This window comes from Mustela nivalis (genome assembly GCF_964662115.1).
Source record: "Mustela nivalis genome assembly, chromosome: 12".
NCBI lineage: Eukaryota > Metazoa > Chordata > Mammalia > Carnivora > Mustelidae > Mustela > Mustela nivalis.
This window is the reverse complement of record NC_139031.1, coordinates 47,588,300-47,660,184: the sequence shown is the minus strand read 5'-3', so window position 1 is coordinate 47,660,184 and position 71,885 is coordinate 47,588,300. Positions and strand designations below refer to the sequence as shown.

The 71,885-nt window shown below is 44.2% G+C and overlaps 1 protein-coding gene and 1 long non-coding RNA gene across 7 annotated transcripts; one reads left to right on the top strand and one right to left on the bottom strand.

The window, feature by feature from the left end:
• Window positions 1–14,602: 14,602 nt before the first annotated feature.
• LOC309845079 lies at window positions 14,603–30,905 on the top strand. Of its 2 annotated transcripts, none has more exons than XR_014301019.1 (4): window positions 14,603–14,718; window positions 16,475–16,546; window positions 28,855–28,959; window positions 30,407–30,905. It is a non-coding gene; the product is annotated as an uncharacterized lncRNA (long non-coding RNA). The 2 variants fall into 2 exon arrangements; XR_014301020.1 differs by having other exon boundaries at window positions 14,631–14,718; window positions 16,342–16,546.
• Window positions 30,201–66,861, bottom strand: LOC309845078 (uncharacterized protein). 5 transcript variants are annotated; one of them, XM_082692534.1, is made up of 6 exons: window positions 62,500–66,861; window positions 54,195–54,254; window positions 53,375–53,442; window positions 34,122–34,251; window positions 32,131–32,596; window positions 30,201–31,147 (listed from the first exon to the last, which is right to left on the bottom strand). In XM_082692534.1, the coding sequence occupies exons 2-6, from the start codon at window positions 54,203–54,205 to the stop codon at window positions 31,115–31,117; spliced, it is 708 nt and encodes a 235-aa protein (XP_082548660.1). In that variant the 5' UTR covers window positions 54,206–54,254; window positions 62,500–66,861; the 3' UTR covers window positions 30,201–31,114. The 5 variants fall into 5 exon arrangements, 4 of the variants coding, with proteins under 4 accessions (XP_082548660.1, XP_082548661.1, XP_082548659.1 ...); XM_082692535.1 differs by lacking the exon at window positions 53,375–53,442 and having other exon boundaries at window positions 62,500–62,615; window positions 63,004–66,861; XM_082692533.1 differs by having other exon boundaries at window positions 31,087–32,596; window positions 62,500–62,615; window positions 63,270–66,861.
• Between the last annotated feature and the right edge of the window lie 5,024 nt (window positions 66,862–71,885).

The window sequence follows — 71,885 nt, the reverse complement described above, 5'->3', positions numbered from 1 at the left end:
TGCTTATCTTTCCCCCAGCAAAGCTCATCTGATCATCTCCAGGAGGTAGACATTGAGCCCAGCCACAAATAGGTCATGTCCTTTTGCATCACCCCTGAGCACTACACCTGGCACATAGTAGGTGCTCACTTAATATTAGCGGTATGCGCAAAGTACAACAGGTTTCCATGTTGGACAACACAGGGGGCTGTGCATCATGAGCAAGGTTCTACCCAACTTGAGTGCGTTCATGCCATTTCCCTGGGAAGGGGGCTCTATACCCCCTAGTGCTAGTGCCTGAGGATAAGGCTTTCCAGGTTATAACTGCAGAGAGGCTCACCAACCTTGATTAGTATCTGAATTATGTTATCATACTTTTCTGGCCTCTGCAGATGACAATCCAGAATGACTGCAAAATTTCATCATTCGTATTTACATTGGACATTTAAAATCAGCGATTATTAAGTCAACATTTTTTAAGTGGTCTGCACTCTTTTCTTCCTGTCCCTTCAGGGAAAGCTTTAGTACAAATATCAGTTACAACCAGGCCGTGTTGTCACATGTGCATTGTGCCACTCACCTAGCAGCTCCCTTTCCAAAACACAAAAGCTCTGGTGTGGTCTCCGCAGGGTTATTTACATGGCTCCCCTGCCCCACTCCATCGCAATTTTTGAAAAATTGTGTGCCCTCAGCACAAATTTAAGTACTTAAGTACTTAACATGTTTCCTAAGTTTAATTAATTTCATAGGATGCATTTTCTGATAATTGTAAATATTGAGATTCTAAAATAAAATTGTGACACTATTCTTTCATATATATCCAGTGAAACTTAAATGTCATAGCAACTTGATACCAACAAATTAGCCATTTTAAAAATATATAAACAAGCTCTTTATTTAATAATTTGGGTATTTATAGTGTTCTCTCTCTTTTGTTTTTAAAAGTGGCCCATGCTGCACCCAGCCCGGGGCCCAGTGAGGGGCTTGAACTCATGATATTGAGATAAAGACTTGAGCTGAGATCAAGAGCCAGACACTTACCTGATTGAGCCACCCAGCTGTCCCAATGTTCTCTCTCTCTCTCTTTTTGGGATATATGTAATGTATATACATATTTATTTATTTATATGAGCATGGGGATGGGAGATGGGGACAGAAGGAGAGGGAGAAAGAAACCCAAGCAGACTCCACACTGAGCAAGCAGCCCCATGCTGGGCTCGATCTCATGACCCTGAAATCATCACCTGAGTGGAAACCAAGAGTCAGATGCTTAGCTGACTGAGCCACCCAGGCATCCTCATAGTTGTATTTAATAAATATATGTTGTCAAATGAAATTGCCCCTTTGTTTGGTATCTCAAAGATTTTTATACTCCAGGCAACACACTTTAAAAAGATTTGAGATGGGTGAGGGTAAGATAAAGAGCCTTTCTTTTGTAGAGTGGGAGAAGAGCACTAGGAAAAGGAGCAGTAGGAGAGGAGAAAAAAACAGAGCCCACAGGATCCTAAGGCAGGTCTGTTTTAGAAAATCACCAAAGAGGACACTGAGGATACAGAATCAATTCTCACATTTCAATGCCCAAGTATCCCTCTACAAAGTCTTTATCTACTCCCTGGGATGTACAGCCCCCAGTCTGAAGATCCCTGGGCTTCATTACATTAATCCAAGATGTAATGCTATCATTTTTAAAAGAGAGAAGTGGGTGTGTCGGCATCAGGAAGAATAAGGAAAAAAAGTTTCTTTGAATTGTAATCATTCCAGGCTGGAAACTTCTCCATCCGGGATCAACCCAAAAAGAAATGTTGGAAACGAAATATATGCTTTAACTAATTCCACAGGAGAAAAACTTGGCAGGCACGTATGTGGAAGGATGTGGTGATCTCACCTATCATCACATCAAACATCCGAGAAGCCAACATCAGTGCAAATTGAAATTATATTAGCTCTCAAAGTAAAGATATTTAGACACACCCACACACAAAGCTTAGGAGCCACACACCCATTCATTCAAATATTTATGGAATGGCTACACTGTTCCAGGAGCAGTGATAGGTATTGGAATGTAGCAATAAGTCAAGCACAGATGACCCTGCCATGGTGGAGCCTAGACTGGAAGGCAGCATGGCCCATGTTCCAGGCGTTGTGCTACAATTTATTCTCAATAAATCACTTTCAGAAACAACAACAAAAAAACAACCCTCGTGATTTGCATCGGAGAGGAAGATCCAGTATAAAAGAGAAAAAGTTTCCTACTAGTTCCTGTTTTTTCCTAGTCAAGTTGTATTCAAGTTTTTCAAAGTAAGTTAACCACTGTTAATTTTATGGTGAAGCGCCTCCGATAATTTCAAATTCACCACTTGGAAGTTAGAGAGGTGAACTAAATTCCATAATGGGTTTTCACAGGGTACAGATAAACCCCGGTCAACGGTTAACATCACATGGTTTAACAGCCCGAGATGGTCTTGCTTAACCATCCTCTTCTGATCCCCAGACACAACACCAGGACACCCTAACAAGCCAGTTGCAATGGCCTTTCAAAAGCTGCATTAGCGGTCTTCCCTCTCCCCTAGCGCGTGCACACGCAAACACACACACAGACACCTCACACACTTTGCCTTCCTCCCTCTCTCCCTCTCTTTCTCACTCAGCTTAGAAAGAGTGAAAAAAACCTGAAGGCGTGTTTTCCATAGCACTTCAGCTCATGGTAATAACTTCAATATAAATGTTGACTCACAAGGAAACAGTAGCCAACTGGAATTGTAGCATAAGAAATGAAATACAAAGCAAGACCTTATCTGCAGATACCAGTTCTCTGCTGTGCTGCTGCAAGGTTTTATTCTCCCTGCTGAAACAGAGCACATCTTTTTGACAGCATGCAGCACCACCAGGAAAGCAATTCTAAAGTTTCCCCAGCAAAGGATGCCATTTCCACCAACGAAAAGGAAGCCAGGTCCAGCCTGAGAAGATGTGTCCAACACGAGTCTCCTCCCAAGTACATGAGTGAAAGAGCACCTCCAGCCTCCTGTCTTCCATGAGCCTCTTTCATCACTGTCTGCGGTGACCCACATGCTTTCCTACAGACCCCCTCCCCCCAAGCAAGGGTTATGTGTAACTGAACCTTTAAGCGGAGACATATGATGATTTTAAACTTTGATTAGGAGCTGTTGAAGATAATTGTCTCTTCCTGCTTCATCTTCAAGCGAGAGCTCCCCTTCTTTAATTTGATCACAAGTGGTTTCCTTTTAAAAGGACTATTCGACTTTAGGAAACCCCACAAGGAACTGAGAATATTTGCACACCGTAGAGAATGGGTATTCGGCTGCTAACATACTTCATTATTGTCTCATCTCTAACCTTTTCTTCCACCATTGAAGAAAAAGAGAAAAGAAAAAGAAAATGTAGTAGAAATCTCAAATCTTATCATCCTCTTGAATCAGCCAGCTCTTGTTCAGAAAGAGAAGAAAAAGGTGGGGGTTGGGGGGGGACAAAGATGCCAGAGGGAGGGTTAACTACTCAGTCCTCCCAACCCCCTAAGAAAAGGTCACTCACAGATTAAACACTAGGAGCACAAGCCTTGGGATAGGTCCAGGCTCAGACTCAGCCCCTCCTGTTTCAGTGAGAAGAGGTAGCTTTACTTCGCTTGTCAAACCTCAGTTTTAGCCTAAGATAAAGGTGTGAGGAAAATGCCCAACACTCAGTGAAGTGTTCAGTCAATGGTGGTAGAAACAGTCCTAAAAACAGTTATCACAGTTACAGGAAACTTCATCGACGATATACCAGGTACCAGGCACCGAGAATTTTAATCTGCTTCACAGTTCTGTGAGGTAAAGCTCATCATCCCTGTTTCAATGCCTAGAAAGGAAGAAAGATGTTAACTCACTTGCCCAGAGCCACATGGCTACTAGAAATGAAGCCTGCACTGGAATTCTAGCGGCCAGGCTTGGAGTCACACAGCCCGTGAGACCTCTCTGCAGAGACAGATGCGCTAGAATCTAAGCCATCCAGCGAGGCAGCCGCTGGCCCCGCATAGTTGCTGAGGCTTCAAATGTGGCTAGTGTGACGGAGCCATTGTTTTATTTCATCGTCATCAATCGAAGTGCAAATAGCCACGTGTGGTTAGTTGCTGTGGGATTTTTTTTTTTTTAATTTTTAAAAATTTATTTGACAGAGAGAGAGAGAGATCACAAGTAGGCAGAGAGGTAGGCAGAGAAAGAGGGGGAAGCAGGCTCCCCACTGAGCAGAAAGCCTGATACAGGGCTCGATCCCAGGACCCTGAGATCATGACCTGAGCCAAAGGCAGAGGCTTTAACCCACTGAGCCATCCAGGCACCCCAGTTGCTATGGGATTGATTGGCCCCACTCAAAAGGCTATACTGTCTGCTACAGAGACAGACGCCTCCGGGGTGGGCATGAGGCTTCCAGAAAGAAGTAATAAAATAGGGATTAATTTATTTATACATGTGGCTGTCATGTAGGAGAGGAGTATTATCTCATTACTGAGTAATGCACTATTGCCAGGGTCGCATTCTATCTGACTTCTTCCCCTGTGGCAAACTTACTCTTTTTTTTTTTAATTACAAAAGTATTACCCTGAGTTAAAAAGTCAAACAATAGAAAGTATATAACCTGTTAAGTGAAAGTTCCTCTTTTCCACCAACCCCATCCGAATCCCCTTCAGATCAGAACTCACGAACTCTGTTTTGTGTATTTGTGTACATGAGTGCACATAAAAGGATCAGAATGGGATCAAACCCCCTTTACGGTTCTACAGTTCCTTTCGTAAATCCATATCTCACATCCTTCCCTGTTGATTATATAGATATCTATAACTATACTAAAATATATAACTATATAACTATACTAAATATAATAATAATACAATAATATAACTATAATAAGCTATAACTATAATATAACTAGACTAAAATAACTATTTTACTCTATGGCTGTGCCATCCCATAGTGTTGGATCCTCTACTGATGGGCAGTTTGGTTAATTCTAAATGTTTGCCTTTAAAAATATACTACAGTGAGTGTACAATCGTCAGGGAGTTGCAGCTTTAGGAGACGGCGCCCTAAAAGTGGGCCAGCAGACACTTCCCTTGCCCTACCCAAAAGACACTCTGCCCCCATCTCTTTGCTAACGGCATTGGTTTGGTTTCTGGTCCCCCTCAATGCCTTCTGACTCAAATGAAGCTCTGGTTGGTCTAGCCAGTCACGTGGTCCCATTCCCATTGGCAGTCATCGGTGAATACCCAGGCATCCAATTCCATTCTGGAGCAGGAAGAGGCTGGCGGCCTTGAGAATATAAGGGGCTCGGGGACATTCTTCTGTTACATCTGGAGTTGCCGCAACCTGTCCACCGACAGGAGAGGACCTAGCCTGGACATGAGGCAAAGAAACCAAGGAGGGTAGAGGGGAAACCTGCATCCTTCATGCACAGCAGAGATGCTCAGTTAACCAGCCCCCAAGCCTCCCTCCCTCTGGACTTCTTCTAAAGTGTGAGAAGTAGTTTTTCATTTCAGCCGGGTGAGTTTGGGTTTATATTACTTCTAGTCAAAACTATTCTAACCAATACAAATGTAGTTGCTGGCTGAAAGGGTATGCATGGGTTTGCTTCCAATAAGCATCCTTAAGTCATTTCTACTTGACCTTTCCATAGCATGAATGCAGAAAGGATCTCAGTGGCTTCATGTGTCTTCTATCCTCTGGAACAGGGTGCGGCTTTGCTGCTACATTTGTCCAAGCGTATTTGAACAGCTTTTCCATCAGTATCCCCTGCCTCCTGATGCATGCAGATGATTCGGTAGTAAATGTAATATCAGAAATCTGGCCAGACTAAAGAAGGGCATCTTCCAAAGCTGTGCTTCCTAGCCTCTTCCTATGTTACATAGTAAATGGTAATAGTTTAAGGGCACATTGGGATAAATGCATAACGATACCATACTTGAGGCTAAGGGTTTCAAGCCTAAGGGTTCCAACTGCCTTAGGGTTTGCCTGCCTGAGAGCGAAGGAGAACAATACTTTGGCTCACCTGAAACCCATTCATGGAACGTAAGTGCTTTTCTAGAGCTTCGTCAGATTCCATTGATTCTGAGCAACCTATTTTTCCACATTTGAAGATCTCTGATATTAGGATGCATCTTACAGTGAATCATACCTTATAAATGCTGTCAGCCAGGCAGCAGGGATCGTCTTCCTGACATTTTCTACCTTTGCGTGAATTCGATCTGAAAGTCTTCTGTTGGCCCCTTCTGATAAGGTCAGGAAAGTCCCAACATCATGGAGAGTTATTGCTTAACAGGTACGGAGTTTCAGTTTGGGGCGATGAAAAACTGCTAGAGATGGAGGCTGATGATAGGTCACACAACAGTGTAAGCGTATTTGATGCTACTGAAGTGTATACTCAAAACTGGTTAAAATGGTAAATTTCACTTCTGTGTATTTTGCAACAAATTTTTAAAAGGCCCAGCAGCAGCCCGGCAGGGTGTCAGCGGCTTAGATGCAGAGACGGTCATGGGGCACGCTTCTAAGAAACACTGTATCTTGACATCTGCTCCTGTTGGCACAGGGGATCATGCTGAGTGGAAAAAACTAGACATTGGGGATCCTGAACATGAGGTTGGTGGCATACTTCAAGCAATTATTTTTCTGAGAGTTTTCTTTCGTGCCTATACACAAGTGACAGGAGGCAAAAACAAACAAATAGGAAAAAAAAAAACCCAACTGTGTTCTGGCAATTCCCTATTTGACCCTCCAGATGTACTCTCTACCTTTTGCTACCCACTGGGGGCTGACCTCTAGGGACTGTGGTGGCCAGGGCCCTTGCGTCTGGCTTCCCGTTGGGGTCAGCCAATGGGAAGCAATGGCCGGAGCCTGGAGAGAGAGGAGAAAGGTCAGGGTGCTCACTCCCCTGGCTCCTTCCCTGCTGGACAGTGGGTTAGACATGACTGCATTCCTCTGCCAAAGGCCACAGCTCCTGCCAGGGACCATATTCTACACCCCATCCCCCATCAACTCCCTCTAGGATCCTCGTGTACCACTTACAGCCTGAAGTGATACCTGCTTCCCACGGTCACCAGCCCCTGAGGGCCTTCACCCCTCCCTGTTCCCACACTTGGCAAATATTCTTCTCATCAAACAAACCCTCGTTAGTGCTCCCACCTTGTTAAGGGTGCTCTGTTTCCTGCTGGGGTTCTGACTCATTTTTAAAAATCTATATCCAAGTAAATCGAAGAGAGAGCTTCTCAAAAAATGAAAAACTAAGTAGATACATAAGCACTGTGCCATAGTCTCATGAGCAACATTTTTTTTTCTTTCCTAGTGGAACACAAATAATGATGCATCTCACAACCGTCGACTTCTCAGATTTGATGAACTAGGGTAAAATCTCCAAAATGCCACAGAGGGTTAAAAAGATGTTTTCAATATTACACTCCTAGAATTAACTTGGGATCGTAGCCAAGCAAGTTTAATATTTCGAAATATCATACACGACGCAGCTTAGTGCCAATTTTATTCCCCGGGTGAGTACCGGCAGCAGTATGTAAGGGCCCCGGGAGCAGGCTGTCTTGAAGTTCTTCTGGGTTGCCCCAGGCCAGCTGGTCTGAGCCCCTCCTCACCTCTCCTGTGCATCCCACGGGCCTTCGTAGTCTCTCCCCGTAGGACTCCAACAGCTTCTAAACTTGCTAGTCCATCTACAAATAATCCACTCTTTCTTTTGCTGCCAGAACACATTTTCTCAAAAAGCAGAGCTGATCAGGCCATTTCCCTGCTTAAGATCCCCTTTAGTTGCTTCGCTTGGTTGTCAGGATAAAGTTCAAATTTTTAAACACACCACACAAGGCCCCTCATGGTCTACCCCTGCCAATCTCCTTAGTCTCATTTCCTGTCGCTGTCTTACACATGATGTTTCTGCCTGCCACACGTGAGGACTTGCCGAGTCCCAAACGTGTCTTGCTGTTGCATGTTTCTAGGAGTCTGATTTTGCTGTTCCTTTGAACTAGAATGCCCTCTCTGCCCTTCATTCCGCTATCTTTGTTCATCCTTCCATATTGAGCTCAGTTATCACCTCCTCTGGGAAGCCCTCCTGGAGATTCTGGCTTGAGTTAGCAGTAGTTCCCAGCACCCCCATGCACTTCCCACTGCCCAAAACTGCTTACATCAGGGGCGCTCACATGGTAGGAACTCAAAGTCTGTGGAATGAATGCATTAATGCAATTCAGTTGTTTTCTGTTTCTATTGCATTTCTCATACCATATCAACCAGGACGTTTATTAAAGAAACTGCTGTTTTTTTTTTCCTCTCAGCATTCAATTCTGCCCAGTGGCAAAAGTGACCAACAGACTCAAAATAGTAAATTAATCCCCAAAGCAGTGCTATCTCAGGGCTCTGTAAACCAACCACACATGCTAAAGACAGACCCAGGATCTGCACCGAGATAAGTCCTAATCACGTTCAGTGCTTTTAACTTTAAACCTAGACTCCCAGGCTTTGAACTCTGCTGTATGTAACCTGTTGAACAACTGAATGATACCCGTACAGCATAGCTGCCGGGATCACAGACGGATCCAGACTGCCTGGGTCTGTACCTCGCTTTGGCTATTGACTAGCTGTGTGCCTTGGGCAATTTATTTAAACTCTTTACTCCTCAGTTTTCTTATCTGTATGATGGGAATGATATTAACAGTACTAACCTCAGAGTAAGTGACTTAACATATGCAAATGATTCTAACAGTGTTTGGCACAAATTAAGTACTGTTAAACCACCAGCTACTTTTTGTATTTTCCTATTAAATGGCAAAAAGAGAGGCACAGCTGAGGAGCCAATCAGTCATTTCAGGAGTGGCTTTTTGCTGTAGTGAAGCCACTCTTAGCTCTCCTAGTGCCCATTTAATAAATTCACAGACCAGAATCATGAGACCTGGGTCCTCGATGGGGTCTGTAGACGAGACATCATCTTCCTTCCATCTGCTTCCTCCAAGGCTCCCAAAGTGACAGATTTTTATTCCTTACATGTCACAGATAGTGTGAACAATGAGTTCTGCCTTTTTCTTTTCCTGCCCACAGCTTTTGTATTTGTAAGGTTTCTCTGTGTCTGTAGTGATTATCCTATGAAAGCTCCCTGTGTGTACTGCCCACGAGTAAGAAAAATTTGAGTCAAATAACAAGAGTTTAGCAAAAAAGTAGTTCCTGAAATCACATGCGGACTAGACAGTGAACTCCCCTGGTTCCTGGGGGTCACAAGAAATACATGCCCACCCTCCCTCAAACCCCACTATTTGAAGGACATTTGAGAGCACAGGGGGCTCTTTGGAAGAAACACTCTTAGAGATGCAAGGTTCCTAGAATCCTAGAATTTTGCTGCTGGAAATTGGGATTAGACAGTACATATACAAGGAAAGGGTCAGTGATCTAATGATGCACTTCCCCAGCTCTTCGTGGAAGATTTTCTAGCATCCCCCACATTTCCCAACCTTTGCACTTGGGGGAAACACGTTCTTTTAAAAAAAAGTGGAAGGCCACCAACATGTAGTGATACATAGGCTTTCCAATATCATTTGGTTTACTCACTTCAAATGTTGAAAATAAAGACAGGAGGGCCCAGGCCATGCAAAGTAGGCTGCTGGGGATGGTGTCCTTTGGGCTGGCCACCCCGCCTCTAAGAGCATCTTGCCTCCCCAGTGTGCTGTTCCCCCTTTCCTGGCATGCTTTCTGCTCTTCTAATTTTATATTTTTATTGTCTCCCTCCAGCACGAGAATGACCTCTAAAAGGACCACGAATTTGGCTTACTTTGCTCACTGCTACATTGGTAGCATCTAGAACACCACCTGATATTCAGGATGTGACAATACACAGGTTGCAGAATGACTGTGGGGCAAGGCAGGGTTTACAGGCAGCACCCCTAGACCACCAGTTGTCCTACTTCCTACTCCATCATCATCAGTGCAAGGTAAGCCTGAGCCTTCTTATCTAGTCAGTCCTCTTCCTCACCAGTAGCCACAGGTGAGAGACAAAGCAGATTTCTAAGCAAAGCGTTTAAGCATCAAGTCAAACCAGCCATCATCATGTCAGGAACTCAAAACCTTACCCTTCTTTGGAGGAAACACTGGCTTCCTCTCTTTAGTTGTTGGACTGCTCTCCCCATCAACCACTCCTCCCCATACCCTCGATGATCCACACGCATCCTCTTACAAAGTTGGTTTTACGTTTTGTTGGAGGTTGGAATTTTCAGAATATCTCACGGACACATTTAGCCACAAAAATCAGTGGAAAGAATCCTTTTCACAAGTAAGCATATCCACCTCTCAAATGAATACAAGCACATGAATTTGAATCACTTTATTTTACTGCACAAACATAATTCTTCTCTTTTGGGCAAAGGATTGAAGAACTGAGGCAAAACAGACAGAAAGGCGGGAGACTGGTTCCCAGGCGCGGAAAAGAGTGTAGGGGCTGCTTTAGCATCAGGACACAGCATTCCTATGAAAAGCAACTGCTAAGTCCCGCCATTAAGCTCTACTATCAGGCAACTGATTATTGCCCCCCCCCATGGATAACTCCCCCTCCCATGGATAGGCCAGCTGAAATATAACCAAGTAAAAAGTGGCTTTTTCAAAACAAGAGCCATTTTTCTTAAATGTTTGTGTCTCAGGGTCACACACAGGCAACCCCAAGGATTCTGAGGCATCCCACAAACTGTATCAACTGGGAGTCACCCCTTCACTTGACTGTCAGCAACATGGCACAGGAACCAATCCCCTTTTGCTCACCACCTTGTGCCTACCACCCAGCAGGCACTCCATGAATATTTGCTGGATAGATGCCTTTACTAATAAGGAGTTTTTGTGATTCCTTGGATCAATCAGCTCCCGCCAAGAGCTCAAAAAAAAAAAAATCAAAATATTGCAATGTTAATGGAACAAGACTAAAATCCGGTGCCAGTCACTGGCCCATGGCACAGAGGAGGCTATTGATAGGAACTCACCAACCAAAACCCACATTCCAGCAGGGATGCGAAGAGCAGAGTCTCTGTGTAAAATATCTCTACCACCCCAGAATGTAAATACCACCGCCCCCCCCCCAAAGCCCTTCAAAATGCTTTCTTGGCAAAAGTGCTTCCTTTCAATTAATAAAGTCTATTTTAAAAAAATACAAGTATATTAGACCTAAATCAGAAGCAAAATTAAGAACAGATCACCAAACTCAGTCCTTGCAGGATCTCATTTATCTAGCAGGCCACTGGAGTAAAAGGACCATTATCCGTGGTTTTTATACAAATACATTTCCTTCTTCAAGGGTAGAGAGATTAAATTCCTGTAAAGCACTGCACACTCACACACCAATTAATCAACCTGTGGCTCTTCCCTCCTCCAGAAAGTGAGGCCGGTCTTTTGAGTACCTTTTAAATCACCTTGCAAAGCCCAAAGTTTTTGTTTTAAACCCCGAAACTCTGTAGTCAGGAGTCCACCCGAGTAAAATGAACTAAGGGAGACCTGGGAGGATTTTGTTCCCATTCATGGGGTTGAACCCGCGGCTTTGAAAAGGGCTGCCAAGTTCCTGAGCAACACTCGGACCCCTCTCTGGCCTCGCCCCTCCCCCAGGGGAAAGGCGCAGCGACGTGGCCACCCGGGCTACCCTGCCCAGCGTCCGAAAATCTAGCGGCGATGGTGGTGGCGACCACAGTCTCTAGAGACAAAGTTCTGTAGTGCACTGACTTCTATCATATTCAGAGTCGGAGTGTCTCAGAACTTTGCCTCAAAAGACCAAAGAAGCTGTCTTCCTCCAGAAGTTTCCTCCCGCAGGTGTGCTTCCCCCACCCCCCACTAAGACAAAGAAGAGTAACTCGTTAAAAGCAATTTAGCTCAGGATGCGACCGATAATGGAACGGGTCATTAATTATGGAAAGTTACTGCCGCAGTCAGCAGGAGCAAATGCCCAACAGAAATGGTGTTTTAACAGCCCGGTTCGACAAATTCTGGTTGCAATGTCACAGCAAACAGGCTGCAGTAATCACACACCCGCCCCCTCCTTCCCACCCATCCCAGATTAGAACTCATTCCCGGTCGAACCCCACCTCCTCCTCGGTCCTGCTATTTAAACTTTTGCCAGCGGCTAACTCAACTCCATCCAACTTGTGGCAACTTTTTACCTTCCCATCCGGAAAGTTGGTGGGGGAGGGGACCCCAAGAGGACGATTTCTCGGAGCTGAAAAGTTAACGGGGGGCGAATACAAGCCCGGGAAATGCCCCACAGATGGCATGTCCAGGAAAGCAAGCGTTTACGGGGCCGCCACAGCGTCTCCCCTCCCACTTTATTCCCGGTCTTCCCGTAGCCCGCGCCCAGCCCCAGAATTCGCGTCTATGCAGTCTTCTCCCCTCCGCTACACCCATCCACTCTTTGGGATTCTCTCTGTCCCATTAGGCAGAAAGATTCCCATGGAACCCGTCTGCACACACCTTTCCCCTTGCACACAGCCCCCCGTTCGTAGCCCCAGCCCTGCACCCCCTGCCGCTGCAGTAGAGACCACTCTCCTTCCCCACCCCAACAGCCCCCTCCCCCTACGTACCGCACCGAACAGCTGTTGCACCCGTGCAACAGGTCTGGAAAGTGTCTTCCCCACCTCCCCCCCCGCGAAACCTCCGGCCACTGTCCCTTCCACTACGTCCCCCCAGAGCCAAGGCCGGAGGTGCAGTGGGCTGCGTCCCCTGGGCCGGGTTGCACAGGAGGCTGGCAAAGTGCGGGCTCCCAGAGGCGCCTGGGGCTGGGGCGGGTGGTCGCGCTCGGTCCGAAGGAGGCCGGGGTGCCCTCCCCTGTGGACCTTCCGCGCCCGCCGCACGCTCCCCAGCTTGGCACTCCAGCGCCGGCCGCCAGGCATTCCGGGCGGGCTCCCCCCTTCGCGCTCCGCTCCGCTCCCTTCCATCTTGACTTTTGCCGACGTGGAAATTTTGGGTTTGGAGACGACCTGCGCTCTTATTGGCTGCCGGCGGGCGGGGTCGGAGGTCACGGCTGCTCTCGCTATTCCGCGCCAAGGGGAGCCGCAAAGCGGCTCGTGTCATGTCAGCAGGTTCCCTCCGCCTCCCCCGGGGTCACGTGCGCCCCGGGCGGGCCCTGGAGCCGCCTCCTTATGCAAATAGAGCGGCCGCGCGGCGTTGGGGGCGGGGGCGGGGGCGGGAGTAGGCGGGGCACGGAGGCGGGAGACGGTCCGGGGAGGGGATGCGAGGGGCGGGGCCGTCCAGGTAGCCACCTGGCTCCGCGTCCTGCCCCGCCCCCCTGACCACCCACCTCCGCTCTCGGGGCGCTCTTGCCTCTGGAAGCAGATTACCCGCCCCAGTTCCCCGGCAGCCTCGGCTGGGTTAAGGATCCCCCGTTTTGCAAGGTGCCTCAGAACGCCCGCTTCCTTTGGAGCCCCTTCCACCAGACCAGACCTGAGCCCAAACACAGGTTGGGCCCCGGGTCTTTCCTGGGCTCGGGAGGAGGAAGCCGCGACGCTGCTTGCAGGGCAGAGGACGAAATGGAAGCCTCCGAGAGAGGGCAGTTTCCTCCTCTGGCAGTGAGTTAGAACTAATAGCAAGATTCCTGGTAAGAGAATTCTAGGACAAAGCAAAATCAAGAATTCATCGGGGCTAAAAGTATTCCCCTTTAATTAACTACCTACCACCACCACCACCCCTAATATAAAGAGGCCAAAATGCAAACTAAAAGTGCCAGTTCTGGGTTTGTTTTTAAACACGTGTTTGTCTTTAAACACGTCTACATAGACTAACCGAAAGGCTGGTCTCCTTTCCACCCCGCCCTCTGCTCAGCACTGGACACCCGGAGTGCAACCTGGGACACGTTCTCCTCCCCACATCTGGGTAGAGGTGTGACTCTGAGGAGCCCCAAATTCCCTGAGAAGTCACGGGGCATGTAAAAGGAACCAGTTCTTTAAGTGGTTCCCCAAGCACGCCAAAGGTGCTTTTCTAGAAAGAAAAGGAATCGATGAATGGCCACATGACCGGGATGCCTTCCCTCCCTCCCCCTTCCCCATGGAAAAGAAAGGAACAGCATTGCAAAGGTAGAGCCCGGATTATAAATACTGACTCTTTGATGGTTATTGCAATGTCTGCCAGCTTCCAGTCACCAAGAAAAAGGAAAGGAGCTGCATTTTTAAAAATATAAAGCCTTCTCTCGGCTGGCCTAGTTCTTCCCTTTGTGTAAGGAAATATCTTGTATCATCTTTATAAGGGGAACCCTCTAAATCTGACCGAATGATGCAGAAAAGCCAAAAAAAAAAAAAAAAAAAAAATCATGGGAAGATTCTTACCTGTAAAATTCCTCCCATCCTCTCTTCTTAATTTACTCTGTCCTTCTCCCCATTCCCCCCCCCCCAATGGAAGGATAAATCACTGCTCCTTCCAACTGTTTTATCCTCAAGGATCTTTCTCTCCACTCTCCTCCCTCCGCACACTTGGTTGTTTATCTGACCCCTCTGGGTTTGCGGGGGCCTCTCCCCCGGCTTTGTCTCCTCCAGCCCCCCACCCCCTCCTCGGCCAAGGCCTGCCAGCAGTGCTCGCTGGGCCTAGGAGTTGGTCCCGGCTCTGCCTCCTGTTCTGTTGTGTGCACTGGAATATTGATTTTTCAGTGTGTGCGCGCCGGCTCTGTAAAAATCAATATTTCAGTAGCTCGAGCACAGCCCAGGGCAGTGTAACGGAGCCGGCCTGCTGATGTAACGTGCGGGGTCCACCCTCGGCGATTGAGGTCAGTCAGAAAATGGCAGCGTGTTTTCTTCCTATTTCATTGTTTGCTTCACAGAGAAGGAAGGAGCGGTGCGGACGGTTGTGTTCCTCAACTTCCACGACAGAGGAACCGCAGCGCTGTTGGGGAACACACAAGCCGTGTTAGAGAATGATCCACTTCTTAGGGAGAAAGGAAAGGATGGAGAACCTCTGATTATCCGCTCTCAAAACTCCTACGTGTAACACTGGGGAGGAGGAAGTTATTGTAAGCCATCAGTCCTACCAGATTTCACAATGAGGAAATAACAAAGAGGCTTCCTCCAGGAAAGGGCTAGCTAGGGTTTATTTTTTTTTTTTTACTGGGTTACAGATCATTATTAATCGGCAGCCTCTAAAATATGCTTCTGATTAGTGAGGACAAGAGATTTCTGGCATGATTTGAAGCGAAAAAATTGGTAATGGTACCACTTCAGGGCTCTTCGTGTGCCCACGTGGAAAGACCTTGGAATTGAGGCCAGGCCAGGAGGTGCTGACCACACACGCCCCACCAAAGGAAGCTTCTCTAGTCCAGGAGCTTTGTCTATAAATTAAAAGATTAAACCTAATATCTCTATAAACTCATCTATGGCCTAACATCTCTGATTGTACAGAAAAAAATAATATAGATAAAACCTTCAAAAAAATGCGATTAAGTCACGCATATAGCGTGGATAAGAAAAGTGGATTACTATAGGATGTATTGCGGAAATGGGAAGTAGGTATTTTCCTGCTCTGGGTGTGTGTTTTATTTCTTTTAAATTATATTCCAGTGCCATCTTATGGAGGATAATTTGGCCTTTCTTTCTTTTTTTTTTTTTAATGCACTTCTCTCAACTTAGCATTTCTAAGAGCTTTTCTTAAAGAAATTACTAATATCACTAGAAAGATGTTTATCACTGCCGATTTTAAAATACTGAGACATTAGAAACAACCTAAGTATCCAATAATAGGGAACTTAGTAAATATCATAGGGTAATGGTATATGGTGTGAAACACAACTATTTAATATGGTAGAGCTGAATGGTATTAAAATAATGTGGAAGATTTGCATTTATTGCCATGTATGTAATATTTAAATCTGTATTTATAAATGTCTCACAGTGGTAAAGGATATGGGTTCTGGAGCCACATGGCTTGAGTTCATAACTCTACCATTAACTAGCTGTGTGACTTTGTTCAGATGTCAACAAGGTATATTTGTTTCCTATTGCTGCTATAACAGAATATCACAGTGACCTAAAACAACACAAATTTAATATCTTGCAATTTGGAACATCAGATTTCCAAAATGGGTTTCACTGGGCCAAAATCAAGGTGTGGACAGGGTTATGCTCCCTACAGAGGTTCAAGGCATGAATTTGTTTGCTTACCTTTTCTGGAGGCCACCTACATTCCTTAACTTGTGGCTCCTTCCTCCATGTTCAAAGCACAATAGTCCAACCTCTGTTTTTGTGGTCATATCTCCTCCATGAATCCTACCTGCCTCCTTTTTAAAAGGATTCTTGCGATTTATTGGGCCAACCTGGCAAATCCAGGATAATCTCATCTCCAGATTCTTAATCACATCTGCAAAGTTCCTATGACCCTGTTAACTGTCTTACTGTAGGTTCAAGAGAGTAGGATGTGAACATCTTTGCAGCTGTTATTCTAGCTACCATGTTGGGTAAAAATCAAGAAGTCAGCAGGGTTGTGTTCCTTTCTGAAGACTCTACAGGACACTGTCTTCTCACCTTTTCCAGCTTTCCAGCTTCTGCAGGCCGCCTGCATTCCTTGGCTCATGCTCCCTTCCTTCAACTTCAAAGCCAGCAGTGGTAAGTCAATGGCTTCTTTTTTCTTTTCTTTTTTAAAGATTTTATTTATTTGACACAGAAAGAGAGAGAGAGAACAAGCAGTGGGAGCAGAAGGCAGAGGGAGAGGGAGAAGCAGTCTCCAGCTGAGCAGGGAGCCCGATGTGGGATTCGATCCCACGACCCTGGGATGATGATCTGAGCTGAAGGCAGACGCTTAACTGACTGAGCCACCCAGGCACCCAAAGGTCAAAGGCTTCTCAGACTGTATTACTCACACCCATACTGACTCCTTTTCTACATTTAAGAACCCTTGTGATTCCCTCGGACCTGCCTGAGTAATCCAGGACACTCTCCCCATTTTAGATCAGCTTCTTAGCCACTTTAATTCCATCTGATACCTTGATTCTCCTTTGCCGTGTAACATGACATATATTCTTGGTTCCTGGGATAAGGATGTGGTCATCTTTGGGAAGCTGTCATTCTGTCTATCATACTCAGGAAAATGGTGACAATCTGTGTCATGAGGTTGTGAAGAACATCAAAGAATCAATGCGTGTCAAGTGTTTAGTACAGTGCCTGACATATAGTAAGCACTCCAATTTAGTCAGCCTATGGTAAGTGTTCCTTAATAATTATTTATCATAGTTACTATCTGGAAAGAAATGCAGGCTGTAAACAGTAGCTGCATCTAGAAGGTGGGATTAAATTTTTACAGTCTTCTTGTTGCTTAAGTTTGTCTTTCCTTTTTCAACCATTAACACATATCACTTGGGGTACTTTAAAAAAATTTAAGGAAAGTGAGACAAATGAATAAAGAGGGATTTTGTAGTATAATGAAGAAATAATTTAATTTGGAGTTAAAATATTTAGGTGCTCCTCTCAGCACAGCTGCTAACACAAATTGTGCTATTGTGCAGATTCTCTTACCTCTCTGCATTTCAGTTTTCCTCATCAGTCACATGATGGAGATGAACTGTATATTTTGCAAGGTCCTTCCAGTTCTCAGTGTATGAAGAATGCTCGAAAAATCAGTAAGAAAAAAAGCCAGCCCTACAGGGGAAAGAAATGGATACAAAGCATAAGCAAAAGAAGAAAAACAAACAGCAGATAAGCATAGGTCAATATGTGATGCCTCTTTAGTAACAAGGAAATTCAATTTAAGTGAGATGTTTAGTGAGATACCATTTTATACCCACTAGGCTGGCAAAAATTCACAAGTCTGGGGGCACCTGGGTCGCTCAGTGGGTTAAAGCCTCTGCCTTCAGCTCAGGTCATGACCCGAGGGTCCTGGGATCGAGCCCCGCATTGGGCTCTCTGCTCAGCGGGGAGCCTGCTTCCCTCTCTCTCTCTGCCTGCCTCTCTGCCCACTTGTGATCTGTCTGTCAAATAAATAAAATCTTAAAAAAAAAATTTCACAAGTCTGACCACAAAAGCAATTGGAGATGATATAAATGAATTGGAATGTTTGCACAGTGCTGCTGGGAGTATGCATTGGTACAACTACTTTGGAAAACAATTTGGCATTATGTCGTATTGTTTATCACGTAAAGGTGAACTTTCCCATAGGCTGGTGTCCAGTGTATCTACCCAGAGAAACTCAGACACCGGGAGACGTGTATGAGAATGGTCATAGCAGCCCTACTCAGAAGGTTGAAACAGAACAGCTCACAGCAAAATGTAAAATTTGTGGTCTGTTCACACAATGGATTATTCTGTAGTCGTGAAAATGAATGAACTACAGCTCCTGACATGGCTATGGATACGGTTTAGAAACATGTTAAGTAGGGAAAAAAATAGGGACACCTGGGTGGTTCAGTGGGTTAAGCCTCTGCCTTCCACTCAGGTCATGATCTCAGGGTCTTGGGATCAAGCCCCGCATCAGGCTCCCTGCTCAGCGGGGAGCCTCCTTCCTCCTGTTTCTTTCTCTGCCTGCCTCTCTGCCTACTTGTGATCTCTGTCTGTCAAATAAAATCTTTAAAACAAAAAAAGTAGGAAAAAAACAAATTCCAGGAGAGTACAAATATGATACCATTTTTTAAGTCAAACACAAGCAAAATCAAACAATGTATTTTTTTAAGGGATTCTTAATAAGTGATTTAAAAAAACAAACAAACAAAGAAATGGTAAGTGGAGAATTCAGGATAGGGACTCCTGCCGAGGGAGTAGAGGGAAGGAAGGTAGGGGCGTGTAACGGGTCGTGCTCCAGTTCTTAAATTGGTCAGGCTCATAAGTGTTCATTTCATTATGCTTCATAACTTGCATATCTGTGAGATGTATTTTTTGTATGTACAAACATTTGATTAAATTTTTTAAAAAAGAATAGTGCTGGGGCGCCTGGGTGGCTCAGACGTTAAGCGGCTGCCTTTGGCTCAGGTCCTGATGGGATCCAGCCCCACATGGGGTTTCTTCTGCTCAGCGGGTAGCCTGTTTCTCCCACTCCCACTCCCCTTGCTTGTGTTCCCTCTCTCGCTGGGTCTGTCTCTGTCAAATAAATAAATAAAAATATATATAAAAAAATAGTGCACAGGGGCTTCTGTATTCTGGTCCGGGGTGCTTTATTGCTCATAGTTGATGCTACAGTTTAGCTTAGATTCCTTCCAGACTAATAAAATCGAACTCTGTTGCCAATTTGCTAGTTGTAATCCTCCTGGTTAAACAGACTGCTTAACAGCCACCTCCACGTGGGCTTGTGCAACAGTTGTTTTCAGTTTATGCTCCCAATGAACCTCCTATTCTCTGAGATCCATACCCCGAGGGGGGTTTTATGCCCGCAGAAGCAGGACCTCCAGAAGTTTCTTGTAGCTTGTCTTCTGCGGGCCCCCAGACCCAGCCGTATTTTGCACACCTTCTGCAGGAGGGACCGAGATACACGGTCCATAAATTTCCTCTCCAGCCCAGGTGAATTGGTTGCCCCCCCCCCCGATTCGTTACAGTTCTGATTTCAGTGTTGAAGAATCCCATTCCCCGTTCTCTTGACTTGCCCTCAGTCACTTCATATGGTTCGTCCATCTGGTCATGGTCCCCAGGGGCTTGGTCTCGAAGTCCTGCAGAGCCCTGGCATTTGTGTTACTTTTGACTTCGTGTTACTTTTGACTTCCATCTTTGAAGCCACGATGCCGCAGTCTCCAAAGAACAAGGCAGCTGTGTTGATTTGGTTTTCTCTTTCCTTCAGTGAAGAGCACTTATCAGGACTCAGGGCTGCCTTAAATAGCAGCAGTTTCCAATGGGAGGACTGGCTTGCATTGGGTTTGCCAAGTGAAGCTGGTGCCAGGTGTGTGTGGGAGGATGGCTGAGGGGTCTTCGGGGCAGCACTGACACCTGGCATCTGAACATCGGCACTTACATCCATCTTTGGACATTGGACACTAGAGACACATCAGCTGGGTGGAGTACTGCTGTTTAAGACTCACTACCTTCTGTGAAATGGCCCCTGACTCATTCACTACTTTGTGTGAGGTCTTCAGTTTGGGAGGCGAAGTTATTTTTTTTGTTGACATTTTTATCATGAAAAATTCCCTAAAATATACAAATGGAAAAAGAATACATATAAAGTATACTCTATAAAATCTTTCTAAAAATTATATAAAGAGTGTAATGAAATCTGTTACCCATCACCAGTTTCAGTAATTATTAACTCATGAATGGCCTTGTTATTTTGCTCCCCACACTCCCTTCAGGATTATTTTGAAACAAATTCCCAGTATCACGGGGTATAGATGTTGGGAATGCATCATCACAATAAGCAAGCTCAAAGATCCTAAGAGAGTATTATGAATGGTAATACTGAGCACAATTTCTCTTTGCAACATGATTTACAAGCTATTTATTTTTAGCAGTTAAATAATGAGAGGTCAAAGTTCTTCACACTCAAGACCACCTTTAACTTCCCTGCAAAAGCTCTTGAATAAATTCAAGATATGGAAAAGCAATGCAGGACTTTGTATTTGGGTAGTGGGGAGAGATAGAATGATTTAACTTTGTTCAGATTTCTATTTCTTCAGTCTCACCAAAAGAGTATTTAAAAAGTCAACAAAATAACCTGAGGTCTATTACAGTAATCTTAGCTGGTCTCTATAATCCATGCTACCTAAAGTTATCTTTCTAAACTCCACCTTTAACTATCCTTTTAGTAAATATAGGTGTCTATTATGTGCAAATTACTAGACACAGGAGGGAATTCAAAGACAAATCAGATGTGGCTTTTGTTCTGTAATGAAGAATTTGGTCTTTGTCTTTGGCTCCTGGGAGGGGTTTCTAAGTCCTTGGAATTTTCTGAGTGATAGGGGTACCTTTGTTATTCATGGTGGACCTCAGGAAGACAAATACCTGAGTTTATGATGATAAGATGACTCAGGGGGTTGGCTGGTCATGAGGGAAAGACCAACGATGTAATTAGAGGGTTGGGTCTTTGATCCAGATGGTACCAACCTGATCTCCATGCAAGAAAGAAGAATTTGAGATTTAATGATTCAATCAATCAGGTCCAAATAATGAAACTGCACTAAAAATTTTGGACACCCAAAGCTCAGATGAGTCCTGGCTGGTGAACACATCGGTGTGCCCAGAGGATGATGCATCCTAAGCCCACACTAAGAAGACATGAAAGCTGTGTTTGGGACCCTTACCCTATGTGTCCCTTCGTTTGGCTAGTCCTGATTTACAATCTTTTTTAAAACTGTAATCATAAGCAGACCACTTTCCTAAGTTCTATGAGTCCTTCTAGTGAATTCTCAAACTTCAGGAGCTCATGAGACCCCCTGAATTTGTAGCTGGTGGATCAGAAGGGCAGGTGGCCTGGGGATCTCCTATGGGGGAGCTGGTGTTTGAACCTAAAGTGAGAATAGTTTTGTTGAGGACTGTGCTTTTCACTTGTGGAGTCTGCAGGAGCTCAGAACTGCACTGCGGTGTTATGTAGCTCATGCCTTCAGAAATTCACAGATTAGTAGAGAAGGTAAGATATAGATGTGAATAAAATTAAAAGCATCATGCAGTGGTGGTGGGGCCTGAGTGACTCAGTCGGCTAAGTGTTCCACTCTGGTTCTCAGCTCAAGTCCTCATCTCAGGGCCATGAGTTCAAAACCCGCCTAGTTATGCAAGAGTTACAGATGTGCTTCAAGAAACAAGAGACCAGAAAAAGAACTCAGAACTAGGGAAACTGGAGGAGGTGTTGGGGAAAAGATGGCCCTTGCCTAGAAAGATGAGTGAGATTTGGACTTCCAGAAATTTTAATAAACATTCATTGAGTGCTTACTCTGAATCAAGCTTTGTTCTAGAGCCTTACATATAATGAATTATTTAACACACACAGTCCTATGAGGTTGCATTTGTATTATCTCTCTTGTACAGCAGAGTACATTGAGGCACCCAGAGATCGAACACCTTGCCAGAGGTTGCAGAGCTAATAAGCGGAGAGCTGAGATTTGAACACAAACAGTATGAGTCCGGCAACCACACCTTTTTAACAACTACTCTTGACTGCCATTCAAGTCAGAGGAAAGAACATTGCAGGAGGAAGGAAGAGTGGAAACAGATGGGAAGACAGTGGTAAAGACATAAAGGAAAAGGAATAATGTTGGATAGGTACTTTGAATGCCAAACTAAGGGCTCTGAACTTGACACAGGAGGCATTGGGACACCAAAGGTTGTGTTTGTTTAGATTTTATTTCTGTATTTGACAAAGAGAAAGAGAGTAGGCAGTAACAGGGAGCTACAGAGGGAGAGGGACAGCAGGCTTCCCACTGAGCAGGGAGCCTGACGAGGGGCTTGACCGTGAGATCATGACCTGAGCTGAAGGCAGACACTAACCGACTGAGCTACCCAGGTGCCCCATTTTGGGGGAGGGGAACACCAAAGCTTGTTAAGGATGGGGCTTTGTCATGAGATTCTCTAGACTTCTAGGTACTGTAATCATTTAGGGAATTACCATCGAAAGCATGGTCTGCTCCTCCAAACCAGGAGGCTGCTCTTCCCTCCTAAAGAACAGATCACTTTCTAACTGATACCCTAGTTGTGATACATAGACTAGAGGCTCCAAAGGAGAACCTTTTGTTCTCAATTTTTAATCTTTCCTGGCAGCTGGCCTAATGTACACCATAGGCATGCGAGTGTTTGCAGAGCAAGTGGATATTATACTAGGTTGTACCGTATCAAGTTGCTGATAGTTGACCCATTTCAACCTACAAGAATGGCAATTCATTATGGTTTCAAATTATTTTAAGACATTGCATTACAGTTATTCACAAAGACTGACCGGTGTTAAAATTCAAGCACATTACTGCTAAAGGCTTAAAGTAGGCGTTAGAAACTTTGTAAGGGACTATTGTTTGATTACAAACAATGTTGTACAGAATTTAAACCAGAATATATATATATGTGTATATATATGTGTGTGTGGGTATATATATGTGTATATATTTGTATATACACATATAAATGAATATTGTAGTGTAGTGTATATATATAGATATATATTGTATCTATATGTATAAATAATATACATATATTAGCATGTCATGGAATATATGCATTGTGTATATACATAGTGAGAGAGGCACACACACGAAGGCCTATCCGTAGGTTATTTTTACAAGAACTGTGTCCATGCAATCTGATCTTGGTGTCAAATCAGAAGGGGAACGTCCTTCAAATCCTGTTTATAAACATGAGGTAAAGCTCAGTACAATAGATCAAAAATGAAGAGGGAGAAGGAGAAACAAGAAAACTGGATAAACTTTATCTCATAGTTGATGTCGGATACAGTGTTTCAGAGAGGAGTCTTTCTCAAGGGTCACAAAGAGGTTGAAGAGCTGTCTTCAACCAAGTTAGGAAATTGTAAAAATTAAGTAGATGTCCCATGGGAGATGATGCCATCCATCAAAGAAAGATGAGCTGAAGTCAGTGGCCTTCCTAAAGCAGTAGAGACCTGCCCACCTCCAGACCCTCTCACTGAGCTCCTGGCTGTTTCCGCGGGGGGTTGGGCATCCAGGATAAACCCCCAAGGAGGGCCGCCATCTGTGCACCTTAACGACAGGGGCGAACAGTGACTCAGACGGTGGGAGTCAAGCCTGGAGCACCCCGAATCTGCAGGCACCCAAGCCTTCTAGGGAGGAAGTTTGTACCTATCTGAGAATCACAATTCAAGGAAAAGGGGAATTACAGTAGATCTAAAGTAGAATTAAAGTAGAAACCCGACTCAAAATCCTGTCCAGCTAGTCTGTCTTTATTCAGTGTGTTTGTTTAGTTTAATTGAATGGGGAGACTGTAGGAGGCGATTTATTCCCAGAAGCGGGTCAGACCTGCTTGTTGCTTGCTGATTTTCCTGAAACAAACCCACTGGTGGGAAAGGTTTTTCCTAAAGATTCTCTGCCAAACAAACATTAATAGAGATCGTGATTTCCAAGCCAAAGAAGTAGGGAAGCTGGGTCACATAGGTGATCATCTGATTTTCATTTGCACACAAAGGTGCTCGCTTAGAGCATCTGAAGGTAAGGCCAAATTGAAGTGCAAATACCCCCCCCCCCCATTAAAAAATCTATCTATATTGATCAAATGGCATCAGGTGTATCTCCCATTTACAAATCACCAGGCAGTTCTGTTACAAATTTCAAGCTATTTAACTTCTCTAACACCATAGTCAGAAACCCCCCCAGCTTCTAATCATTAAACTTCAGAATCAGCGCTGATTTTGTCCTTCAGATGCTGATCTTAAAAAGGGAAACCTATCACATAGCTTGCTAATACTCTGCTGAAGAGGTACAAGCCCCCTTTTGAACCTTTAGAACCTTTTGAAAATCAACCTTCCCACTATGCCCGCATCGAAGAACCACACCGTTAAGTACCCTTGACCTCTCTTGAAATCCCTCAGTTTTGTGTTCCATGAAAGTAACAGTACATTTCTAGTAGAATCGCTCTTCTTTTTCTCCAGGTTTTCAGTTTTCTTTACGAGGGAGGAGAGATTTGAGGAATCAGTTCTCCAAGCTGGGATGTCCTTCAGGGTCTTGATTGCCATCCTACAAAGAATGGAGGGCCCTGATCAGCCCCCCAGGTGCTTGCTCTTGTGTTGTTCTCTGCCCCCCTGTTTTGCTCCCCTGCTCTAACATGAGGAAGAGCTTGTTTTTCCAGAAGCCCCTCTTGCCAGGAGACATCAAAAAGCCCAAGGACTCAGGAAAACCGTATAGCACAGACTTCTCAAAAGAGAGGCTAGTATTAAATTCTCAGAACCTTTCCCCCCGATTTTCCATCTACTTAATACCTCATTCCCATTGAGGCTAAAGGGTCTGGACATATTTGTTTTCCTGGCTTTTATGGCTTCCCTCCCCTCTTGCTTCTCTCCACTCTATGGCATTTTCCGGCTTTTTTTTAGTGATAAAATAAGGGCATAGCCACTCACTCTGCTGGAGCCCTGCCCCGAACTAGATGAAATAATTCCTCCACCCCACACTCAGAGCTTCCCACCCTCCCTTACTCTTCCTCTGACCATCTGACCTGCTTACTCCATGATTTGTCTCCCCTTTCTCCTGGTAACTATAAGCTCCCTGAGGACAGAAACTTTGTCCTTCACCCCAGAGGGTCTCCAGAGAACCAGCACACACACATGTTGTCAGCATTCTCTAAATATTTGTTAAATGAGTCAATAAATGAGCTGAGATTAGATGATATAAAGAAAGACCGTGAAGGACAAACTTGCATAAAAGAAATTTTCTAATACTTTTTCATGTGACAGTGTGTTGAATATCTAGCAAAGAGTTACCCAGCAGGCACTAAAACTGTCAAGAACATTCTAAACCTGCCCCTAAATACAGTAGGAAAAAAGATGGCTTCTGCTTTCAGAAATACATTCTTTGTGAGAATTTTTTATTTTTTAAAGAAATAATCTGTTAGTCAAAATATGTGAAACCTTTTTATTTAAAGTGTATAAAATACACTTTTCCTATCATCAAATTCAATGAATTTTTCTTTCTTTGTGTGTCTCAATCTCCACCAACCTGATATGCCTCTAAATAATAATACTTTTATTATTTCTGGAGAAAAGTCACCTTCACCAAAGACCATGTAAGTGGCTCCTATGCCTTTTTAAGCAATTTCTTTTAAAATATTAACTACAGAGGGACTCCTGGTTGGCTCAGTCAGTTAAGCAGCCACCTTTGGCTCAGGTCATGATCCCAAGGTCCTAGGATCAAGTCCTGCCCTGGTTTGCCTGTCCAGCGGGGAGCCTGCTTCTCCCTCTGCCCCTCCCCCCATCCATTCTCTCTCTCTCTCATTCTTTCTCCCTCTTTCTTGCAAAAATACATAAATAAATAAATCTTTAAAAAATATTATTTTGACTACAGAATCATATGGTACTTTCTAAAAGCCTCCAAGCGAGTCAGAAAGTTCATTTCTCCAAGAAAATGAAAGAAGAGGAAATAGAGGAGACTATGCTGGAACTCATTTAATCTTCTAGGGTGATTCACTTTTTTTTTTTTTTAAAGATTTTATTTATTAATTTGACAGACAGAGATCACAAGTAGGCAGAGAAGCAGGCAGAGAGAGAGGGAGAAGCAGGCTCCCTGCTGAGCAGAGAGTCCGATGCGGGGCTGGATCCCAGGACCCTGGGATCATGACCTGAGCCGAAGGCAGAGGCTTTAACCCACTGAGCCACCCAGGCGCCCCATGATTCACTTTTTATAATTTTATTTCTCCTTATATTGTCAATGTCACAAGATAGTGTTGGATTTCTCCAGGATCAGGGACTCTGTTGTTAAAGCAAAAGCTGATGAGTGTATTGTAAACACAGCTCCATTGAAATTAACCAACCTATACAGCCCAGATAGCTCTGCTCTAGATTAGGTTTTGTTTCTTTCACATGAGTTGGGCTGTCGGAGTTAGTACTGACGCTCAGGCTTACTTCTACTCACCAATGGCATTGGGACTGCAAGACTCAGGGACACCAGCACAGGAGAGCCTTTTGCAGGACGCACAATACCTCGAGATCCAGCGTTCTGCTCCTCTCGCTTGGAGTTCTGCCCTCCTTTTGGCTGACCAGGCACCACTCAGTCGCTTTCCCCTTTACACTTCAGTAACACTTCCAACCAATCTTCCTACAGCATCTAACAGAGTTTTGCCATCAAGAATTGACACTCAAGGGGCATCTGTGTGGCTCAGTCAGTTAAGCATCTGCCTTTGGCTCAGGTCATGATCCCAGGGTCCTCGGATTGAGCCCCACATTGGGCTCCTTGCTCAGGAGGGAGCCTGTTTCTCTCCCTCTCTGCCTGCCGCTCCCTCTGCTTGTGCTCTCTCTCTCCGTAAAATAAATAAAATAAAATCTTAAAAAAAGTTGACACCCAAATAGCTCATTTGGCACCTTTGTATAAATTAGACACAGACACCCCCTTCCTCTGGAGGAGTCAGAGAAGGGTGGGATATTACCAACCATGTATTTTCATCAAGTTGAGGGAGAATAACAGGGCAAGGAGGACATTCATCTTCCTTCCTCTTCAGCCGGCACCTCCACCACAAAACAGGAGAGGGATCGGTCGACAACATTTTTTTGTTAAGTTCAGTTGTGAGATATATCTTGTTAACAGGAGTGAGGTCTTTTCATGTAGAGACCAAATCTCTTCCCGAATAAATGAAACCAGGGCAGCATTTTGTGTGAGAATTTTTTTTTTTTTTTAAGAGACAAGGCTGTTGATTTTCAAGTGCATGCATTGCAAGTCGTCAGCCATACAGGGATCTTTCACTTTGTTAGCGACGGTCTTGTGCTTTGGCTTTTCAAAGAGAACATGAGAAAAAAATGCAATGGTGCTTTCTTCTCGGGCCTGAGACCATTCCAAAAATAACCTGATCATTTCTCCCTCCTGGGAGCTCTTTGGGGGAAGTCGGGAGACTACAGGGGAGAAGGGAAGGGACCAAAGTGTGAGAAGGTAGTATTATAGGAATCTTCACAGTGTCCTGGAGTACCTTCTGGGTGAACTGGTGCCCTGGACGCTCCTCTCCTCGGTCTGGGCCAACAGGGGGCACTCTCTGGAGAGTCCTTCTCTCAGTGAGCTAGAGGCTCATCCCGATGGGGGGAGATACATAGGCCTCTCCACTCCCTTTCTCCCAGCCATGCTCTGGGTCCTTAGATGACATGCGCTGCTCCACATAACAGCGTGACTACGGGGCCCCATTTCCGGGAGTCGTAGTTCTTAACCCTAGACCTCATTTATTTCAGTATTTTCAAGCCTCTCTGACATTACCTCATGGTAAGAAAAACTTTTGCATTGCAGTGCTGTACACACATGACTATGTAAACCTAGATTTAACCGAAAACAAAATTTTTTGGAAATAACATTTAGTTCCACAACAAGGAATGCGCTCTAATACTATTTATACTAGTCTTAAAAAAAAAAAAACTGCTGACCAGGGCACCTGGGTAGCTCAGTCGGTTAAGCATTGGACTCTTGATTTCAACTCAGGTCATGATCTTAGGGTCCTCGGATCAAGTCCCACGCCGGGCTCCATGCTGAGTGTGGAGCCTGTGTAAGGTTTAAAAAAATGCTGATCACAACTCAGTAAATGGATTTCATAATTCACTAAGAGGCTGAAGCCTACAGGTTGGGACTCACTGATCTATTTTAATCCTCTTAGGTCATAGAACAGGAAACCCAAGTCAAAAAACATTAAGTGATCTGGACAAGGTTACACAGCCACTGCTTGATGGCAGAACCAGGATGAAAATCAGGTGGTGAAACCATCTAACTCAGCTAATTATTAATAATAAACACTGTCCTTGCAAGACAATGAGCAGATGCTGTGCTAGTCCTCTGAAGGGTGTCCTATTACAGAAACACATAGATTTTGTGTTCATGGCAGAAAATCGAAGTTACTCAAGGGAGAACTACAAAAGAATGTCATCCGTCCGGGCACCAAGGTGGCTCAGCTGGCTTCTGCTCAAGTTGAGATCTCAGGGTCGAGGGATCCAGCCCAGCTTGGACTCCGAGCTCAGTGGGGAGTCTGCTTAAGATGCTCTCTCCCTCTGCTCTCTGCCCCATGTGTTCTCTCTCTTTCTGTCAAATAAATAAATCCATCCTTAAAAATAATAAATAAATAAATAAATAAATAGAGTGCCCAAATCCTCATACACAATTCATTTTCGGTTGAAACTTCGGTGTCTAGAGGGCTATCTTTCTATGTATATAAATATATAGAGAAATATAAATATTGTATTCATTATATATATACTATATATTTATTACAAGTCTTAAAAATATAAATTATATATAATTATATATTTGTATAAATTATATGTATATACACATATATATATATATATGGTATGTTTGTTTTATGAATGTTTGAAATTACAGCTGCAACTAGACTCCAGTTTGCTGGTTCATGTAAGCTTCCCTGCACGGACATCTACAATGCAAAAACAAAAAGCCTGAGCAACGAGTCCTTCCAATGATGTTTAGGTAAGCCTAGTCAAATAAGGGCTGGTGGGCATCTCTGTGGTGAAAAGGGGCCTCTCAGTAAGACACTAGGGGACTCTACTGAGGTGCAAACGTGAGGGTGTGGTCCCTCTGAAACAAAGAGCCATCCAGCAATAGTGAGAGACTGGCACAGCCTCAGCAAAGCTCAGCCACCTCGCAGCCCATCCTTCCTGGAGGGTTCCCCAACGCGGGTTTCACCTATAGTAACTGCCGTTGGCTCTGACCTTATTACCTCGCCAAAAGTAGTATTTCCATTGAGATAATTTAATCATTAAAAATGAAGCCCTAAATTTTAGCAACCAGCATATTTTCCTTCAATAAAAGCTTGTGTGTCTTCCTGTTCCACCCAAGTTTATCCTGTTTCAAAAACACACATACACACACACACACACAATACAACCCACAAAACATCTGCTCAGCCAAAGCAAATCCTCTCTCTTCCTCTCTCCTTCTCCCTCTCTGTCTTTCTCTCACCAGAAACAAGGCTGATCTCCAACCTGCCCAGGATACAAAACTGAGGATGCGGCATGCTGAATTTGCCTGTGGCTTTTTTTTTTCCCCCATTGATAAGGCACCCATTCACCGGTTCATGTGTCAGCTGATGAAAGCAGCAATGACCTTTTCCAACAATTGGCCTCTGTCTTTAGGTTGGCTTTCTGCACTTGACTGGGAGCCATGAAGATCACCTTTAGGGCACCTTTCAACCTATTCCTGTGAAATGGCAATGGAACAGAAAATGAACCAGAAGTAAACGGACATGTGTAGCTATGCTGGGGAATAGATATGGGTGCTTTTAGCTTATGAATGTGAAAATGTCATAGGTTGTTTCTGAACATGTTCCAGTTGGAGGCAAAAAAATGCTTCAGGGGTAAACATATGGGCCACTTGTGCAGAGCACTGAAGATTAGGTATGAAAGTTATATATACGCAAAATTACCACAGAAATTCCTGCTGTGATCGTTATGAAATTGCCCTGGAGTGTGGGTTTCTGGCTCACCTTCCACACTATCCAATTCCTTTCATAAAACCCTCGGCAACATTATCCCCTCTTCCCTTGGTCTACCATACTTTGCCACAGCATGGTAAATGTCATGCCTATTCCAAGCGTACCTGCCGGGACAACTGAGTAAGAAATTATTCCTTTCTGAGGGAACAGGGAGAATAAATCAAAAGATTTGACAATAACCTTTAAAAATCAGTTTTTAAAAAGTGGTACACTTCAGTGCTTTCTAAAGACAGACATCTTTAATAGAACGTCACTGTGTTTGCTTTGGCAGACACATGTTGACTCTTGCAATGGGCAGCTTCCGTCCATATCCGTATTTGTGGCACATATGTCAGAACGTAATCCATCCCTGTGTCTGTGAAGGGATCAGCAGTGACAAGTTCTTGTTTCCTTCTCATTATATTGCTTTACTTCTTTTCAAAGAATGACACGGAAATTGCCACGAGATGGAGAATAATCAGTCCTCAGAAGAAAATAGAAGAACAGCTCCTATAGCTGAGTGGAAGGATGGCGTATATAACGTTTGCTTCACTTCTCATTATCTCTTCGAGTGACGCCATCTAACAGTGCGATTCAGTATTACCAAGGAGGCGGCGTTTCACAGAATGACTCCTAGCATGGCAGATAGAAGGCTCCACAAGCCAGATTTGCTGCTAATGACACTAGCAATTCCGTGATATGAAGAAGAAGAAGGTCGTCAAATATTATTTCCAAAAGGGATACGTACTTTTGAAGAAATAATATTGCCTTTTCTCTGACGTTCATGCTCCAGTTTGTCCCCAACAGACAGATGTGAGGAAGAACCTGTATCCATACGCAAAACAATACACTTGCTTTAATGTCAGTCCCAGGTGAAGTGAAACCAGCCAAGAAGAACATGGCAACCTCTCTGGTCTTTAATAATCAGTAGTTCTCAAAAGACCAGGCCTATATTATTGTTATTCCAGCAAGTTGACCATTTACAAATAGATCATCTCCAAATTTTTCATTTGTATCTTTGGAATAGAGAGTGTCCTCTATAGGTGCCCATATATACAGTATGGAAGGGATAAGAGGGTCCCAGACCGGCCACAGACATCTCATTCATGGGTTATGGTGATGATGTTGGGAGATCAAAGAAGTATGAAGGATTCAAAGAGTAGTACTCTGCCTTGGGAAGACAATCTGTGGCACAAAATCCAAAAATAATCCCCTTATAATTTCTGCTATTTTCAGGAAGGGAGGGAGGGAAGGAGGAAGGAAGGAATAATTAAACCAGCCATGGCCCAGCCAAGAAGAAGAAACCATTTTGAGTATTTTGGTTTCTGAGCAGCTGCTAGAAGGTGACAAGGCAACCCAGAAATTAGCAGTGGCAAGAACTTGCTACCACCGCTAGGGTAGAGGGACAAAAGGAGTAGATGGTGCTACCAGAATCCAGAAGCCAGCTCACCCTCTGGAAGCAGGAATTACAGTGTGCTAGACTAGGGGAGGAAGTAGGGTGCTGCGTCCATGAAGGAGAGGCCATGGAAGCTATCAGGGATCATGTATGGATTCAAGGAAGGACAAGGAGAAATATCCTAGCTTCTCCCTTCCTCCCACCATCCAATTCCCATTGGTGCCTTCCATTGACCAAACTCAGCGAGAAACCAGCTGACACAGGATCCTAGGAAACTCAGCCTGCAGGGGTCAGTCTCCTGCAATATAGAGCAGAGCAGGGAAGGGTAAGAAATGGATCTGAGGGCTCACAGACCAGGCCAGGCACACTAGCCAACTAATGGAAAAAAAGGGGGTGGGGGTGGACTCTAACCTCAGTTCCAGCAAATTCAACAGGAAGAGGTTACTTATTAGCTCTGAGAACAAGGACCATGTGTGATCTACATGAAAAGTCAAGTCACAATACAACTCAAATAACACTGCCAGATATCAGTATGAAAGATGCTGCACGAGAAACCGTGACACCTCTCATGAGCTGGGGGAGACCATGTTTGAATTGACTGGGTTCTGGTTCAGAAAGAAGGGAGGTCAGGATGAAATCGAGGCTTCCAGGACAGAACAGGCACCATCTGCAGAGACAGACAGGTGTTGTACTGGGTCAAAAGATAAATGAAACCGGAGGAAAGGCAGTGGACTCCTCAGTGGAGAGGGGCAGGTGTGACCCAGGCTCTTACCGGAAGGGCGGGTGTGTAGACGCGCTGTGGAGCTTCAATGACCAGGTGCAGTCCGGTTGTAAAGTTTGACAATGAATGGAAAGACGAGCTTGCTGGGTGGCAGCTTTCCGCAAAGGATCTCATTGTAAAACAGAAAGAAGAGCGAGTCGAGTCTAACACCCAGGGCAGAGAATCCACACAATCAGTCTCCTGCCAGGCTCCCTGGTAGTCTGCAAGCTGCTCAGGGTGGGGGGATGGGGGGGATTCGCACTTCATCTGTCTTAGCATTCCCCAGGCTTCAAGCAGTGTGTGTGGCGCACTATAGGTGCTGCTTGTGCAGTGGTTGAATGAATGACTGTGCTGACATGAATCCCCACTCAGCTGGGGTGGCTGAACCACCGAGAATGCGTGGAAGATGATCCGAGGTGATGTGGCAGCCTGGTGGCCCGCCGGAAACCCCCGGCGGCAGCCAGATCCGTGTGGGCAGCTGCAAGCAGAAAATGAGACGGTTCTTTCTGAGCGAGTATGAAGTGTCAGAAATAGCACAGGCTGATGCAAATGGCCCCAGCTGCACAGCAAGGGATGGAGGGCGTGCTGGGCACAGAACACACTCGTGCCCACCCGGGTCTTCCCAGCTCTAGCCTCAGCTCCAGACGCCCAGGGGCTGCCGTCCAGAGCCGAGACCCGCTGAGTGGGCACGGGACTGCCACTGCCGTCCCGAGGCTTCAGAAGGCTGCTCCCGGGGAGTTTGCCTTGAAGAGCCTGGCCTTCCCATATTACCTGACTGGGAAAGCATCCCAAGCACAGAGCTGGTTTCAAGAAGAAATTAAAACACCATTAAGAAATGACCGATATGTCAAGTGGCCACATCATGAACATGCAGCATCTTTCATGCAGGGATTTTGAGCGTGACCCTCCATCTCCAAGGGTAGCCAACTTTCTCCTTTAGAGAGGCGGTTTAATGGGACACCAGCGATGCGAGATCACTCCTGGATGTGTGTTGCTTCCTTAAAACCTCTCACCAGGACCGGAGAGGGGGTGGAGGAGCGTGGGGGGGGGGGCGCCTAATAAAACCCAGAAGACGGTGCTGATTATTGGCTTTTTTTAAAAAATTGGCTTTTGAGAGAAGGAGCCACACCCGATTCATGTTTGTTTAGAGTTTTCCTGCCCCCCAGGCAGGAATAGAGCCCAGAGCCTGCATGACGCAGACTCAGAAATTTAGGTGGAAAAGTCCCATCAGAGACGCTATAAAAATTCTCCAAATTAAATTTTGAAAGAAGGTGAAGAATACCAGATACATTCAGTTATACTAACAACGTACTGAATATAAGCGAAGCTCCAGGATCCTCACTGAGCGACAAAACAGTCCCTGCCCAACCCAGCACACCGACCAGCAATCAGGACACCGCTGCTGGGTGTAACCAAAGCCTCGATCTTACTTTTATTTATTTATATTCCACCTTCTGCCCTAAAAGATTTGAGGTGACCTACAAGAATACACACTTCAAAAGGAGAGTTTGAAAGCGTTTTGGTTTCCCAGGGCTGCCATCCCAAACCACCGCAAGATGCAGGGCTTCAACAACAGGAATGTATCGTCTCACAGTTCTGAAGGCTGGAAGTACCAAATCGGGTTTGGGCAAGGTGGGTTCCTTCTGGAAGAGCTAGGGAAGGATCTCTTCCAGGCCTTCTCCTTTTTTCTGGGGGTCTCTTGGCTTTTCATAACATAACTACAGTTTTCACATGGCATTCTTGCCGTGTGTGCGTCAGCATCCAAATTTCCCCCTTTTCAGGACATCCGTCTTATTGGACGTGGGGCTTGCTGTGATTTCATCTTACCTAAGTTCATCAGCAAGGACCCTATTTCCAAATAGGATCACATTCTGAGGTCCTGGGGGTTAGGACTTCAACACAGTAATTTGGAAGGGATTCGATCCAACCTATCACAGAAAATGTAAAAGAAGAAAGCGTGGAAGACTTTCCAGAAGACAGAATACACACATCCATCCACTCACCTTCCTGAAGTCTCAGCAAATGACTCAAGTGGTAATACCAAGTTATTAGGCTGCAAGCAGAAAGAGGCTCCAGAAAAGACAACAGGAGATGGATGGAGGATGGTTAGCGGAGAGAGGAGCAGTAGCTGACCTGCAGAAAAGAATGAACAAATTATAAATACAGATTAGAAATAGAGCACAAAGGAAAATACAGTGAAGAAATGTTGAGATGCATTTGTAAAACACGGTCCACCAATGGAGCGTTAATCAATTACATTCTGCAGACAAACTAATTATATCTTTATAGGCAAGGGTTATTTGCATTACTGTCAGCTTTCTGTAAATGTTTTAAGCAGTTGTAGGTCCACTCAAAGATAAACAAGGATGCGCATTCCTAGAACATCACATAATCCCAGAGTCTTTAACATTCCTTTGAAAAGATGTTTGATCATTGCTTTTTCTCATTTGAAAGGCTCAGTAATTTTCCTTGCTTGTAGTTAAGGGCTCACTAACTTCTGGAATCTTCTGCCATAAAGTCTTTGTGATTATTCAATAGTGGGATCCAGACTTAGTTAGAGAAGCAAAAGCAAAAAGGGAAACTGGTTATACGTTTATTTATTGGGGGACGTGGTGGGGCTTCAAATACTTGAAACTGAGGAAGTTTCATTTCATTTTTAATGCCTGGCAAATTTTTTTATCTGAGAAAAAGAGGAGATCAATTTGCCTTTGTAGTCAGCTTCTTTTGTTTGGACAAAAATTTTTGAAATGATCCGTCTATTAATACAAATGTAAAGCAATATCCACCATTATTTTAGACAACCCTGTGAAGGCGTTGTCAACTCTGAATGCAGTTAAGTTAAACTGCATTCAGTTAAGAAGAGTTAAAAAGAGAATTGGGTTCATTTTGAATAAGATTATGTCATTGGAAAACTTTTAAATTTTGATTTCTTTCTATATGGTGTAGACTAAACCAGCTCTGAAAATTAGTTTTAGCAGTAAATGTGTGTCTTTTTGTCCAAGTTTTTACTCCTATGAGAGAGAAGTCTGGACTTTTCTGGGAGGCCAGAAACCTTCTGACCTTCTTTTTATGCCAAATTATAAGAAGGGACTAAACGTACAGTATTTCTTAAAATGACACAGATTTGGGGAACTCTATAATCAATTATTGGAATTTCCTTATTCAAGCCAGAAAAAACAGACATATACTACACGTCTATATTCCTGTTCCTACATTGATTATCCTGGGACAGGAAACAAGCATACTTCAGTCTTTGTGAGAAGAAATGCTGAAGATGGCCAAGTCTTCCCTTTCCCAGAACAAACCTCAGGAGTTGTGTTCTTTTTCATATGTACAAAAAAGAAAAAAAAAAAATAGAACTTGAATGTCCATCAATGAAGGATTGATTCACAAAATTCAGTTACAGTATATCCAAAAAATGGAATACTATGTAGATACTAAAACAAATGTAGAAAGTGTCTAAAACTTGCCATGGGAAGTATTTTTTGTTTGTTTGTTTTCAATTAAAAAAGGTAGGCAGTGCAGAACTGGTGTAGTTGCTCAACAAACCAACCACCTGCTAGCTTTCCAGACCACCATCCTCCATGTGTGGTCACAAGATGGCCACCATCCTTCCAGGGCTTACATCTAAGCTCCAGGCAGGATGAAGAGGGAACAGCCATATACAAAAGGCAAAGGCAAGTTGAATCTTTTTTTTCCCCCTAGCCAGGAAGATGATAGTATTTCCAAAAGGCTATACTCACGAACACTTCTGCTTCATATTTCATTGGCCCAAACTGTGTCACATGACTGCAGTGACAGGACCAGCTGCAAGGTGAGCAATTTGGTTTCTCAATTGGGCACTGTTGCTGCCTTACATGTAACCCAGTGTCTGCCCCATGAGTATATCAAGAACATACACTAAACAGGATTTGTCTTTATTGATATAACCATCTCTTTTATGTTCTTCCATATCATTTGGAGCTATCATTCAGTGTTATAGAAATCCAGAACCTCAGTTCCCATCTCAGACCTGCTGAATCAGAAACCCTGGGACTAGTTATCTTCTCTCTCTCTCTCAAAGAAGTAAATCTCTTTAAAAAATGTCCCACTGTAGAGAACCATCTGAATGTCAGCAATACCAGCTAAGAAATACCTAATTACAAACGAATCCCTTTTGCCTTGTAAATTGTTTATACCTTTTTATGTGATTTGAATAGGTTAATCATTCATGAAAAATAGATCAGTCCTAAGGAAAAACTGGAAAAGAGAATCACAGAGAAATGCTAGCAGTGTCCACATTAATCCTTGGAGAAGCACCACTCCAAGGGCAGCCAGTCAAGCTCAACAGTTAAGTATGTGGGTTTTGCCATCAAGCAATCTTGTGGGGTTCAGAAACTTGAAACTCATTTCTTAGCTCTACCTTCAGTGGGACTTAAGGACATTTTCACAGGCTCCTCTGTACATCAGTATCATCATCTGTAAAATAGGAATAGTAATAGTTTCCATTGCATAGGTCAGTGGGAGGGATGAAATGAAATACCATATTCTACACTGCATTGGAATAATGCTTGACACGTGGTCAGCCCTTGCTATTGGCTATGATGATGATGACTGTATGACTATTTCAATATTAAATATTGCTTTTTCATAAATGTTATTTAAATGTTGCATATAAATACTCCATCTGATTTAATAATTGATAATTGATATTTACTATTGTCAATATTTAATACTATTAATGTAATTACTATTTACTCAATAGTAATTTAACTTAAATCTTTAATTTGATTTAATATTAGATGAAAATCAATTTAATTTGTGCTTAATTTTTAAAATTATGCTCTTTTGAGACCACCGGAATCTCTTGAGCATGACCCCCATTCCTTCTTCCTCCCCACAATCTTTGGCAGATTTTGTTGAATCTGTGAGATGGCAGCAGAACAAAGCTGCTATGGGCAAGTTGGGAGACCCAAAAAGAAACACACCCACTATGACCAGGAGTCACCTCCCCATATAATCTCCTGTGACTTGCTTATGATCACTAGAATACAGCAGTAGAATATGCTGCTCCCATAACCGGAGAAAGAAGGAGAGAGAGAAAGCATAAAAAGGGAGCAACTCCATCTGGAGCCACAGAGAGAGACTCTTCCCTACAAGACATGACAAAGCAAAACCCCCTCTGTGAACTGCCTACAGAGAGGACCGTGGGGCAGGGAACGGCAGGCAGACTCCAGAGCACTCTGTCCTATAGGACAAGGGTAGGACCAGGACAACCTGAATGAGCTTGAAGCAGACCCTCTCCAAGCCTCCAAATGGGAACACATTCTGGTCAACACCTTGACTGGGGCCTTGTGAGAATGAGCAGGGATTCCAGCTAAGCGGTGCCTGGACTCCTGACCTATGGAAATGAGATATTAAGGGTGTGTTGTTTTAAGTTACTACATTCCTGGTGCTTTGTCACACAGCAATAGAAAATAAATACACCTGACTTCAACTATGAGTCTTGATATAGGTTAAATTGTCTCCCACAAAAGATGTTGAAACCCTAACTCCTGCGAGTGTTACCTTACTTGAAAAGAGGGTCTTTGGGCACCTGGTTGGCTCGGCTCGTTAAGCGACTGCCTTCGGCTCAGGTCCGTGATCCTGGAGTCCTAGGATTGAGTCCTGCATTGGGCTCCCAGTTCCATGGGAGTCTGCTTCTCCCTCTGACCTTCTCCCCTCTCATGCTCTTTCTCAATCTCTCTCTCTCTCTCTCAAATAAATAAATTAAATATTAAAAAAATAGGGTATTTGCAGATTACCAAGTTAAAATAAGGTCACTGGAATGGGCTCCAATCCAATTTGACTGGTGTCCTCATAAGGAGTGGAAACACAGATATCTACAGGTGGAAGCCACAGTGAGAAGGCTGCCATCTACAAGCCAAGGAATGCCTGAGTGCCAGAAGCTAGGAGAGTGACCTGGGACAGATTATCCTTCACAATCCTCAAAAGGAACCAACCAACCCTAGCTTCTATCCAGCAGAACTGAAAAACAAAAAATTCCTGTTCTTTAAGCCACTCAGTTCATGGTACTTTGTTATGACAGCCATAGGAAAATAACAGTTTTCAAAGGCAGGAAGATGGGAAGGGCTGCTTTCCGATCATAGATGGAAAAAAACTAGATAGGAGAATAGAATTCATCCATCTATCCGTCCATCCATCCATCCATCCAATAGACATGGAGCCTCTACTTCACCAGGTATTGTGACAAGCAGTCCATATGTGCTATGCAGTGGGGTTAGAGCGATCAAAGCACAGCTCCTACCCTCAGGAAGCTCACCATCTAATGGAAACGGTACAGCAAGCACAATTCAGTTTGACATGTCCTAGAGCAGAGAATGCATATAGCTCTATGGTGCTTGATCCTACCTGGAAAGAAAGGTAAGGAAGGCTTACTAGAAGAACATGGAAGAAGGAAAGGAAAAAGAAAAAGAGGGTAACCTAAAGACAAGGACTAATACAGAAGAATGAATGAAGAAGGCATAAAAGAGCAAAGATATTCCAAGCACAGCTCCTCATGGCCAGACTGGAGAGTGCCCATGGGCACAAAGCCAAGTGTAATGTTACATGCTGTGCTAAAGGATATGAATTGTGTCCTGAAAATTTGGGGAGCCCTGAGGAGCCTTACAGAAGTCAGTGACATGATCAGATTCAGGTGGGATTGTGATAGAAAGTTCTGAGTCATAGCCATGGCAGATGGGATAAGGAGGAGAAGACACATTTGAGAAACATTTAGTACTGGTTGTGTGCGAGAAATGAAGAACAGAAAGGAGTCTAGAATGATTCCCTATTTCTCTTGCTGACTAAGTAGGTGGTGGTAATTTCCTCAAACCAGGGAGTATGAGAAGAGGTACAGGTTAGAGTTGCCACCCCTGTGGCCATTCACCTTTTCTTTGCTGGGAGAACCCCAATTTTGTTCTCCCTCCTCTGAGGGGCCATGAATTCAGGGGAGGCTGGACCCCTTTCCAGTACACAGCCAAATCCTGTTAGCTCTAGACCCGCACTGTCCGAGAAAGTACCACTGGAAACATGTGGCTCTTGCTCACTCAGAGTGTGACTAATCCAAAGTGGGATGTTCTGTTAATGTAAATATACATTAGATTTGAAAGACTTAGTATTTTTTTTTATTTTTTAAAAGATTTTATATATTTATTTGACAGACAGATCACAAGAAGGCAGAGAGGCAGGCAGAGCGAGAGAGGAGGAAGCAGGCTCCCCGCTGAGCAGAGAGCCCGATGCGGGGCTCGATCCCAGGACCCTGGGATCATGACCCGAGCTGAAGGCAGAGGCTTTAACCCATTGAGCCACCCAGGCTCCCCAAGACTTGGTATTTTTTTTTAATGTAAAATATAACATTAATCATTTGTTGGATATATGATGAAATAGTATTTTATATATATTTGGGGTCAGTAAAATATACTATTAAAATTAATACCACCTATGTCTTCTTATTGTTGTTAATGTGATTACTAGAAAGTTTAAAATAATAAATATGACTCACATTGTATTTCTAGGAGATAGTGTGTGTTCAAGCCAATCACGGTGGTCTTATTCCCATACCAGGTGAAGGATATAGGATGTAGGTTGGTATGAGCATGTAATGCCATTATGACCAGTGAAAATCGGGGCAGGTTGATGGTAAGGCTTCTAGAAGGTTTTCCTCTCTCTTCAGACGGAACATACAGAAAACAAGAGAAATTCCTTTTTCTGCCATGGCTGCTGACATCACAGTGTGCTGTCTGGATAAAAGCAGCCATTTTGGGACCGTAAGAAGAGCTGACTTAAGAAAATGCATCAGAATAGAAAGAGAGAGAAAAATTGTGTCCTTGATAACACAACAGAGCCTCTGAATCCACAGAATTTTTACGTTAAAATCATGGGTATTACATTAAATAAATAATATGTTATTACAGTCAAATTTAAATGGGTTTCCTATTACTTGCTGACAAAAACATTCCATCTAGAGACAACAGTGTTAGAGGCTGATCTCTGGGTAAGCTATCCTTCTTCTTCACTTATATTCAAGTTTTTCTCTGAAACATAAGGAGAAAATCAGGCAATTATTTGGATAATTCTTTTGTGATCCATTCCAATGTATCATCATCTATTGTGAAAAGATGATGAAAAAAAAAAATCCTCAGTGGCTAACTAAATTGGTTTTGATAACACCTTTTCTGAGTAAAACTCCACTTTTTTTTTTCTTTTCCTTTTTTCTTTTTTTTCTTCAATATGTAACTAAGGAGTAGGCCCAGGTCAGGCAATACAAAATTGATTTGTTTCTGTATTAACTCATTACCTTGAGTACCTGGTGGGGAGGAAGCCATTTTTCTGGTCAGCTGCCGGGCTCCAAACCTTGCAGAACTTGGTAGTTAGTGTCTCTAGAATTCGCTTTCTGGGGCTTCAAGAAGGGGGCTTGATGCAGTTTTGGAATTGCAGTTGCTGCATTTTGGAAACCAGTATTTAAAATCTGAATTTCCTAGATTTTTTTCTCTGGCACTTAACTCTACAGTAATATGAAGATTTTAGTGTACATGACTCTGACCCACCAATCCATCTCTTTATCTGTCCTCCTCAAGGTCTAGATATAATAAACAGCCAACGGCAGAAGAGAGAAACTGCTGGGAACTCTGCTCAATGCCCAAGGCTCAGAAGAGAGGCAAGGAAAAGAAAGAAAGTTTTTTAAACAGGGTTGGCTGCTGAGAAATTTGTGAGCGTGAAGCAGTGGCGAGAAAACAGAAGAGGTGTGGGAACCTCGTAGCGTTGAAGCTGAAAGGGACCTTTGAGCTCATTCAGTTCAACCCCTCCCCGAATCATGAGGTAATGGGGCCCAGAGAGTTCTTCCTGGCACCTCCCTTCTCCCTTCTACACACACTGAATGCTGGCCGTGGCCCATCCTCCAGGAAACACAGGGCTGTGGGGACAGGAGACGCAGGCAGCCCTGCCTGCCGGGGGCTCCCAGCACCAGCTGCTGGAGTCAAGATCAAACTCAAGTTAGGACGATTTTGTTTTTGTTCTTGTTTTGCTTTGTTTTGCTTTCCCGCTAAGTCACAGCCTCCCTCTCTCCCAGATATGAATCAGTACTGGCTCTCAGATGACTTCTGCTTTATGTCTGTGCTGGTGGGGTTTGGTGACCATTAGATTAAAAAAATAAAGCTGCAGCTTCTTGTTCATGTGTTATTCTGGGGAAACTTGCTGTTACTCTCTCTCTTTCTCCCTCTCTTCTCTCCTCTCTCCTTTCTTCCTCCTTTCTTCCCTGCTTCCTTCCCTCCAACATACATTATTCCTTGAGCAGATTTAGTTACCATTTTTACCTTTACTCTTCCTCCTAACCTTGGCAATGCAAAGAAACATCTCCGTTGGAATCATGAATCCAAACAGAACTACCACAAGCATAAGATTCAAGGGACAAGGGCCATCCACTGACCATTTTCTCATTCTTTTTTTTTTAAGATTTTATTTATGTATTTGACACAGAGAGAGAGAGAGATCACAAGAAGGCAGAGCAGCAGGCAGGCGGGCGGGGGTGGGGGAACAGACTCCCCGCTGAGCAGAGAGCCCAACGTGGGGCTCCATCCCAGGACCCTAAGATCATGACCCGAGCTGAAGGCAGAGACTTTACCCACTGAGCCACCCAGGCACCCTGACCCTTTTCTCATTCTTGTCTGAAATTTTTATTTCAAATGTAACTGTTCTTTGGACAATTACAAAATGGGACAAGTTTGCAGCTTTTGTCCATTCCTGGAGCCTGGCATGATAGATTGACGTTAGAATAGTGGAAGGAAAGGAAGACCCAATATATTTAGAATAACATCTGAAAGATGAGCCAAGAAGCAGCTAGGCTGTGGGAGAGGACCCCTTGCCCCCACTCTTCCCTGCCCTTAGAATCCCAGGCCCCCCTCCCTTCCCCAGCCCACCCTAGCCCCTAACAGCCACAAAAGGCAGGTCTGGAACTCCCTGAAAACCTGGCCTCCACGCCAGCAAAGAGCAGGATCGGGAAGGTTGAGAAGGGCAAGGGCACAGCCTCTTTGAGAAGCTGAAGGGTATCATCTGGATTCTGTGTGCCTCACCCGCAACAGGGCCCTTCAGCAAGTCCTCCAGCAAGGATCTCCAACCAGGTTCCGGGTCCATCCGCCCCCTCCTCCACCCCGTGTTCCTTGCAGCACCGCGGTCCAGGAGGGGCACAGCCTCCTACATGGCCTCTGAGCCTCTATTCTTTATTTCTTAAAATACGTTCTCCCTGGAGCAGCCAGAGTGATCTTTTAAAACTGCAAGCCAGGGGCCCCTGGGTGGCTCAGTCGATTAAGCTCGAACTTGATTTTGGCTCAGGTCATGATTTCAGGGTTGTGAGACTGAGCTCCGTGCCAGGCTCTGCAGTGGGTGTGGAACCTGCTTAAGATTCTCCCTCTGCCTCTGCCCCTCTCCTACCCCTCTAAACCCAAAAGGGTTTCTTGAATGAGTGTGTAGGTGAGTGAGTGAAGCAATGCGGAGTGGCTGCGAAAGCCCAGAATGGAGGCTCCAGACTAGGGTTGCCAGATTTTGCAAATAAAATACGAAGTACCCACGGACATTTGAATTTCAGATAAACAATGCATGCACATAATACCAAATTAATCTATGTCCCAAATATTGCCTGCATTCATTTCTGTGAAGTCCAAGTGTAACTCAGCGTCCTTTATGATACGTGGCAGCTCTGCACCAGAGCCACGGAGGAGCTCACGTGAACCGAAGAGAGCAAAGCAGTCCCTCTTAAATCTCTACCTGATAGATGCTTATGGGCCGTAATCCACATGAAGGGATGTACAGAGCTGTTTTGTTCTTTCTTCTGGACTTTATGTGTGTGCGTGCAAGCTGTTGGACTAATAGTAAGGTGGTTTTGACCATGGATTTACCACCAAACCCTTCGAGCCTAAAGGGTACAGGGCAGAATAGGGAACAGTGACTAGAGCTACAGAGCAGATATGGCCACAGGAAGGTGGAGCTTGTTTCACAAGGGCACCACAACCCGAGGCATGCCTTCTCCTGAAGGACGACTGGCCTTGCTGGAACTTTCTCTTCTCACAGAGGAAAGAAGTCCTGAGATTATTTTTTTCTTTCTTTTTTTTTTGCAAACATGGAATCATTAAGTAAATCGAATGTTTTCTTGGACTTTGTGATTAAAAGAGAAGCTCACGTTTCTCACAAAAAAACATTTTCAGTTCGGTCTCAAAAATACCAAACTTTATGAGGAAACCAAATTATGTACATTCCAGTATTATCCTCTTGTGTCCATAAAACGGTTTCAGATGTGGAAAGCACGTTTAAAAGCTTGCATACATTTCAATCTCCTCCAATATTTCCAGTCCAAAGAATTGTTTTCCCCCCGTGGCTTCAAAATGTCGAGAATTCCCATGGATCAGAAGTGGTCCAGTGGCAGGAGCTCCAGGAAACTGCAGAAATGCCCTCAGGTTAGAAGAACAGGCACCATTCTGGCATTCGGAACAGGTTGGGTCAAGTCCCTCGACGTGTTAGAGGAAACCAAGACATGGGATGCTCGCACTGTTCAAAGGGCTACAATGCCATGAGTTCGTTCCTGGAGCTGTAAACATTTTATCTAGGGGCAGCCCAGAGTTTTTATGTGTCTTAACAATAAATCTCACATAACTGAAAAATATCTTTACTTTATTATACTTTATTACTTTATTATACGAATCTATTTACAAAGTAGAATATTGTTAAATACGTACCTGTGAGGGCTTTCTTTTGTTTCTATTTGGTTTGGGGCCCAACAAGGCAGCAAATTAACAATGGTATTCCATGGACTGATCCCACCAGTTCCAAGGGCCTCAGAACAATTCATGCATTTTATCTTATCGTCTTTGCAATGATTTTTGCTTTTGGTATGGATATTTGGTATCCTTTTCTTACAATTTTATGGACAGGACAGATGCCCGACAAATTTAGTGATCTAGCATGAGTTCAAAGCAAAAAGCCTTCTCCTCCCCACCGACCTCCACCTGTAGATGGAAACCAATTCAGTACTTCCATTCAGCTGGAAATTGAGGGAAATACAAAGGTGATTGACCCTCATTCTATTTACCTATCAACCATATTTGACACCTGCCCTCTCCCCATAAACAACATCATTACAAAAAACAAAACAAAAAACACATCATTACACACTTCATATTTATTTTTATTTACATACCCCATTCCAAAAAAAAAGAAAATCTGTGGTCGTTGTAGAAAACAAAGGAAATATATACATACCTTTTTAATATAAATATATAAAATATACAGAGATATAAAAAAGCACCTAATACTTTTCTGTTCTTGGATCTAAATACATAAAACTCTCTAGAGTACAGACTTGGCGATGGTAACTCTATAAAATGTCAGATTAGAACACTGCTCAGCATTGACAATGGGAACCTCAAAAATCAGGCCTTCAGACACTAGTTGAATGATACAAGCAGAGAATGGACACATCTTTAAAAGTAAGACTTTGGGGCACCTGGGTGGCTCAGTCATTAAGCCTCTGCTTTTGGCTCAGGTCATGATCCCAGGGTTGTGGGATCGAGACCCACATTGGGCTCCCTGCTCAACAGGAAGCCTGCTTATCCCTCTCCCACACCCGCTGCTTGTGTTCCCTCTCTCTCTCAGTCTCTCTCTCTGTCAAATAAATAAATAACATCTTTTTTTTTTTTAAGTAAGACTTTATAAATATATACAAACATGTACTGCTTTTTCATTGCAAGAAAGATACACAGAGCGTGTGTGTTCTGTAACTTCACAGATAACTGAGTCCCAGCTTTGTGATCCTGATAAAGCTGTTTATTACCATTAACTCATCTCAATTTTCTCACAATACCTAGAATTTTCCAAACTCTTCTTCTGGTTAGCTCCCATGGATAAATGGCATGAATATACCATAGTGCAAGTTCGATTCCTTGAAAAACTGTCAGCTCAAATTTTGTGAATTGAAATACATTTTAAATACGTTCATTGAATTGGAGAAGAAGGAGTTCTGTAGGGAGTCTACTATTTAAAGAAGCCCTTGGGTGAAGCCTTTTTTATCTACATGTCATGTAATGTTTTATGTTTTATTTGACATTAATTTTTTCCTTAGTTTCATAAGTAATACACACTTGTTGCAATAAGTCAGAGAATCCAGAGACTTACAAGCAGAAAGCAAAAAATCTCTCTGCCAACTCCCACTTCACCCCAGATAACAGATACTGACCATCCAATGTGGATCTTCCCATGCTCCACTCATAAAAATATACACAAATACACACCTACGCTTACTGAAGCGTGGCAGAATTTTACTTCTTGTTTTCACCCTTCTTATTTTATTTTTAAAAGATTTTATTTATTTATTTGGCAGAGAGAGATCACAAGTAGGCAGAGAGGCAGGCAGAGAGAGAGAGGGAGAAGCAGGCTCCCCGCCAAGCAGAGAGCCCGATGTGGGGCTCGATCCCAGGACCCCGGGATCATGACCTGAGCCGAAGGCAAAGGCTTAACCCGCTGAGCCACCCAGATGCCCCAACCTTCTTATTAAAACAAATTCTATTGTACACATTATCCTTTCTTCTTTCCCACTGAATTATACAGCACAGTAATCCCCCCATTTAAGTGCTTACGGTGCTAGCTAATTATGTTTGATAAGAGCCAGAGTTAACAAATTTCTCACATGTAAATACATAATGATTTGCTCAACCATGTCCCTTTGATGGACATTCCGCTTTTCCCTTGTCTTTTTTTTTTCCCCCTACCACCACTAACAATGCTGCAAGAGACATTCTCCTGCTACATTTCCTATAGGAGTAGCAACTCCTGGGCTTCCTTTCCAAGTTCAGATTTTTCCACATCAGTTTTCCTTAAAATAATTAGAAATAACTTAATAGAGCATAGAAATAGCCTTTTCAAATGCATGTTTTTACATCAACAGAGCGGAGTGCCCACAAACTGTCCGCCAGTATTGAGTCTAGAGCTGGGACAGCCGTTGCTCCTTGCTGGAGGCAGGACGTGCTTGTCCTACAAGGCTTTCATCATCCCCTGGCCTTTCCACGCTGGGAACTATTTCCCCCCACCCATGCACTGGCTCTGTAACCGGTTAGTGAACTTGCACGCCTCTGGAAACTTACAGAGATGGTTGAGAACTCAGCGTCAAGATCATGTTAATAACTGAGTCCTTCGTAAAACTACAACCTATTTATGCGGAAGGGAAGATGAAGCTCTGGCAATGGTTTGTACGTTTCTTGTGCACAAATATGTAGGCTGTCCCAGTGCCGGAGAGAGCTTTGTGGCTCCAAAACCCCCGAGTCTGACCGTCTAGCACCCTTGAGAATAATCATGTTTCTTATTAGTCTAGCTGGGAGAGTAGAGTTGCGAGATTTAGGAAATAAAAACATGAGATGACCACTTACATTTGAATTTCAGACAAACCACAAAGAATTGTTATTTGCTTATATATATGTACTATATAATACTGGACAATATTGCACAAGACATACTTACACTAAAAAATTATCTGTGGTCTATCTGAAATTCAAACTTAATGGGTGTCCCGTATTTTATCTAGCAGCTCCATATGATAATTTGCTCCCTGTTTCCCACCGGGAAATGTCTTTGTTTTTGTCTCTGTCAGAGCCATGTAACAGAAAGATTCACCTTTTCTTCCTTGGCCTCTCAGCGTCCCTGCAGATTTGTGGCCGTTCATGCCTTGACCCCAGCTCCTGTCAGTACAGGGGGAACATCCAGTCCCCAAACTTTGCCTAAGCACTGAACTTGCAAGTGGTTGCCTTACACTTTCTGGGTTGAGGGATCTCTGTAGTCCCAACCTCTTCTGCCACTTTGACCATGAAAATGGCCCACTCCCTGACTTGTGCTTTTCTGGATTGCATATGTTTTGTATTCCCTTGTGTCTTGTGCATTTCTGGTGTCTGCAGGATCATCCTCTCCTGAAACTTCAGAAGTAGCGTCAGCGATGGTGTTGTCAGAAGATCCAACTTTTGTTATCTGCATTATATAAACAAGGAAAGTCACCATCTGAGCCTGTTTCCTACATGGAAAATGGGGATTGGGTTCAATGAGGAGATACTAAAGATAATTCTGGCTCTGACCCTTGTGCTTCTAGGGTTTTCTTCCTTCCAGAACCAGCTGTGTTGGCCACAGCTCACCTCTGAGCATTCCTCCCTGCCCTAACCCAGCCAGCGTTCCAGCTTGATACTCAGCTTTACTGATAAGGACCCTTTAACAGTTCTAGCGGCAGGATGGAGGATCCCTGTCCTTCTAAACACTTGACTCAGCCAGCATCAGAAATTACCAGCTTTTAAAATCAGCACAGGGTTTGATCAAGGAAAACACCCAACTGTTTGTCAGAGATGGTCAGCGCAAAACTTCTGATGGTAGAGACCATTGTGTGTTTTGAAATCACACTGTTTACATATGAACACAAGTGAATGCTCTCTAGCCGTAACAGCTCTAACCTGGGTCTGTTTTCACTAAGTAGCAAAATTTATAAGAAAGTGCCGTGAAGGGGGCACCTGGGTGGCTCAGTGGGTTAAGAAGCTGCCTTCGGCTCAGGTGCTTCGATCGAGTCCCTCATCCCACTCTGTGCTGGCGGGGGGCGGGGGGGGGGCAGTCTGCTTCTCTCTCACCCTCTGATCTCCCCTCCCTTGTCTCCTGCCCACGTACTCTCTCTCTCTTTCAAATAAGCCAATAAAATCTTTAGAAAAAGAAAGTGTTGTGACCCTGAACATAAATATACGTTCTTTTTAACAACCAGGTAAGATGTGAAAACACACATGAACAACAACTGGAAGAGAATTCAAAAGAATTCAAAGAGAATTCAAAAGAAAGTAAACGTTTAAAATTTGGAAATTTAAAAAAAATCAAATTGCTCATGTTCATAATGGTTGGTTTTAATCATTACCAAATATTTAAAAATAGAAGATCTCCAGTGACGATCTAGAAAGGTCCTTCTGCTGAGGCAAGGCATTTCAATCCCTCACAACCTGGAACTTCCAAAACCCAGGCCTGTTTATCTTTTCCACATAACACACAAAACGTTGTTCAGAAACATGTAGAAGTTTACACTGTGCGCTGAGTACATGAAGTACGTTCATTATGGGAATTTGAGAATCACAGGAATGGCTGTGAAAGATGATTTAATCCAGTGTTTTGTAAACCTGTTTCTCCTGGCCTGCCATACGTACTCTCACAAGAGAATACTTACCCTTACTATGTGAAACCATGAGATATTTATGTTCTAATCTATTTCTTTTTTTTAATTGGTTGTGACGTATCTTATTGATTTCACTACGCATGAATGGGTCCCAACCCAGGTTGAAAAACACTAAAAAAATAAAAATAAAAATAAAAATAAAAAACACCCAACCTCCCTCATTTTAAAAATGGGAAAATCAGAGAACATTGTGATAAATGACTTAACAAGATGAGTTTAAGGTAAACACACAACCATGAGCAGCCCCTTCTGTTTCCCACTTAACCCAGTAAAACGTTTCACTCCAAACAACTTGTCTCCCATCATCGCCAAGTAGAGCTACTTTAGATATGCTCTTGGCCTCTCGAAGGGGAATAGGGGCTCTATTAGTGGAAAAATGTTGTCCTTACATCCCTACAGAGCCCTCTGGGATCTCTGCTTTTATTTAAAGAAAAAAAAAGAAAAAAATCCAGAAAGCCAACAAAACAAAATAAAACAAAAATATAAAATGAGGTGATTTGGCTAATACCCCCATACCTGGCTCTGAGGACTCTTCAGACAAGGGTCGGTCTGTTCTCCTGATTTAATTAGGGCACTCTTGGCTGCTGGCACAGAAGTATACTATGAACTCTGAATATAATTGTTCTTTTCCTATTTGTCTGTGTTGCTGTGCTCGTATGTGTGATCTCCGGAAACCTTACAGCTGCTCTGGGGCCACTGTCTCATTCAATGAGCTACGAGAGGATCCCCCAGCAATAAGAACGAGAACATCTGGCCTCTGTACGGGTTGAAACGAGCGCCCCCAGAAACCTGGTGCACAATCAGAACTCAAGCGGTGGAGGAGACCTGGACTGAGGGTGCCCCCTGGAAGGCAAAGGTCTGCCCTCTAGCTTGGGCCGCAGGATGACCGCAGTGGGCACTGCGTGACTGGGCAGATGCCTGCAGCCCAGCGGCTCTTCTATCAACATGACTCTATCGTTTGTTTGGGGGAGTTATGCCCACAAAAATAAGGTCTTAAACCAACAAGATCTTCCAATAATACTCATTAATCTGAATGAAGATTGCTTGGCCAGTTGTCTTCTCAGAACAGTAGGTCATTTATCTGGGCAAACAGCCCACCTCTCAGGACAGTGGTCCCCTCGATGGGGCAAATCTGCTAGCCTCTCAAATAATCATGTATTCATCGAGTCTCACTTTGAAACTCTGCCGTATCCACTGACGCTAAGCAATGTTATCACACACTGTGCCCAATTCTAAATGGATTCCAGAATTTAAAGACCCACCCTAAACCACTAAATTCAGCCCCGGAACTCTATGAATATTCTCCTGAGATGTTACTAACCCCTCACTCGGCTTGTTTGATCAGCAGGTGATTCTGGTGGTCTTATAGGAGAGTCAGCAGCTGATAACCTAGATGTTTAAATAAAGGCAATTTAATGAAGGGACTCTTCACAGAAGTGAGGGCACGATTACTGGAATTAACAAGGGATTATGAGACACCCAGGGACCAGCAAAAGTGGGAAGCCATTGTCATGCTAGGGCTGAAGGGACAGGAGAGAAAACAGTGTCCCTGGTGTCCCCCAGTGGCGGTGGGAACTGTAGGGCATCAGGCCACCCAACAGAATCTGTAATCCTGGAAGCACATGTCCATGGTCAGAAATGAGGTTCATGTGGAAAGGAAACAGAGAGGAAACACTGCCCCATCTTGCCTCTCGGGCCTTTGGGTTGACTGGTGATTCCTCCCATCAATCAAACCCAAATGGAAGCCAGCAAGCCCAGGCGCCCTGATCATGCAGGAGTCAGCTTCCCGGGGACAGAGCAGGGCAGAGAAGGGAGGACAATGGATTTGTAGAACATGGGGAGGAAGGGGTCGGTGAAAAATGGAGAACGATCATAGCATGATGAATATGTGTTGAGTGAATGACTGAATCCAGCAAGGTACATAGTAATTATTGTTTGTTCGTGAATGAATTACAAGAATTATACTGAATATACATTCTTTCTACTGGGGCTTGTGTTTGGGGGGGCTCATAATCAGTAAATGTCAATTTTGTTCCTTTGCTTATAACTTCATACTAAGCCAAGGTCAATAAGGAACTCAATAAGGAAAACTGGACACATTTTAGAGATTTCATAGATACTGTCTGTGCTATAATTTGACTTTCAGCATGGACTTAGGAGTTGTAACACAAATCATTCTTCACCCTACTCCCTAAAATATCACCAACCCAAGATTTTGTATCTAGGGAGCTTACCATAATTGCAAGAGCTACCCAGATCACATTTTCTGGAAGGAGTTGAAAAGGTTAGCCAATTTGGAAATACCACCAAATAAGTTGCCAAAATAATCGTTTCGTAACAGTCTGTTTTGAATTATATAGCCTAAAGGAATGTGAGCTGATGAGCGTTAAAGCCAAGGAAGCAAATTAAGCTTTGGAGCTATACACCATGTGATGGATAATTCCCAATATAATTGCTAAAAAACCTCTGGTTCTGAAACCAGAATTTTGAGTCTTTGGGTAATGTACTGACATCCATGCCTCAGTTTCCTCATTTATAAAATGGGAATGACACTCCATACTTCTTTGGGCAATTATTCTCTGGCAACCAGCATTCACCCTCACCCCTTTCAACATTCATCCGTATATACCAGGACTGGGAGGCTGCTAATTACATGTCCCAGACTCCATCATTGCTGTCATGGTTCTTGATAGGAAATCCATTCTGACAATGATCTATATGGCCTCGGGCAAGATTTGGAAGTTCCAGCTTTAGCAAATGTGACGTTTCCCAGCAACTTATAAGTTTTCCCTTTGTAGTTACCAGCCTGGGTGCTGCAGGACAGCTCTGACCAGCTGTGACCATGGCAGCAGTTTCCTGTAATTTTCCTGATATGGGCGGTAGCAGCAGCTTTTTATAATGAGACTGCGGTGGCCAACCTGAAAGCTAGCAGGTGCCTCCTCTGACTGACCTCATTTGCAACCTCAGACTTTTCAATTTCTTTTTACAAACACCAAATTCCTTCTGTTGAATCCTTTCCTATTTGAAATACCTAAGGTGGTTTCTGTTTTACTAACTGAATCCTGAGTGATCTCCAACTAGTGTGTAAGTTTCACGCTCAAAATGTGCCTTTTGCAGAAATGATCCTTGAATTAATCACTCCAGTGGCCATCTTTTAGCATGCGTATTACTGAGGGCTAGCCCATAAAACTGAAGACCAGAGTTGTCCATGGCAGTGAAGAAAAGTTTGCAAAATTTGTTTGTTATCCCATTGTCACTTCAAGTAAAATCATTTATTTAGGGAATATAACCATCTCTAATACCTTAATTATGGAATCATATTATATAAAACATAAACTGAACAAGGTTTCTTGGTAAGAAAAGTACAATTTATAAACTCAAACTTTTTTTTAGTTTTTATTTATCTATTTGACACAGAGAGAGAAAGAAAGCACACACACAAGCAGGGGGAGCAGCAGAGGGAGAGGGAGAAGCAGACTCCCTGCTGAGCAAGGAGCCTAACACGGGGCTCGATCCTATAACCTCACCTGAAGGCAGGTGCTTAGGCGGTTGAGGCACCCAGATGCCCCTAAAACATATATTTAAAAATCAAACGAGGGTTTTATTTACTAAGAGCCACGAATAGCCATTCCATAAGACAGAACCTTTCACTTTGGAAATGTAAATACCTTACATATTTATTGCTCTCCCATCTAAGTTTAATGTGTTGTTGTACTTAAAGTCCCAGAAATTCACTGGTAATTCTTATAGTATATTCATTAAATATCGAAGAAAGTTGGACAATTTCTTTGCCATTCTTTGTCAATTCTACCAAAATGTAGTGGAAAGAAGACAGCCTCTCTCAGACAACCACCCTCCTTCCCAACCCAGCCCTTGCCATAAATATTAGACAGTATATATTTGAAAATACTCCATTCTATATTAATGCAGCACTCCCACTCCTGGTGGATAAGATTGTAATCTTCTTGAAGCCAGGTTTATCCCTTTTGGGAAACTCTTGGTATGCTGTTCTGCATACCAAAAATGTTACTGAGGAAGTCACACTTCAGATCTGCAGAGAGAACCAGTCCCTAAGCCTCCCGCAGCCCTTCCTTTAGTGCCTGTGATTTTCAAAGCCAAATTCAGTCTTTCGCTTGCCACAAAAATCTCATTAATCTTATCTCTTAACTAATGAAACTGACTACATGGCACTTTGTAAATATCCAGGGTACTCCCCAAAAGGCAAACAATGGTATTAGTCAAGATCAAAGCCTCAGCTATTACATGCTGCTATTACGGTTTGAGGGTCATACCTGCCTGGGAAGAACAATAAACACAGGATGGCTTTGATCGTGTCCCTCCCAACACAGAACCTTCAGTGGTTCCCCATTGCTTTCAAAAGCCCACACTTTTTGGTGGATTCACTCTCCATACTCCTGCCACCTGGTCCCCACCCACGCTCCCAATCTTACCTCCCACTGCTTCCCACTCTTATGAACAAATCCACCAAGCACGCTGCACACAGCTCATCGCTGACTTAGTGACCTCGATGTATCTTCCCTTCTCCTTCCTCTGCCACTGTCACCTTGCACACTCCGCATCCCCCAACCCTAAGAGGGTCCCTCCCCTTCTCCAAACAAAGGTGCAACGGTCTGTCCATTATGTATAAGAACAGCAAATAATGCCTCTTGTTTACTCACTAAGCATTTTATATCTATTACTTCACTTAATTCTCAAAACAACTCTACAAGGTAGGATTATTTCCTCCACTTTATGGAGGAAGGAATTTAAGCCAAACATGAAGGTATTTCAGACTGCATGATTCAATTCTCAGATGGTGTTTACAGCTCACTCAGTCTCCAGAAGAAAATGTGGCTAATTTAATCCTAAAAATAGATAACGGAATTCTGTAGCATTTCTTGAACAAAGTAGTCGGTATGTTCAAAATTCAGTAGAATAATCTCAAAATGGCAACAGTGTATGTGGTATAAAATAGTCTATAGCTAACAAGTACTGTAAAAAACTACTCACCATCACTAACAATGGGTCGATGCAAGTCAAGCCCATAATGAGATAACACTTCACACTCATTAGGATGGCTAGTGTATTAAAAGAAAGAAAGAAAGAAAAACTAGTAAATCATGTGTCTAACTGTGGAGAAAATGTGGGGAAATTGAAATCCTTGGGTAGTGTTGGTGGGAGTGTAAGATTGTGCAGTTGCCGTGGAAAACAATATGGCAGCTCCCTCCAAAAAAATCACACACAGAATTACCATGTGATCCGGCTATTTCCCCAAAAATTGAAAGCAGGGACCTAAAAAGAAATTTGCACACCCTTGTTCACAGCAGCAGTATTCATAACAGCCAAAGATAGAATGCAAAGTTGAATGCAAAAAAAAAAAAAAAAAACAAACCCAAAAACGAACAAGCAAAATGTGGCATATCCATACAATGGAATAATGCTGAGCCCTAGAAAGGAGTGAAATTCTTACCCTGTTACAACCTAGATGAATGTTGAGAACATCATGCTAACTGGCAGAAGTGAGTCACAAAAGGATAAATATTGTACGATTCTACTCATGTGAGGTACCTAAAGTAGTCAAACTCATAGAGACAGAAAATAAGATGGTGGTTGCCAGGGGCCGGGGTAGGAGAGAACAGGGAGTTACTGTCTAAACGACACAGAGTTTCATTTTGGGAGGATGAAGCGTTCTAGAGATGGATGGTGGTGATCGTTGCATAACAATATGAATGTTCTTAATGCCACTATACACTTAGAAATGCTTAAAATGATCAGCTTTATGTTATGCATATTTTACCACAATAAAAAACACTTTATGAAAAATACTTACATATCATCCATTTGGTCCAAATGCCCTATGGGGAAGTAGAGGCGATAGTAGGATCTTTCACTGCAAAGACATGGAAAGGAAGGCTCAAAAGAATCCACTGACTTCTTTAGACATGCCCAGAACCCCCAGGGGACCCTGTCACAATGCACAAGTCAGATTCGGTGGGGCTGGATGGGGCCTGAGACTCTGCTCTAACCTGTCCTCAAGCAATGCTAGGTGTCTACACACCACAGCACTGGGTCAGGACCAAGAAGCAGCAGCACTGAGATTCAGACCTGACTCTTTAGACACATGAAAGAGAGTTTTTTTTAACTCTCAAGGAGACCAACAGGAATCACCCTACCCTCCCAAGGAGCAAAAGAAGGAAAATCCCACTAAGAACACAGATCCTTATCATTTCGATGGATTAATTAACTCAGATATTCCCAGGAGACCATAATCAGGTTCACCTGTCTTTGTGAATGCTCTGGACACACAGGGATAACCTAAGTTATATCCTCATTTTAATCTTACACACATTAATTTTTTAAAAAACACCACTTGTGGGGCGCCTGGATGGCTCGGTGGTGGGTTAAAGCCTCTGCCTTCGGCTCGGGTCGTGATCCCAGCGTCCTAGGATCTGGGGATTGAGCCCCACATCGGGCTCTCTGCTCAGTGGGGAGCCTGCTTCCCTTCCTCTCTCTCTCTGCCTGCCTTTCTGCCTACTTGTGATCTCTGTCTGTCAAATAAATAAATAAAATCTTTAAAAAAAAAAACACCACTTGTATGTTAGCTGAAATAAAACTGTTATAGAAGGTAATTTGTTTGCAAACTAGTTGCAATACTTTAAAGTTTTCCTCAACAGGATTATTTGTCAGAGATAGTTCACATAGGGCAGAAGTTCTAATACCAAGATGTACATTAAAAATACCTTGTATAGGGGTGTCTGCGTGGTGCAGTCAGTTAAGCATCTGACTCTTGATTCTGGTTCAGGTCATGATCACAGGGTCGTGAGATCAAACCCCTCCTCTGCCCAGCTCGGAGAACACTTAAGATTCTCTCTCTCCCTCCCCTTCTGCACCTCCCCCCAAATACCTTGTATATATATTTTTTAAATGTTAATGCCCAGAACCCATCCCCAGAGAGACGGTTCAATTGGTCTGGTGGATTTTTGACATTGTTTTATTTTGTTTATGTTCTCTAGGTGATTCTAATACCAGTCAGGGCTGGGAACCATTGCCCTAAGATGAAACAGTAGCCCCACCTCAAGATATTTAATATATCACACTCATCTATTCTTGACTGAGATTATGAGGCATCAGAAAAAAAAAGTTTGGTATATTTTGTTTACTAACTGCAAATGCAAACAATATATTTCAGACACTTTATTGGGCCTAAATTTACTTAAGGAGCAAACTTTCTGCAACATAATGCAAGATTGTTAGCAATTGTATGTCCCTAGGAACATCAAGGTTCATTTGAGTACCATTGAACTCCCAAATGGATCCACTAGTCTATTGAAAATCATGTTTGGGCTTACAAAACTTAATTGAAATCAATAGCTACTTTACTTCCCCTGCTGAAATAAAACTTGCCACAATGGCCATACTGAAGCCACCTTTCTTGTTCATCACCATTATTCATATTCAGCCATAATTTGGATACTGCCAACCATCATTTCCAGCCAAGGACACTTCAGGAAAATGTATATAAATTGTGCATTATTGATCACAGAACATCTTCTGGCCTTAAGGATGTTGACATATAAACATGAACACAAGTTTGCAAGTTTGTATTTCTGATGATCATAAAATGACAATGTATAAAAATGACCAGCAATGCTTTTAAATCACCCTCATAAAGGTAAAGCAATATAAGCAGGGGTTTTAAATTATAAAAGCCATTAAAAGAATGCAAAGTCCTAAAGTTTTTCTTTAAAGGATTTAGTGGAGGAAAACGTAATTTTTCACTTATACTTAATACTACTTAACTGCATTTTGCCACTTATATAATGAAAAATAAATTTGCCAAATCATAGTTACTGAGATCAGAAATTGTAATGAAAGTGTTTTCTTAAGAGACATATTATTATTATATTACATATATATTTTTATATCTTTTCTTATTTTAAGATTTCAGGAGTCCACAGTAAGACTAGTATGATTGATTTCTTGGAACACGTTTCCCAAAGATAAGTTGGCATCTGCAAAATAGAGCACGGTTGTTAAATAAAGCTCAGGATCAAAGTCTCAGCCTCTGTCATGAGGTGACTGCAGTTAAAACTCTTTCTTAAGAGTGAAAAGCTGCAACTTCTCCCATAGAAAACAAGATAAACCAGGCAAACAGTGCGCAGGTGTTGACCTGCCCTACTCCTGCTCTAAGTCTAAGATCAAGGCAGGTGACTTCGGTAGAGGGCACCTTCCTAACTCAGGGAAGTGAAGAATGAGTTTCCAGGAGAAATCCAGGAATAATTTGTTACCAGACAAATGTGTCGAGAAGCTGCTGTCCTATCACCCGCTTTGTTCTGCTCCCACAGTCTGGGGAAAGCTAACATTCATGGAGGATGGAGGGTACATGATGGTCTAGGCCTATCCTAGAAGCTCTAGAATACATGCCACCAACAAGAATAATATTTTGAAAATATTAATGGTGTGGCTTTTTTATTCCACTCCCACATCACATTCCCTGCAGACATTCCATAGCTCCAGAAAAAAAGGGAAATGAATTGCCATCCAGGAAAAACAAGAATACAGCACAGGGAGGTTTGATATGCCAGACAGACGGGGAAGTAAAAGAAAGCCTTCTAGTTCTGAAAGAAAGTTGATGGAACAGAAGTCTAGGGAGCAAATAGTCAAACCCATTGGTCCAGGCCCTCCCCCTACTCTGGACAGAAATCTTGGCATGGGAGTGGACCTGGGCTTTAGAAAGATTGGAGGGAGAATGGTCTGGAAGGCTTTATTACTCCACTCTTCATGGTGAGTTCCAGGAAGTGACTCTCTTTGCTGGCATCATGGTGCCAGGACAGCACAGACACTGCAGAGCAAAAATGGCAGCCCAGCACAGCTGCACTGAGAAGGGCCCTGAGCCAATGCTTCTGCACCTCCCTTGGCTCCTATGTGGGGTTGGGGAGTAGAGGGTACACACCTGCCAATGAGCTGAGGTGTTAAGGGATGAGTCAACTCTATGACAGAGGTCCGTAAGAGGTCAAAGATGAAATTCAGGTCTGTGGAGCCAGTGAAAGTCAAGATGGAGAGCTCAAAGAACACCAGGCCCAGCCAGTTAGGGTTGTGGTTAGGATTAGGGTTGGGGTTAGAGTTTGGGTTGGAGATAGAGTTAGGGTTGGAGTTAGAGTTCGGTTGGGGTTGGGGTTGGGGTCAGTGTTGACCTTAGGAATAGGGTTAGGATTGGGTTAGGGTTGGGATTAGGGTTAGAATGGGGTAGAAGAGTTAGGATTAGGGCTGCTGTTGGGGTTAGAGTTCATATTAAGTTTAGAGTTTGGGTTAGTGCTGGGATTGGGGTTAGCTTTGCATATGTTTAGGGTTATGTTTATTTAGCGTTATTGTTAGCATTGAGTTTGGCATTGAGGTTAGGGTTCTAGTTAAAGGTGGAGTTGGGGTTAGGGTGTTGGTTTAGCAAAACCTCATTGTCTCTTCAGCCACAGAATCAGCAAGTACATCCCTTGTCATGACTTATCATACTCTTTTCACTGGGCCAATGTTGATACTCTGACTATTGCCATCCAGGTCTAAAAATTTTAAAAAACATTTTAAATATAATAATCACATATATATTGAGAGAGAGAGAGAGAGAAAGAGAGTAAAAAGGAGAGTGCATGTGTAGCCTTTTGGGGTTGGAATAGAGGAAAAAGGAGAGAGAGAGACTCTCAAGCAGACTCCATACTGAGCAAGGAGCCCAATGTGGGGCTTGATCTCACGACCCTGAGATCATGACTTGAGCCAAATTCAAGAGTCAGACATTTAACTGACAGAAGCTCCCAGGTGCCCCCAGGCCTAATAATTTTTTTTATCGAAGGAGTCCATTGTGTTCATTTTGGGATGATAATTAGCAGCTTCACTGACTTCTACACACTAATGCAGTAGTTCCCCCCACCACTGCTCTCGTGGTATTCAAAACTGTCTGCAGATATTGTCAAACATTTGGGGGAAATAAAATCACTGCTGAATTAGAAACTGCTCTAGACCTAGCCGCCACTTTGAAATGAGGGCGAGGGTAGAGACCCTGACAAACTTAACATCTGTCCCAGAAACAGCTCTTTTACTCTGAGACACAAGCACAGGAAGAAACAAAGACATTATCATTGTCAAGTTTAAGGAACTTGTTTTTTCACCTCACCCACCCACCCCTGGACTAACTAGCAGAGCTGAAGCCCAAGACCAACAGAAAGTAGAAGAATATAGAAACTATTAATTCTGGGAAGCATGAGTTATCACTCCATTTTGTAGATGAGAAAACCGAGTTTCTCAGAGGTTAACCAACCCACCCAATGTCATATACCAGCAGTAGCAAAGCCAGTGCTCAAACCCCACTGAGGCTGCATCCAAAACTATATTCGTCCTGATAAGCCAGGCTGCAATTTCCTTTTGTCCGCAGTGCTGTATTATAAATTAATATATATTTCAGCACCAACTCCATAAGCTGTAAACTCCTGTGGGGAAGGAATGATATATGCCTGGTTCTATACCACGCATTTCATTTGTGCTCTATAAATATTTGTTGAATGAATGAATGAAACCCTGCCCTCTACCCTTGGGCTATGTAGGGCTTTTTCCAAGGCCAGGCTGCACCTGGGAAAACAAGAATGGAGATAAAGGTTCAGCGAAAGTTGACAATTGCAGGACCAGTGTTCTTTCTCAGAAGGTCCTTGAAAGAGGCAGGAAAATGTATGGCTGGCTTCCAAGCAACAGCTCTCCTGTGTATGCCAGGAGATAAGCTCCACACGCCTGCAGGGAAGGGGGAGACAGATGGAGTGGGAGGAGCCATGCAGGAGATGATGGAACTTCAGCTTCAGAGTCTGGGTTCAATCTGGAAGGACTGAGAGAATGAATAAAGAAGAAAACTCTAGGGTCGAGTTGATAAAGTAAGTAAGTACAATGAGGAAAAGGCAAAAAGGAGTAAAACGACTAGTCCAGGCTCAGCGGGAGAGATGGGTCTGGCGCAATGAAGAGCTGATACTGAGAAATAAGGTTGGGAGTGAGGGTGAACTTGAAGGTCAGGCAAAGATATTCAAGGTTATATGTAGATTTCTGAGTAGCACAGCAATGATGGTTCACACAGATGGGGGGTTGTCGCAGGCAGGCTCCGCTCTGAGCACTTTACAGTGAGGATGTCATACAAGAGAGGCTGCTTTCCCCCTGAAGACACTGGAGGAGCTCAAACCCTGAGACTGTACTCAAGGTACTCTACACGTGATAGGGGTAGGATGTGAATCCAGGCTTCAGGCCTCAGGAACCCACGCTCTCAGCCAGCAGGCTACACCAGCTCCTGGTGTGTGATGTGATGAAAGCTATTAGCCCTCCGCTAAAGAGAAGACGGATGCATCAGGGTCCCTCCCTCGTGTTCTTAATCTGGGTAATAGTCACTCATTCCCGCAGGATGGGGCCTAGGCCTGCGAGAAGGAAGATTCAGCATATACTGTAGCAAAAGCTAGGGCTTAAGAGCTATTTGCTAGATGACGACTGCTGGTGTGTGTAAGATACAATTACTTCACGGGCCATTCTATATGAAGCGTCTTCTTTCCTTGCTCATCGGCATCCCTTCTGCACCTTTCTCTTAGATTGGACCCCACTTGGGGTTGTGGGGATGGGGACATGCGTGTACTATCCCCCTTCCTTTCTACAAGCTCGACTTGGTCTCACCCTCTGGGAGCATCTGGATGGTGGAATTGTGTGGCCACTGCTTGTAAAATACGGCGCCAGCAGGGAATGGAAACACCCCTAGCACTGTGGTTGGTGAAAACCAATGAACTCTGTGGGTGGTGGCAAGAAGGGGAGGCCTTGGTGTGTTTTATTCATTTGACCATATCTGTTGAGTACCTACTGCGGGCCAGGCACAGTTCCAGGGGACTGGGACACATCATGGATACAACAAAGATCTCTGCCCTCATAGACCCGGCATCTCCAAGGGAAAGGCAGATGATAAGCATAAGAAATAAGTAAACTGTATAGGGTGTTAGAAGGTAATATGTGTTTTGGGGAAAAAATGGGACATAAAGGTAGGTAAGAGCGATCAGGAAGAAAGCAGGGGAGTAGTGGGGGAGTTTGTCTTGAACAGGATCATCAGAGAACATCCGAGCAAAGACTTAAGAATGGGACTAAGCGAGTCAAGTGGAATTGGGGCAAGAAGGAGTGATCCTGTGGTACTCAGCAAGGAGGCCAGTGTGGCTGCAGTGGGGGCGAACATGGAGCCCCGAGGCAGTGGGAGACAGGTCAGGTGGAAGGGTTGGGGGAGAGGGCGTGTTATGAAGGGCCTTCCAAGCCTTTACTCTGAGTGAACTGGGGAGCTCCTGCCAGGTCAAAAAGCATAGGAGGGAAATGATCTTTCTTCAGCGTAAGAATAGGGTAAGGGTAAATTATGGCAATAATTGAGGAGAGAGATGGTGGTAGCGGAAGGTAGTAATTTTTTCCCCAGTATAGTGCCTGGCCAACGTCGTTCCAAAAATAATTGATGGGATAAGAGTCAACCAAAGCAAATTCTTCATGATGAGTCAGCATGGGAGAAACCAATGCTGGGGAGACATGACACGTGGTTGTGCACCGTGCAAATTGCGACAGAAGGAAGAATCACACACTCAGATCCACCCACTTATGAAAAACAGTGCCCCATCACCCAGACCGCAGCTCAGGCAAGCAAAGCACTGACACCTGCATTATTGAAACTTCTGTCTCTTTGCCCTGCTGAAGACCATGTAGGCAATCAGCTTTGTCTTTTCACTGTCCTGGAATATTTCTGTGGGGATTAAAACTCTGATCAATCTCTCCCCAGATAGTCCCTGCCCTTGGTGTGAAATGTCTTGGTTCCCAGAGAACTATTTTACTCTGGGGGAATTCTCCTGGTTCTAACCAGGTTGTTTAACTAAATACCTGAGGTATAGTTTCGCTAAAACCACAGGGGAACTATTTTGCATTTGTATTGTATTTTTTGCCAAGAATTCATTGCAAATGCTTCTTTGCATTTTCTTATTTCCTTAAGCAATTTTTTCTGCTGGTGTTTTAGTTACAAAACATTTTATTCAGTTTAAAACTGAATTCTTTTTTGAAATTGAAGAGACCTTATGTTAAAACACTGACCGAAATGAAGAGCATTATTGGCAATGCAAACATATTTCTTAGGGTTAAAAGAAAAGTCCAGAAAAGTTGGTTCTGACTTACATAGAACGCCTGCAGCCTATGAAGCTGAACATGTAGAGTGTGCATGAAGACACACTTTTTATTTCCCACCTGTTTGTGTGCTTGATGAGTTCTCATTCTTTTTTTTTTTTTTTTAAGATTTTGCTTATTTATTTGAGAGAAGGAGTGAGCGAGAGAAAACACAAGCAGGGGAGAGTGGAAGAGGGAGAAGCCAACTCCACTGCTGAGCAGGGAGCCCGATGCGGAGCCTGATCCCAGGACCCTGGGATCATGACCGGACCCGAATACAGATGGTTAACTGACTGAGCCACCCAGGTGCCCCATGATGAGTTCTCATTCATAAATTATCCAGAATTCATTCGTTTTGGCTGCTTCTCTGGAGTGAAAGAGCCATAGTCTTTTTCCTCTTGGCTTTAGAGGAAAAGGAAGGGTAATCACGGATTTTTGGAACCTTTATCACCTCTGCTCTAGTTTTGTACCCAGCTTGCTGTTGGGTGGGACAGTGACTGTCATTGTTTGGGAACTCGCTCCTTTTGTGCCAACCCAGCTCCACACAGCCATCTTTGAGCAGTGCTGGAACTTACCAGTGAAGGCTCCAGAGAGCACAATGTGACTCCCTCATGGGCCCACCAATAGCCCCGGTATCCAACAGCAGAGCATGGAGGGCCAGTGAGGATTCGTGTGCTGGAAAGACACCTCTGTCGTTTGAATACCATGACGCACTACTGCTGCGTGCCTGGACCCCACCTTCAAGGATCTACTATCCAGAGGCTCTGAAATGCTGCAGCAGATCAGCCTTACTCCGGGGCAGACTCTCTCCCCAAGTGGAACTACAGAGCCACCCTGGACACATGGACCCCTCCCTGCAGTGCTCCCTATGTCCTGGAAATGTCCAGCACAGGCTACATGGGGCACACTGCCTTACATTCAGTGAAGGATGCAATGAGTAGGAAACTCACCTTCACAGCCATGGTCCAGAACAGGAAGTCTGCTGTCAGTCGGACTTGATTCGAGTCGCAGCCTTGCCATGCACTTGCTGGGAAGCTGTAGTGAATCCGCCCACTTTGTTCAGGACCTGGTACATAATAGATGCTCGGGTAACACTCTTTAGATCGGTTACCAATTCTACTGTAGTGCCTGGTAAGGAGCAATCTCTGTGGCTGCCTGCTAGTTGGGGTGGCCAGAACATGGGGTTCTGTGTTTTGAGACATGAAACCTGTAAAATCCTCCAGTGACCAGACTTGCTGTGCCTGTTCCCAGTGGTACCAGCCTCGGTGGCAGGCAAGGCACTAACATCTGGACTGAGAGTAGAGGCCAGGTATAGAACACCTGGAGGGTCACTGGTGCTGCTGCTGCTGCTGTTTTGAATTGAACTTGAGCGTTGTAAAGCAGGACCCACCTGTTCTCTGAGCCCTGCACCCCCAGTCGCCTCCCCCCAGAAGCTTCAACATTATCTCCCCCACCTTGCTCTGAAGACTTGAGAAGTCTGGCAACCCCTCGCTTCACTGAATATCCAGATGTGCCCATCGAGTGGTGAAGAACTCCCACGGGTCAGAGTGTGACACAATCAGGACTCTTCCGAAGTCCCACCACGTTGGCCATAAACGAGGACTCGCTTGCCTGCCTTCTGGGTGCTTAGTGAAGACTTTGGTTTGGCTCTAAAGCATGGGTGACATTTGGACCATGGAGGGAACGCTCCAAGAATGGCAAGGAAGCCTCTCTTACCTACCGATAAGGCATTTTCTCCACGGTGCACGGCGGACCTGAAATCCTGTGAGTGGTTTTTCTCCAGCCGAGGATAGGAGGCCATTCTTTTTGTTCATTCTCCTGTGGAGTCCGGTTGATGTCTTGCCAATGTAGCAGGATGCTTCCCCACTCCAGATGGGCAGGAAGCCAAGAAATGCAGTTCTCTGTTTGTCCAGGCACAGATCGTTGAGGAAAAGCCCCGAAGCAAATGTACAGTTTGTATCTCTCCAGCGCCTGCTGCAGATAGTCTCTTCTTAGCAACAGGACAAGCCCCAGGCAAAAATCAGTTCAACCCAAGAAACGGGCTTTTTCCAAACCTACGGAGTCCTTCTATGTGTCAGGCTCGCTCGGCGAGTACTGTCGGGGTCCTCACTATGAGGGTTGCTTGCTTCCGTTGTTCCCTCGTCCCCTCTCCTGCTTGTGACCTGGGTCACCCTGGGAGAGCAAAAGGATTGGGAACACCAGCTCATGTCTCACCTGATCTGGAGGGCAAATATGCTGCTAATACCAACAACCACATGCCAGAAGGTCACTCAATGGCTTTCAAAGTCACACATTTGCGTCCTCAGAGCTCATTGCTGTGCAAGCACACACACACAAGATCCTGCCTTCTGGTTCATCAAATAAGACTGTGGTGAGTCGATGGGCAGGAGAACTTGCTTGTGAATCCAGCTGTAGTTCGTGATTTTTTTTTTTTCTTCAAGCTCCTAAATTTGAATTGGATAAAGCATGTGACTCATGAAAAAGGTTTGATTTAAGGGATTTGGGATCTTGGCTTTAAATGTATGCTTATGGGTATGGGAACGCTGTGGGGGGCGGGGAACAACGTATAATCCCGGGTAAATATTCAGATCAGAAATCCAGAATGCATTCCAGCTGTAGGATTCTTGTTGCTGTTGGCTCATTTTGTTCTGGGGATGAGGGGGAGGTGCAGTGTATCCAAACGAGCCCCCTGTAACTACACTTCCCTCAGGATTTGTTTTTTTAACAGAACAACAAATGCTCATACATTGAGAAGTGAGAGCTAAACACTGCGTCTTTATTTTTTTTTTTTAACTGGGTGATTGTTTAATCCTGCCTTTTTTCAGTTCTGGTTTCTAACCTTACCAGGAGTGAGTGTTGAAGAGAATCCCATCATTTTGGCTGGGGGAACCTCACAATTTTCATCCAGTTCAGCAACAATCATGAGTTTCTTCTTCTGATGCATCGACGGTTTCCGCTCCTTTCCCAGCCTGCCAGGACACATAGGTTTGGTTGGCTTACAGTGGTTAGCCTGCTGAAAGAAATGGGAAAATCAGTTGGGAATTAACGGAGAGTGTCGAGTTTGGCTGAATACACCAGGCAAGGATCATGTTTGGTTCCACTTTAGGCCTCAATATGTGGTTGCAAATTTCAGAGCGGCTGGCCTCCACAAGGGTGAATCTGACGGCACTTCCTGTGAACGCTGCCGTCTGGTTGCCGTGATGTCGTCAACTTGAAGGCAGAGAGGAGAAGCCAAAGTGAGAGAGACCTGGGGTAACAAAGGGGATTTTCTGGAAGAATCTCCTCTTACTCCCCAATTTAGGACCTTGGTCTCCAAATCTTCATTTGAATGCAGGTGAATTAGACCATCTCTCTTGTTCCTTCATTCAAGATTGATGCCCTTTTACAGACTCTAAGGCCTCAGAGGCCCTTCAGGATAAATAGTAGTAGCTGTGCTTTGAGGTTCAGAGGTCAGGAACCCTGGGAAGGCCGTCTAGAGGCTGAAGGGCACATCTGCCAAGAATGACATGGAAATGTGATTTTTCTTCAACTATAAAATTATAAATGGGGGCGCCTGGGTGGCTCAGTCAGCTAAGCATCCAACTCTTGGATTCAGCTCAGGTCACGATCTCAGGGTCAAGAGGTCAGTCCCTACATCAGGCTCTGTCTTCAGTCTGTTGAGATCCCCTCCCTCCCCCTCGTTCCCTCCCTCCACTCTCCAGGGCACTCTCACTCTAACTCGCACTCTTGCTTTAAAATGTCAAAAAAAAAAGTATAAATCGGGAAGACAACTATCTACTTAAAAGAGGTGTGAAGACGAAGTGAGATCGCGTTTAAAGTATATAGTGCAGTGCCAATACGCAGTGGTTTCTCAGTACAGATGGCCGAAACAATGCATAAGTGAATAAAACTTATTCAAGCAAAGGACATCCCCCAGGATCTCACAACTCCCAAGGGCAGATCCAGGCCATGACCCTATATTCTCCGATTTCAAGTCTAGTGACAGTTCTACTGATTTTCACACTTATTAATAAATCCACCAAGCTGGGTTGCCTCGCAGTCAACTGTGGTCGGTCCAAAGTAGAAGTTCTGCTTTGACATTCGTTACAAATTATCTGGTTCCAGGCAAAGAATTTATTAATTTTTTTAAAGCTTTTATTTATTTATTTGACAGACAGGGATCACAAGTAGACGGGGGAGGGGGGAAGGAGGCTCCCCACTGAGCAGAGAGCCCAATGCGGGGCTCCATCCCAGGACCCTGAGATCATGACCTGAGCCGAAGGCAGAGGCTTAACCCACTGAGCCACCTGGCGCCCCCAGGTAAAGAATTTAGTCTCAATGTTGGATTCACTCAGGTAGTTGACAAAAATGTATGACATCCAAATTACATGCAGACCACTTGCTCCTTCCTCCTATATTAGGTCAAACATTCACGCCTTCATTTATTCCTACTGACTACTTATTGAAAGCTGACTTAGCACCATGCCCAAGGATACTAAATCTTGCATCAGGGGTCATTAAAGAAACATAAAGCAGGGTCCCTGGACAGCTGATCTGATGAGACAGGCAGACACACATAAGAGAGGAGCAGAGGAGCATTGAAAACATTGCGCAAAGGGCCAGAGAATTTTACAAATCAGTACCACACTAACACCAAGAAGAGGGAGCCCCATGGGGACTGAGAAATAAGTTATAGTTGTATCTTGAAGAAAGTTACTGGAGGGAAGAGGAGAGAATGACATTATAAGGCAGGGAGAAGCCTACATCAAAGACAGAATTCTCTGCTCACCAAAATGGTGTTGATACTTAAGAGTTTTCTTGCTTCTTTTAAAGATTTATTTATTTATTTATTTATTTGTCTGAAAGAGAGAGAGATTGAGAGCTCGCACACAGATGGAGAGAGAGAAGCAGACTTCCCGCTGAGCAGGGAGCCAGATGTGGGGCTCCATCTCAGGACCCCAGGATCATGACCTGAGCTGAAGGCAGATGCTTAACGAACTGAGTCACCCAGGTGGCCAGATACTTGGAGTTTTCAAGCAAAATCAGTATCTTCTTACACAGTGGTTCTCAATGTATGGCAACTGCATCAGAATCAATGGGGGGGGGGGGGTTGTGCTATAATAAACTATATTTGGTCTTTGTCCCTGATTCTCGACACAGAGCTCCTAAAACTCTTGACATTTTCTGAGTGATAGAAGCATCTTTTGTTACTCATGAAAAAAAAAAAAAAACCAACAACAACATCCCCTTCTGAATCATGTCTGAGTTTATGCTAGCAAGGCAACTTTTGGTGGCCCCTGAGTTTCAAGGGAAGGTCTGAACACAACAGAAAGATCAAGCACGTGATTGAAGGATTGATTTGCAGCCCAGGGGGCTGGGGAGTGGGGTGTGGGGGAAGTGCTGCACAATCCAGTCCAATCACAAATGGCCAGTGATTGAATCAGTCGTGCCTACTGATGAAGTCCAGATAAAAAAACTTCTGAAGGAGGAGCTTCTGGGAGCTTCTAGTTTTGTGAGCACATTTATGTGCTGGGAGGGTGGGGCACCCAGCAAGGACACGGAAGCTAAGTGCCCCCACCCCTTACTTTACGCTATAGGTATAAATCCTGTTAGGCTGTTCCTGAGTTGTGTTCTTTCTAAGAAAGCATTCAGTGTAGGACTTTTCCTAAGTTTTATGAGTCACTTTGTGAATGATCAGAACTGGGGAGGTGTGGGTGAGCTATAGAAACCTTTGAATTTGTAGCCAAGTCAGAGAGAATTTGGTGGGCCTAGAGACCCTGCACTTGCCACTGGCCTCTGAAGAGAGGGCCATCCTGGGGGGTACTGGGCCCTTAAACCTGTGGAGTCTACAGCCAAGTGCAGTAGTTCGTGTAGAATATGAAGACCGGTGTTGGAGAATTCGTGCTGATAAGCAGCACAAGGATATTTATTAAAATTCCAGTTCCCAGGCCACTGGTGCGAACTAGGGAATAGGACTGTGGGTGAGGCCAGAGAAGCTCCCCAGGTGATTCGGAAGTGCACCAGCTTTCCAGAGCACCCATCACAGCCTCTGCTTTTGCAACCTCTGTATCAAAGCCAGAGTTTGTCCTGCCCAAGGCACTAGGTTCCAGACTCTGGCAGTGAACCAGCTTGCCAATGGCACTGCCTACCTGGAGTTGAAGAGGGTTGGGCCCTGCCATTTCAACAGTCCCCTGAGTCAGGTCAGCCCACGTGGACCCCTCCTGTCTGATTCTGTTGGTGTGTGTGGGTGGCTTCTGGGAAGCAAGTAGGAAGGGGGGTGGATCCCTCGGTTTAGTTCCTTCCCAAGCCCTCTCTGGGTTAGGAAAACCCTCACCAGCCCTGACATGGCAGAATTTCCATATCTCTAACACATGGACTTGTGTCAGGAGCCTTAACGGCGTTGCCGCGCTCTGGAGGAATGCCCAGGGGTAAATCCCTTGCATGGAGAGCCTGTGAACACAGACCCCCACCTCCGCAGGGCAGAGGAGGACTTCCTCTGGCCCAGGAGCCTCTCTGGGCCTGGAGAGGAGGGACATGAAGACATTCTTGTTCTCGGCCAACATCATCTACTAGGTGCCCATTTTTAACAAAAGAATTTAAGAAAAGAATTAAAACAAAACTTAAACACACAACAGAAATTGTCTGTCATCCCAGCACAAGGCAATGACCCTGGCTGGGAAACTTGGGTTTCCCTCTGGTCTTTCGGTGTGCTTTTAAAAACCACGGCTGAGATCTATATTCCTGCTTGTTACGAGTTTCCAGGGCAGTAAAAAGAAAAGCACAGTTTCTTCGTCAGCTTCCCTCGTGGAAGAACAGGCTGTGTTCAATTCAACAGCATTGTTCCTTCTGCCATGGGAAACTCAGTCTATCAAGGAAGGCTTTTTCAATTTTTATTGGCCTCTTCATCTTCTTATTGCCAAAGTAATACCTGTTGGTTAAAAAAAATTTTTTTCAAACAATGTAAAAATGTATAAATAAAATCTCACCCCATCGCATGTTTGATGCATCTGGTTCCAGACCCTGCCTGTTTCATAAAACAACATATGTGCTCTGTACCTCTATTCTTTTTAATCTACAAAAATGGAATAATAATGTGGATTCTGTCTGAGGACTTGGCATTTTTAACCTACCAATATAGGGTGGATACCATAGATGTTTTTAGTGAGAACAAGAGAAAGAGGAAAGAAAAACTGGGCTAGAAAGTGAAAGCAGCCTCTTCATTTTGGATGCCAGGAAGAAAGTCTGTACTGGGTTTGCTATGTTAATTGAAACCACAACCCAAGACTATTATATACTTTGTCCTAAGTATGGGATTGAGAAATGTAACTACGTGGGTTGCTATTTCTTAAAGCACCCAGAAAAAATAATAAATGTATGGAAAAGAGGCCTAAGGAAAGGCTTGCATTGGTCTTCATCACATACCATGCTTCCCATGGCACCAGCCTGAAATTTCACAGCTACAAAATCATGAACTGCCTAACATGCAGATTTACCTTTTCTTTTCTTTTTTTTTTTTTTTCAGATTTACTTTTCATTAAAAAAATACAAAAGCCATCAATTAGCTCTACAAATATATCTCGTGTCATATCGCATCTGTGGGTCAGGCACTGGGCCAGGAGATGGGATGTATTGTTGAGGAGCCAAAGACTTCCTCCTTCACTGCTCAAGGTCAGGGGAGGGTGGCAGGTTGAGACAGACAGTCAAGGATAGGCATAATTGATAGATAAATTATCTAGCATAATCATGTGTGCTGTAGCAGGGGGAAGAGCCACTGAAAAGGTACAGGAAGTTAGTGCAGAAGGATGGGGCAGACTGGGACATTAAATGAGGCCATCAGACTCAACTGCATTGAATGGATAGACTTTGAGCAAAGCCCTGAAGAAGTGTGGGGGGCAGGCGGAAGAAGCTGTTCGTGTTGGGATGAATTGCATCCTCTACTCCTCCCTAAAAAACAGTATACTGAAGTCCTAACCTCCAGCACCAAGGAATGTGACCTATCTGGAAATAGGGTATTTCTCGACCTAATCAAGTTAAGAAGTCATTGGATGGGCTATAACCCAATGACTGGTGGGCTGCTCACATGAACCCTGGCATGCTGAAGAGCTCAGCCTGTAAATAAAGCTAAACGGAATCTCCAGGATTTCACAAACCACACTGGCCTTAAACTTCTGACCCTCTCCCAGCCCCAACACTAGCTAGATAACTGCTGGAACCAACTTCAGGAGGGTATCTACAGGGCTCCGTGGAAACAGACCCTCTGGAGTGGTGGGCTCCTTTCTTCTAGATGGACTGAAAAAGACCAGAAAATTCTACCATTGCTAGGTATTTGGTGAAATATGTTCGAAGATGTTGAAAAATGAGGACGACACCGTGGTTATGGTGATAACTTCCTTCCCGTCTCCCAGCGACTCCTTCTGCCTGCACAGGGGTCCGGGGCGTGAGGCTGGATCACAGGGACCGCTGCGGAGCCCAGACCCCCGGCGTGCCTGCCACAGGTTTGGGGTCGCATATGCACGCACCGCCCCTGCCGGCGCGTCTCCCAGAGAGCTGCAGCTAACACTGGGCACTAGACGGGGAGCTTTGTCGCCAGTACTCAAAGTGCCACAGACACAAACCTGAGCCGCGTGGATCCTGGAGACCCCGGAGAAAGGTGCTGAAGAGGCAGCCTAAACCTCGAGGAGCTTCTACTCCAGGATCTACCTAGAGGCTTTCTCTGGAAAGCCCTCCTCCTTGCCCCACAGCTCGCCGGGGGGACCAGACGGGGCCTTTTTGTGCTGGAGAGAGTGTGCTGGGGAGCGGGGTGCCAGAGAGCAAACGAGGAGCTCAAGGAGGCGATGCCAATGGGCCCAAGAGGATGTCGGCCGAGCGGCCCCATGGAGGGCGGCCGCCGGAGGGAGAGGCTGACTCCTCAGTCTTAGCTTCGCCCGAAGTCTCAGAGGGGAAAGCAAAGCCGTCATGTAAGAGACATTTCCTGGGACTGGTCTTCAGAAAACTTCTAAAAGAGAGCTTTCTGGGTTTGCTTGTTTGTTTTTACTACCGGCATCCCCAAAGGGTCAGACATGGTGAACGCGTGCATTAAATCTTGGGGCCTCAGAGCATGCTTGCTTCCTTGTGTCCCTTTTTTCCATCCTTTCTTCTTTTCTTCCTTCCTTCCTTCTTTTTACTTTATCTTCCCTTTTCCCAAACATTTCTGGAGAACCTACTCTGTGCCAAGCACAAGGAGTGTACCAAGGATATAGCGATGGAGCAGATGGCCCCTGAAAAGGAAGAACCTCGAATCTAGTTTGTGTTCGTGAGGAGAGGCTCTCTGATGCTGAGGTAACAAGTTACTGTCAGTTAGCATGGCACAACCTAATTTCTAACTTCTACAGAGTCTGTCAGGGGCCAGTAAGACTCTAACTCATCCAGTCAGACGGGATGTGGGGCCTCTTGATATTGGAATGCCACCATGTCACACATGGCCAGAGCCTTGAGAAAACAAGAACAAACGTGGAGGTAGCACCATGGTTTTTTCTAGACTTGGGACCAGAAATGATGAATTAGTCCCACTCACAGGTCAACAGCCTGAAATAGTCACATGTGGGGAAGGACATGGGTATTTACTGAGCATTATGTGTCACTGTCACACTGACGAAGGACACAGACAAAGAAACAATAATTTCTACACAATGTGTTGAGGACAGTGATCAAGGTATACATAGAAGGCACAAAGGGCCTTCATTTCAACCTGGGAAGGAGCAGGTGAAGGCTTTTCTAAGGAGATGATACTTTTTCTTCTCTTCAGTGTATTTTCAGATCAACAGTGTCAGACGTTAGAGCATACCTCTGTACTACACAAAGACCTAAAATTCAAAGTATATACGATTTCTTTTTTAGAGATACATACTGAAATATTTACAGATGACATGGTGTCTGGAATTTGCTTCTAAAATTACTGGGAGATTGAGTAGGTGTGGGGAGAACTAAAACAAAATAGGCAGTTTATTAAAAATCAGTGAGACTTGGTGATGAGTACACTGGATTCTTTATGCTATGCTTTCTACTTTTATTTATGTTTCAAATTTTCCATAATAGCTTGTTTAATTACATAGCCATTGGGCAGCTGACAAGTATAGAGTGTCTTATTACAAACCACACTGATGTCACCTAAATTTTTAAACAAGCTATTGCTCTGGTTCCACTCCCACCCTTAATCTCAGAGCTCGGCTTCTCACCCCTTCTTTGCTGACTGGCCTTTATTCACATCTGTCTTGCGTTCTGCAGCCATGGCCATCCATGTGGCTGGAGCCCTTGTTCCAGCTGAGGAAACGTGACTCACTGAGGAGCACTGACCCCTCCCCCCATGCTTCCCTTCCAA

What these genes read in the sequence shown, in the direction of transcription:
- LOC309845078 (XM_082692532.1), bottom strand. An exon ending in TCGACCCATTGTTAGTGATG is followed by an intron (nt 34,252 to 53,374) that starts GTGAGTAGTTTT and finishes TCTTTTCTGCAG; the next exon opens with GTCAGCTACTGCTCCTCTCT. An exon ending in TTTGCTGAGACTTCAGGAAG is followed by an intron (nt 32,597 to 34,121) that starts GTGAGTGGATGG and finishes TTCTGCTTGCAG; the next exon opens with CTGCCCACACGGATCTGGCT.